At 42.3% G+C, this 72,089-nt stretch overlaps 1 protein-coding gene across 5 annotated transcripts; it reads right to left on the bottom strand.

Moving 5' to 3' along the window:
* Positions 1 to 3,146: 3,146 nt before the first annotated feature.
* Positions 3,147 to 32,973, bottom strand: SMAD5 (SMAD family member 5). 5 transcript variants are annotated; one of them, XM_074884231.1, is made up of 8 exons: positions 24,834 to 25,001; positions 17,213 to 17,289; positions 14,551 to 15,153; positions 13,109 to 13,360; positions 11,800 to 11,919; positions 10,931 to 11,152; positions 8,184 to 8,440; positions 3,147 to 7,242 (listed from the first exon to the last, which is right to left on the bottom strand). In XM_074884231.1, the coding sequence occupies exons 3-8, from the start codon at positions 14,951 to 14,953 to the stop codon at positions 7,099 to 7,101; spliced, it is 1,398 nt and encodes a 465-aa protein (XP_074740332.1). In that variant the 5' UTR covers positions 14,954 to 15,153; positions 17,213 to 17,289; positions 24,834 to 25,001; the 3' UTR covers positions 3,147 to 7,098. The 5 variants fall into 5 exon arrangements, with proteins under 5 accessions (XP_074740332.1, XP_074740329.1, XP_074740330.1 ...); XM_074884228.1 differs by having other exon boundaries at positions 17,213 to 24,397; XM_074884229.1 differs by lacking the exon at positions 24,834 to 25,001 and adding an exon at positions 19,144 to 24,608 and having other exon boundaries at positions 17,213 to 18,069.
* Positions 32,974 to 72,089: the final 39,116 nt, after the last annotated feature.

Here is a 72,089-nt window from a genome sequence, read left to right on the forward strand (position 1 = left end):
AGGATTAAGAGAATCCCAAGCCAGACCTTCCCCTGCATTTCCACTCAACTAGAACTAAAAAAATGTTGCTTAAAGAAGTATTTGTACAGCACACTTGGACACGTGGCCCTGAGAGGCAGTTAACAAGAACAATATATTTTAAAATAATTTGATGCAAACTGCCTGGAAGTTGTAAAACACTGAAGCACCTATCACACAGGTACTGTACGTGTTTGTGCTCAGGCTAAGCTGTTTAAGGCTGGCTCCCTCTTTTTAATGTAACTGTGCCCCAAGAACTCATTCAGCCAGCGGATTCTTGTTCTGAATCTTGAGGTCTAGTCCTTTGTGCTGGACTTTGGAGTCCTCTCACGATGGTTCGAGAGGAAAATAATGCTAAATGTAGAAACATAGGGCAAAGAAAGCCAGACTGTGTGTTTTAATCTACCTGCAACAAATGGCCAGCGCATACTCAAGGCATGACATGACATTTTCCTGTGTTTTGGAAAACCTGGGCGCACAGTCCCCTTCACCTGGGTAGGGGACAACACCCAAAATACAGAGTTCTTCCAACTCACAGGAGCTGGAAAGTCATGGAAAAGAACCAGGACATATGGGAGAAGCAGCAAGACATCACCACTCCAAAATTATTGTCCTTCCAGTGGCTTTGGTGATGGTTTTATGCTGTGGGGATTAATACATTTTTTGGGGGTTTTCTTCCCCCTCAAAATTTAGCTTTCACTTCGACTTTTGCTGTTCCCACAGCACACTATGAAGCCCAGGGACAGACGCTAGACAGCTTGCGCAAGTCTCCACTCTACAGCTTGCGTAGGCTTTATTTTTCAGTCTAGGTAAGCCACTTCCCAACACGCAGCTTTCTTCTGCTTGGCTACTGAATTTGCAAGTGGTTGGAGTGAGAATTCACACGACAGACCTACAGGCAACCATTTTCGCTGCGCCTGTATGATAAAAATACACAGGATGACGTTTCTTCAAAGTTTATACTCAGATATCCAAAAATAAGGGGAGTGATTATTTCTGTTCAGTTACCAACCCAGAGTGCTGACACTGGCTGGCTACAAAAGCCTAACCCTAAGCCAATTCTCTTGCCAGTAATAATTGAGCATTAAGATGAGGCAGTATCTGAAAACATTTACATTTAACTGAGTAGCTGACAATTCACAGGTACTTTGGGACTTTTTCACAAATGCCTCAGTGCACACAGAAGAAGAAAGTTTGTTCTGCATCCTAAATCAGATTAACAGTGCTCAAGATTTCAAGGGAAACCAGAACCAGTATCATCACTGAGTGTAGTCGAATTTTTTTTTTTTATGCTACCAGTGTCTGGAAAACAAAAGCTCTAAGTCATATAGGCCAAAATACTCAATTTGACAAGTTAAATGGAGTCAGCATTTCCATGATACCAAGTGGCTAGTTCAGAAAAGCTATATGGAAAAGCCTGATTTAGTGCACTGACTTGACACTCCAATCACCAATGTCCTCGAACCAGAATATCTATAATAAAAGTAATTTCCCAAGTTTTCCTAACTTCTATGAAACAGTTTTTCTAGATGAGTAGGATTTCTTGGGATGGTGTCAGAGAAGGCACAGCCCTTGGCTGCAACTGGGCAGGAAGCACACCAAGACAAGGCAGATTTCTCTTGGCACAGGAGACAGGACACCCAACATTTAATTAAATGCCAGTGAGATATTCGCTTTTTAGTAGCAGTGAAGAGAAGTAGCCTCTGACTCATTCAACACACAATGCAGGTTGGAGTGGGGGTAGAAGAGGTGTTTTGCCCAAAGCTTTTTTTTTCTGCTGAAAAACACATAAATGAACAATTCATTTCACAGGTTACTTTGGCTAGCTACTCAGAGATGTAATTATCAACTGTTACTATACCTCTAAATTCTCCTCCAGAGAGGAAGACTAGCAAGATCAAAAAAATTCTTCAGTTCTATAAAAATAATGATTTAGACCTTCTAATAACCAAGATTTTTTTTTTTGTTTGGTTGGTTTTTACTTATACAGAAAGCTATTAATACAAGCCCATATAAAGTTTCTGGAAAGCTAACAGCACTTAGTTTGAGATGTTACTCACAAATTAGACTGTATCATGTAGGTAATACCATCACAGTGAATCTTCTGGGAACTTTACATGGCAACCATTGTTTTGGAAGCAAAAGCATCAAAACACTATCAGGAGATATACTGAAAAAATTACTACCTGACTGGATCCTTCTTAGTATAGTGCAGCTGCACATTCAGAGGAAAAAAAGCTATTGAGAAGATGAGAGAACTTGATGGAATATTACTGCAAGGTGGCAGCCTGCTCACCAAATTAAATCCCAAAGCAGGAAGCATAGACAAGATCAAGCAGTATCAACACTTTTGTTTCAGTTTTATACTAAACAAATAATTTGTCCTTTCTGTAGTTCTTATATGGATATCCCTGTGGAATTGGGATTCAGTATTTTTGTACTCATCCTGCCAAAAAAAAATTTAATTTGTGCACACCACCAATTATTATTTTAACCTCTGTTTCTGTAGTATCTTGGTAAACAAAAGAAAAGTTTTCTTCCCCTCAATCTTAAAAGGCTAATAGACAGTAAAAGAACAGCTCACTAAACTTCTCCTAAATTTCCATTTCATTGGAACAGTACTTGAGTTTCAAGAGATATTCAAACAGCCTTCCTTTCAGTGAAGAGGCTATTGGTCATCAGGTTAAAGCTCTACACATTCAGACATGATGACGGGTTTTAAAAATGTTATGGTCAGCCACAATGGTAAAAAACCAAGTCCCAACCACCCCCACACAGAGTGTTGCTGAAGTCTTATAGATACACGTTTTTGTACTACTGATTTAACTATTTTTATAAATATAAAAAGATTGATATGGTTTTAGCTGGCTGCATTCTACAAGAAAAAAAGCACTCTTAAAGAAGTTAATGAAATGATTTAGTCTCTCCTTCCAAGAGCACTGCAGCTTTTGCATTACCAAAAAGCTATAGAAAAGTATTTTTAAAATTACAAGATCACATTTGTATGCAGAGGAATATGTACGTGGTAAGGCATCAGCATCGAGAGCTACAAGAACTCATAAATCAACCCTTGTAAACAAATATTTGAGACATACTGAATTGCAGATAAAGGAAATCAGAAAAATCTGTGGGGTTTTTTTGTTTTGTTTATTGAAATATGAGCAGCAGTATGCAAAAAATATCTTTAAAAACATAACATAGCAAAACCTAATAATTTTAAAATTAACAAAATAAAAAGATGTTTAGAGTTAAATGAAAAAACTCATTGCTAGAACTGTGTTTCCTACAATGTAAACAAAAGCATAAAGGTTATGCTTGCAACAAACACAGAAGCAGGTTTATGGAGCAGCACAATAAAGCAACATTATGTTGTAATCTGATGGTTTGGTCTATTGATTTGACTTCAGAATGGGTTACCTTCCTAAACAGAAACTTCACAACTACAAAAAAACAAAACGTTAGTCACATGTTTGTTTTTTGAAGCAAAACGTTTAGAAAATGGTCTGGTTTGGTTTGTGGTTTTTTTTTTTCTTCTAAAAACCATCACTAGCAACACTTTGGGCAACTAAAACAATATCATGAAAAAAAAATAAATTATTTCAAGCTAGGGAGAACGCCTGACACATTTTAGTGTTCTCCAGACTTATACTGCAAGAGTATCTGCCCAAGAATTGACAACTTTCACACTGTAATACTGGGGGGGAAATCATAGCTTCAAGCCAAACCCAAAATAATTCCAGTATTTTAGAGAATTCTATACCAAATCATAACACATAGGCTGTTTCATCGTTCTTTTGACTAATGGGCTGTTCTGTTAGATTTGTCTCTCATCGGTCACTCATACTAGAAAGTTTTATTTTGGTCCTATAAATACTATAACCCAATGTCATCCCTTCGTGTACAACTACTTCATGCCTAATGCAATTAAATGAACGTAATACTTACGCAAGGCACTGGATTGACTGCCAGCAAGACTGAAGCCCTCTGAGGAGGAATATCCAAGCTACTATCTTAAGTGACTATAAAAGCAAACCCAGAAAGAACTTCAGTATATGCCTGTTCTAGGCTCTTTCCTGGTATTGCCAAAGCTGTTAGTTAATGCTGTGGTTGGTGCAAAGTAGAAAGATGCCCCAAAAGAGGAAAATTCTTAAGCTACAAAAGCCAAAACAGTTTTCACTGATGAATAACATTCAGTCTAAGCTGGGCTACACTGGGAAGGCTCCATCTTCCACTACCACACTACTGGCTGATTCAATTTCTCCATCCCTCCATCTAGATCAAGAAGTGACTTAAACACAAGTATGCTGCGAGAGAAGCAGCACCCTCTGCTATCACTACACTTAAATCATCGTTAGGGCCACACAGTTCTCATCCAATCCCTCTGTGCATTGATAACTGAATTTTGCATCAGCAGCACAGATAAACTAAACATGATTAGAAACACCATGAACCAGTAGCACACAAAATTTGCTAACTAGAAAGCTCTCAAAAAGTCCTACTTAAAAGGAACAGAAGAGTCGAACATAGACAAATCTTACTGGGTCTGCTCCTGCAAGCCTACCCTGGCAAAATCAGCAGTCACAAGGATAACCCCAGCACTGCATATATTACAGTTCAAGAATATGTACACAAGCAGAAAAATGCCAGAGTACTTTAGTACTTAATGACAGCATCAGAAGTGGGTTAACTGGATATTATTGCAGAAATTATGGTTCAGTGCATGGGTAGCCCATCTAACCACAATACTAGCACTAAGAACCAGCTCTGGCTCACAAACACCCACTTCAGCACCCATTCTTGAGTCATTTAGTTGGCCACATCTAAGCATACAAGTGAACAGAGATGAAGCCAGGTGAAAACATTTTGGATAAAGTACAATCTTGTACCTACAGCTGCGATCTTTCCTTAATCCAATGTGCCATGACATTTATTATAAGAGCTAGTCAAGAAAAAAGTATCCTGTAGTGTCAAAATACATATTCAGCAACTCGACAAAAGTCAGGCCCGGGGAGAAGAAAACAGAAGCCTGATCCTGTGGCCAACTGACTTTGCATCTTATTCGATCAAAAGGACCATCTGTGGGTTGCAGTTCCAAAGAATGAAAGAGAAGACCCCAAAGGTGAGCGGCAAATAATGTCATTCCCCTTCTCCTGAAGACGTACTTGTTTTTAAACACACTGGAGAAACTGCTTTAAAAAAACCCAAAAAAACAAACCACCAAGTAATACAGAAATTCCTGTACAAGAGAACATTAGGGTTCTGCAGAAGTGTTACAGTTTATTCCTTTAAGGCATTTCATAAACATTTTAATGACACGTAAACAGTTTTATTCCTTTAAGATCATTTGCTACTTAGGTACCATATGATGCATGATTTCCACATTTGAGCAGAAACTGTCATTCAATAGAGAGCACAAGGACTTGTGTAAGCAATCAATGTCTCAGGATCGCAGTAATTAACTGCAACACATCTTTTCATAAGTATTTGCATTTTAGAGTTTTCAGCCTCTCCCCCAAATACTGAACCCTCTTCTGAAGAAGTGTTCAGGAAAGAGAAAAAGGAGGGTGAGAAGTTAAAACATACAACAGGTCTTTTTCTGCATGCAAAGAAATTCTGTATATAATTCACTTCTGATTCTCAGAACATTTCTTTCAGCCTCCTTTTTTATTAAAGGGGAAAAATATGCATATGTTATTTAACTGATTTCTTTTAGTGTTTAGTACAGTGTTTAAATTCTCTACTGAGTAATACAACAGCACAGGCAACAGGATTCCTTACACGTGAGAGAGAAATTTCATCATCATATTAATGCAGTCCTTCAATCCCACAAAGCTGCCAACTACAGTTACAAGTCTTCTGATTGAACACCTGCCATCAGGGACAGGATCAAGACCACTGTTTCATGTAGACTACAAAGTAGTGATTACTTTTGGTCATTACCAACAGGTCTGTATTAAATTACATGATCTGGAAGTAAAAGCTTCTGCATTCAGTTACTTATTTGCTAAGCCACTCACAGTCTTCAAAGAGACTCAAACTCATACTGAATTAAATACAGTGTAATCACTAATACTGCATAATGTCTACTGAGAGATTAAAAAGGCCTAACACAGATCAATTCCAGACAGGTAAAATAAACAGCTAGAACACCAAAAAGAAAACAAAGAACTTATTCCTTCCAAAAAGTAGTAAGCACTGCCATTTACAAATAGTAGTGTTTATGTTAAAATAGAGAAGGGTACCTAAAAAGAAATAGCCTTGGCAACCAAATCCAAACGGCATGAGTGTAAATCAAAGCAAAACAAGAATTACTACTCCAGAAACGTGCAAGATGTTTACCTTGTATCAATTACTATTTAAAACGGTGGTTATAAGAGATATTACAAAACTGAAGTGGGAAAAGGCTAAGAACTGCTATTCTGCATTAATATACAGTGTGTTTATGACAGCATTTTCCAATAGACAATACAAGTGTTTTTACACCACTCCAATATTCGTAAAAAGTATATTTCATGTGTACACTTAAACAAAAAAAAAAGAAATCACATTGTTCAATCTGAGGCAAATTAGCTGTAATAAAGTCTAATTTTGCTTATGACAGATGTCAACCTTAAGATGTTAAACAACTATGCTAAAAATACAGCTTGCAAGCTGGAGCTGCACATGTTCAAACAGTTTCATAAACGTTAAAAAAAATCCCAAACTATGATATGTATTTATTTTCTGAAGTCAGTCTTCATAATTCTTGTCCCTACAGGACAAAAAGAAAAAAATTTTCCAGTTAAGACATATGCCTGTTTAAGTTCTAGGGGAAGGAGGGGAAAAGTGTTCTGAATTTTTCAATAGACTTTTTTTCCCTTAGGGCTCAGCTGTCACTTAAGCATCACAAGAACAAATTGAAATGTAAAACTGATTAGCTATACACAATGGAATTGGTCACAAAGGGATTTAAAAAAAAAGTTAAACCGTAAGTTAAACCGTAAGATCCATTCTCCATATAGCTCACAGTATCCACACTGGAAGTTTCTCTAGAATTAGAATAAGTTCGCTAAAAATAAGGCTGAAGATAGAATTTCAGCACTATGAAACAGATGAAATGGGATTAAGAGGAGAACCCATTTGTGTAAGTACTTTATCCAGCCACTGGAGGGGCCCATGAAGATGAATTTCTATCCAGCATGGGGTGCTCGTGACATCTTGTCGGTGATATTCAGCTCCCCAACCCTATAAAAAAGAACAAAATATTATCAGTGAAGTTGAGGACATGCCTGTCTTTCTAAATACCTATACTAACAAGAAGCAGGAAATCACGTTCTAAGATACTTATCTGAAGGTAACTCACCATCTAGCAACACTTCTTATCTAAAGGAAAAAACCTGAGACTGGCAAGGAGTGGGAGGGGGGTTGCACCTGGAAGCCTGAACCAAGTCTTTTCTGCTACAGACTCGGAGCGACAGCAGCAGCTCCTCTGTGGAGTGCGCTGCTGACTCAGGAACGACTCCTGGCTATGGCCACATCCCTTTTCCAATTCTCTCTCCTGCTTCCTATCTGCCACACTCTCAGACTGAGCAGTACTGATCATAATTGACAAAACAAACAAGGTATCTTTTGGACAAGATGCAAAAAAACCCCTGGAAGGCCCAAGTCTGGACTCCATGTCAAATCTGAAATGGACAGCCTCTGGATTAAATAATGTTAAAACACTACTGTGAGAACAACAGCACAGTTTGACTGCACAAGTTCAAATCAATCAATTTTTAGAAAAATAATATTAATCACCTTGAAGAAGCTGCAATTTTTTCTGTAATCACTTATGCTCCTGTCTACTACATCCTTTTAGTGGTCTTGTTTACTTTGTTCCTTCAAATTTAGAGCATGAGCTCAAATCTCCTTTAATAAAATTACAGCAACCACAACGATTAAATCCCTGTCCTGAATACTGAAGTAATTAAATACATAGCCATCACTCAATACAGCAATCTATGCTTTTGCCTTTCTTGCATTGATCTCCCTCGTCCCAAATTAACCATTTTCAACATACTTGTCACTGAAAAGAACCACATCAGGTCAGAATAGCTTTGCTACATTGTTACAGTGCTAATATAATTACTGCTGAGTACCCAAATCCACAATAAATTTAAGTGCCCTCAAAATAATTTCTTTACCTTTACAAAACTCATTCGAATGGTGCACATTTTGGTGAGCTCATATACTGCTTCAAATCCATGGTTGACAGACTGAGCTAAAAGCTGAGCAAACTCCTGATTGTTAAAGATTTTCAGACTGCATCCACTAGGAATCTTGCATACAGTCGTCGGATGAAAGCCATGGTGGTAGTTGCAGTTCCTGCTCTGTACAAATATGCTGCTATCACTTAAACACTCAGCATAGACTTCCCCACCAACGTAGTAGAGATGAACTCCTTGAAAACAAAGATAAAAATGTTTCAAATTACTTTTTTCCAAAAATACAGTACTTAAAACAACTCCCTCAGAGTTGATAAAGTAAATCAGAGATGATAAAGTAAATTTTCTGTTTGAGGAGCTTTGCAGAAAAGCTCTTTCGCCCACACTGTAACATACTTTCTCATTTCAAAATACTGTAAGCTTCATTATACATGAGCCACTAGATGGCCTTCTCTCATCAATTACAGAACAGCATGGAAAAGCTACCTCCACACATCAACAGTTATTTCAAACTATTTATTTTCCTAGAGAACTTATGTGGATTTTAAAACTCCAGTTTTAGAAAACTGGTAGCTTCTGCCTATGGCAATTCCAACAGCAATAAAGCGTCCTGGGAGAAGGGGCAGTGACAGACATGAATGAGAAAGTATATCCATAGTCTGCTCTGATTTGCAGTGTATTTTATCAAGCAAAAGGAGAGGTAAGTCCAGTTAGGTGCACAACTTTAATACCCTCAGGCTTTAGAGACCTTAAAAATCAACAAAGCCCCTGGATTTATCACATCTGCCTGGATTCAGCTGTGTATGTAAATCCTTCCCTCCCTTTATGTTCTGAAGCCTATGTAACACTGACTAAAAATTAATATATAAAAGCTGCTGATCCTTTCAGCATCCAAACAAAGATTGTCACTGCTACTTCAGTTGAGATACTCTCCTTCCTTCTCCCAGATCTTCTCCCCTTCCCCCCACCCAGCACTGTTACATGGTTGGGATACAGTTCAGGTTAGATCTTCCTTGGAATACCCTGGGAATCCACTGCAGACCACTCCGTGGTTTGCCAGAGGAGGCTGCAGCAAGTCAGCAGATGCAAGTTAATCTTTCAGACAGCAGCAACTGTTGGGAACACTGACAGATCCGCTTGGGACTAAGGTAGGAAGAAGGTTACACAAAGGAACCATTGGCTTCATCGGCTATAAGCGGCTGTCAGAAAATTTGGTGTGGGCAAATATGCATTTTCACAGCACAACCCTATTTATTTAAAGGCAGCAACCACCACTTGCTAGCTAACTTCTTCTGGGTAAAGACCTTCCGAGAGATCTCTGAAGAAGGGAGCTGGATAATCTAACAGTCTGAGAAGAACACAGACACTTCAAAAATAATCCAATGCACAAATAGCAAATAGGACTGGGTAGTTTTAAGGAGGCAAAAAACCAAGACCTTCTAAACAAAAGCCATAAATAAATAGTTTTTTATCCCAAAACAATGAATTGTTCTCAGAACTGCTACCATAAAGCAAAGTTTTAGTTTAAGAATTAGTATTAAAGTTGTAGACATTTTAAAGCTCACTGTAGCCAATACTATTCTACAACACATCGTTGGATCCTAGTTACATTTCTGACCCCAGGCAGACATGCAACATTTCTCTGCCAGTACCATCAAAGGGGGTAAGCCAAAACAAAAGAACCTGTCAAACCACCCACGCCCCAGAAATCAATTGTTCCCCTTTATAACATTACATTTTCTCGGACAACAGCATTGCAGGGCCAAGTTTTCAACAGATATTAATATAACTTGTGGTCTCTGGATTATCTGCAATTTTTGCTGTATTTATAGTAGTTACTAATTAAAAGACTTAAGGGACAGGATGGGTCTTGAAGATACATTACAAGCAACAGTGACTTTGATCAAACAAAACTCAAGACCAGCTGTACCAAATGATCTTGGGTGTTAAAAATGCCTGTGCATATGTGCAATAGAAACAGGGTTCTGTCTTCAGGACTTAGTTACAAAAAAGGAGATATTCAGAAAAGGAGTACTACATTTTAAGATAATCCAAGCACATTCCATCAAAGATGAAAACCATGCATCTATATGTGCTATCAGCCAAACAGCACGGGAAAACTAGAAGATCTTGCAAAACCTGCTGTCTCCAGGAATCCCTCCCACACACATACACACCCCATGGATTCACTCAGACAAATGAGCCCTTGCAGTTTTGCATTAGCACTTCAAAGTCCTGCTGCCAACTCATGCAAGATATTTGAACATACCGTAGACAGCAGTGTAATACCTTGCATGAACAACAAAATAAAAAAAAAAAATCTTTGATATACTGTGAAGTGGTACGAAGAATTTGATTTAAGAAGTAGATATAACATAGAATATCAGAAGTCCTGCAATATGTTTCTTGGTGCTGAAACACAAAATTCTACATAGAGACTATCATTAACCATAACAAACAAGCCCCTATAACACTATAGTTTGGTAAGGAAGAGGTAATATTTAATCTTTTAAATTAGTGCCAAGGAAAAACGTACGGAATTCCTAGACTAATTAAAATTAAACCATGCCTAAGTAAGTTGTCTTCCAATACTGGATAGGTAGATAATATACCACAGATTAGTTCTACTATTCCTATCTGAGAATAATCATTGTTGCAGTACACAAACATTGAAATAAAACCAAGGACTTAGCTTCTCAATCATGCTTAACATAACTAAACCTTACCTTTTCCAATATGTCGTCTAGTGTTCTCAATTGTTGAGTTGCGATTAACATTTGAGAGCAAACCTAAGCAGAACCTGTTTTTATTATTGGAGGGATCTGTAAACCCATCTACTAAGACACTTGTAGAAGATGCATGAAAGGCCTCCCCAACGCGATTATTTAATTCGTAATACACAATCGAACACCAGTGTTTGGGTTCTTCATAGGCAACAGGCTGAACATCTGAAATTAAGCAAAATGGAAATAACAGCTCACATTAAGTGTTAAAATATTGAATACAAAATTGTAAAGCAGGCCTTCCAAACTATCAACAGATAACTAAAAGCTTAGTCAACAGCTATGACGGGCAAGAACTGTCCTGATTAAGGTCTTAATGATTTGTACTGTCATACATTTTATCTAGTTCACTGATTTTATAATTATTTTCATATTTTAAGCCTGATATTAAACAAAAGAAACTACACAAAAATTTATAAATGACTGCAATATCAGGTGAAACATGATTCCTCTGCCCACTTCTAAAAAAATTTGTTATAATTGGTATTTTGAGACTTCATTTTCAGAACCTTAGTGCATATACAATTCCAACAGCAGGCAAAGGTAGCAGAAAAGACTAATTCTGAGAAATGAAAAAAATTTCAACTTGTTGTAAGCCAGACTGTGCACTGGAGGCTTTAAAAGCAAGAAATGCAAAGAAGCAAGGCAAGTTTTATTTCTCAATTCGTTCTGTTACAGGCCCAGTTTGCCTTGGAGGCCTGCTTCCACTTATCATCAACAAGGTTTACTCTGCCATTTGGAGTTACACGTTCAATTTGGCCACGAGTTGTAAGTCAAACTATGTTAATTTTACATCACAGTATACAGCTTACCTCGGGTAGATATATTTGGCATGATTTGAGGGATCATTGTATTGCTTGTGTCCATAGACTGAGAATTATCCTGCCCCATTTGATCGTCAGGGGGCATATATGCAGGAGGTGGAGTATCAGCTACAAACATGAGAAAGTAAGAATAAACCAGAATAAACCTCAACAATTTAGAATATTTATTTATTCATTCTACAGTTGTAAACAGACAAAAATACTCTTGAACAAGAGATGTTAAAACATCTGGACCCATTTTCAAAGTAATGTGAAGACAACCCAGCCAGATGTCTTTACAGTTAACTCCTTCAATAACTGGATTCTTATCTCTGGGACTAATAACAAGACTGGACAGTTGAGAAAAAAATCAGATATGCTTTTTTCTTTTTGCCTTTTTTTCCTTAATAACTGCACTCCTGCAGCTGGGCAAGATGACTATAGTTCCCACTTTTTCTCACACAAACATTAGCTTTCTTGCCTACCCTCTTCTCCGTGTTTAAAAAGAAAGAAATAATAGAAGAAATAACTTTATTTGCCATAGCATAACAAAGGTGGGGTTTTTTGCTGCTTCTGTAGACTGAGTTCATTATAAAAATGTGGATCTCTGCATTCTTCCATTCAACACAGTAGTCAGTGCACCAACACAGTATTATCCCCTATTTCAGAAATTCCCTCCAGATACCACTAATGCATCCATCCCAGGGATCACAGTACTTATCCAAGAGGGATACCACACTGAATGGACACTCTCTTTGTGGCACTTGGCAGCCAGAAAGAACAAAGATGAGGCCACTGAGCTACTGGAAAAATAAACTCTTTAATCTATTAACTTCTTGGCTTTATAAACCACACCAATAACCGGACAGACTCAATACAGCTTCTTTCCTTTGCCCCATCAACTGTTGTTTTTTCCTTATTTTCACCCAAACTGGTTCAGCACCTGTCAAAAATTTGCTATTTTCCAGTTAAATACCATGTGTGTCTTTATTCAGAGAAAGATATCAGTAAACTTCTTGCTCAGCCTCTTACATTTGCTTTCTTTTCATTGCTAGATACTCTTCTAAAGTATGTATCAGTTATCGTACACTGAAGCTCTGCAAAATAACTCACACTATTGTATCCATGAGAAAAACATTTGGAAAAATAAAACTATAACAATTAACTCTGATCAGCAACAAGACTAGGAAGAAAACCCCCTAAAATGCAAATGGAAAAGCAATTTATTGCAAGTATCACAAATTCCAGAGGTAGTAAGTCACAACAGCATGTGACATTTCAATTATTTTTATTAAGTTGACATTTAGGCTGTGCTTACCCGGTAGCTGAAACGGACTCGATGGTCCAGAGCTGGCTGGGGAGCTTGGGTAAGTGCTGCTGGCTGGAGAAGGTGGATAGGGACTGTTCGGCGAAATGGAAAACGGAGTGCTGTTGGGCTGCTGGAAAGAATCTGGAAATGTCGCGTTGTGTGGCATGTGTGGTTCGTTGTGGCTTAGGTTCCTGAACTGAACTAGTAGACTGTGCTGTGGATTGAATTCACTATGTCTAGGCACTAACACTGGAGGTAGAACTGAAAAAAAAAAGATTAAAAAAATAAATTAAAAACTGAGATAGAAGGAAAGAGATACAAATAATAAACTAGCCTGCTCATTATGAAAGTGTCAGCACTAGCTGGGGTGAAAAAGGAGCAGGGAATTCATCTGTCATGCCTTTACCCCTTCCTCTCTCTTTTTTTTTTTTACATAATGCTTCACAAAGACTCAAACTTTACTCTTGCAAAAATCAGAGCAAAACCACGCTTATATTTCATGCAACTGGAAGCAGTCATTTTTAAAAACAAACAAACAACACCAGTCCACATGTGGCACATACCAAAGTACTGATTTAGTGTACGGTAATAAATCAGTAAAAATGGAAAGACAGTCTATATTACTACAGTCCAAATATATAGTTACATATGGTCCTTTTCACTGAAGACAAACAAAATCTGTGCTATAATATAAAACTATCACTAAGTTGGAGTTTTAAATTCAGGAGTGCTGGAGTCTGGAATTCAAGTGCTACAGTAGAACACTTAAGCACTACAGTCAATTGCAGCAGGGTTACAACGATACTGTGGAACAATGGAAGCAACTTTTCACTGTACTTTCCAAAGCAACGTACTTCATCTCTCGCACTCATAGCCACAATCCTCCTCACCTTCTCCCATGGCAACATGCCTTAACAGCAGACTTGCTGCCTGGCACAAATTTGGTATGTACCTTGCTCTGACTGATCATCATGCTCAGTTCTGTCCAGCTCTGCTGCCTGCCAATGGGAAATCAAGTGGGAAAGACTACATCCTAGAATTATTTTTTTAAATCTCAATTCAGATTACTCTGATGAAATATTAAGGCCCTGAAAGAAGGTTACCCACCTCCTTGCAAGGACTGAGGTTTTTAAACAAGTCTCTCAAAGAAACTGAAGTCTTTTGACCACCGTTTTCTATTTCATTACAAATGAGGACTTTGCCACTAACTTTAAGCAGGCTTAAGAGATCTGTGGGAAAAGCATGATTTAACAGAAACAGCTAGTACAGAACGGACAACACACCTCCCCAAAACCCCACCAGGAAAACACACTTTGAACATTCCTCTTCCAAACTCCCTCACACACCAAACGTAATTTGTTATACAGCACTGAAGGAGGAGGAGGAGGGAGTGAACAGTAAGCAGTTCCTGGAGATTGTGTTCAGTTTTTAACAGCCACGTTCCAACATACCTGGGCTCTCCACCCTCTTATAGTGGTACGGATTGATGCAGACTTCCTTCTGTTTAGATCCAAAAGGAAATTCACAAATATCCAACGGCTTCAGCTCGTGATGGCTTTGTAGATCAGGCCAACGCCAAACACGACAGTAAATTACATGGGGAAGGCCTTTCCTGTGAGAAACCTGAAGTCGTCCATCTAAAGAGCGGGGGATAGTAACACACTTGCTGGGCTGTCCTGGACTGCTCAAGGCTTTCTCCAGTTCTTCCATAGCACCCTTTTTCTTTTTCAGCTTTTTTACTAAAGCATCAACAGCTTTTTCTGCCCATTTTTCCTCTTCATCTCCTTGTTTCCAGCCCAACAGACGCTTTACAGCTGGGCTAGTAAAGGAGAACAAACTGGCCATTGACGTCATTTGACACAAGTCTTCAAAAAGGTTTGTTGGGTTCTGTCTGTTGGTTTTATTTGCTTTTTCAAATAAATGTCAGTGTATGCCAAAAGCAGTTATTGCCACTGATGAGTTGTATTTTTTCTTGGAGGCTGACAAACGAACATATAGATGTCAGTGATGAAGTCTTCACATCAGAAATAATGATCGATTCCTCCAATTCAGTTCTATTAAAAAGATAAGTTAATAAGTAATTAGTAAACAAGTAATGAATGTGGTAAAACAAAAAGGCAGATATTAAAAGAATCTCCCTTTCAATCCTAGCCACTGCACCTGATTTTGTTTCAAAACAAAATCCCAGAAGTATCAGGACCTCACCTCAAAGCTAAATAAAGTAAAACATGATCAGAGTTCCCAGTTCTTGCATTAATGATTAGTGGGGAAAAAGGACAGTTAAGGGACAGCACGATTTCTGTTAACAATATTCCTTAAATCCATGACTTTGCTTCAGAAGACAGGCTTGGGGAATATGCTTTGAAACTGATATATCCCCGTCACAGTGCTTCGCCAGAAGAGTTGAACTTATTGTGAAGAAACAGGAAAGTGGCACGGTGGAACCAGTAGTTCCACAGCCAGTACTGCACAGCAGTGCTCAGGTTCTCAAATGGATCTTTATTTCCCAAAAGGAGAAAATATTAAAGCATCTGCTTGTTCTTGAGCTCTAATTAGGTACCTCCTGTTTTTGAAGAGTACTAAAAAAAGTGAGGAATAAACTGTAGATAGCTAAGAGAACCAAAAACAATTAAAAGAAAACCCCAATAAAAAAACCCCCAAACCAGCCCTTCCCCAGCCACTCAGAAAGGTGGCCAACCTTTTCAGCTGTGGCTATTTTTATGCTGCACTTCCTTCTATCTTTTAAGAATATTTGAAGGACTGGATATTTTTAGCCTTTGACAAAAAAAAAAAATTGTTTTCTTCTCCCCAGAAAAAGAGGGGGGGAAAAGGCATGGCAGACTAAGTACTAGAAATGTGACCTTTACTACAAGCTGCCACAGAAAGGAGAGGAGCAGAACACCACTGCATCTCAGCGCTCATGAATGGTGGTGTTTTCTACCACTCACCAGCTCTAATGCAAATCCTCCCCCCACCAATTTAAGGAGTAATGATGACAAGAGGAAATGATGTGCTGTGGCAACGAACTGATAAGAACTTGTAAAATCCCTAGTGAATACTAAATAAGCAAGTATAGACAATGAGCAGCTGGCAAAAAGCAAGAGCAGAGCTAAGAGAAAGGATGTCAATAACAAAAGATGCTTCCTTTCTTGCTACAGAGACTGCCAAACAACATTGTCTCTCAACTTTTGATAAACCATGGCGAATTAGAACACCTAATATATCCCGAGACACCAAATCTGCACATAAGAGAAAAAGGTGTGTGTGTGAGGGGGAAAGCAAGATTTAAGTTCCTCTGTGCTGGTTCTCTTAGACTGCTACCTTTAATCAAAGGGATCTTTTTTCCTCCCATCTTTGATTAACTAAAAGTCATCTGATAAGGCTTTTCTAAGTGTCTCGGCACATTTACAAGCTCACTCAGACACAGGGACGGGTACTTCCCTATAACAGAACCTTGTATTAAGCATCATCAGCCAAAGATACGGCAAACATCCCCAGACAAAGCATTTATAATGTCCCACATGTAATCATCCTAGATTTTCTACTAGGGAGGTGGAAGGTGAGGAAAGCAGGGAACAAACCCAAGGACACTTGGCTACAATGAAAAGTATAAGTTAAAAAACTTATAAAAACCCTTTACAGGAAAAAATCCATTTATTCCACACAGTAGCTTAATCCCATTGGTACTGCTTTGATTATTCAGCTTTGTTTCAATAATATGGAAAAAACTGGGAAAAGCAAAACAAACAGAAAAACTGTTTGAAGGTCTTTCTTCCTAGGCTCTCATAAAAAACAAAATGGAAAAAAAGAAATTAAGAGAAGTCTCCCACTGCTTCAGTAAGTCCTCAAAAGAGGGTATTAAAAAAAGAAAAAACTCCTACCATCATGTATCACCTTATTTCTTCAGAAATAAGGACATGTCTGCACCCTAAGTATAATTTAGTTCCCTGGAACTATTACACATATGAGAACCTTTGCACCCTTCAAAGTAACAGGAAATACATAAAGGGAGATAAACTTGGCCAAGAACACAGACTATATTTATTCTTTTACTGAGGATAAAAGTTTACTGTTCTAAAAAGTAAAAGCTGTTTATAGTCACAATTAACTTACTTCCAAGCCTCGCGTACATTCAATAGCTGTAAGATACCAGCAATTGCTCACACCACTAAAAAAGGAAATGAACCCACCTAGAATGTCAGACCAGAAAGAAGACAATAAAAAAAAGCTCTATTTTTGTTTCTCAGCTATGCTTTCAAAGAACCTTAAGCATCATCAAGGCAGAAGACACACTAGAAATTTCTATAGTTAAATTGTGCTCAAACAAGATTAAGAAACACCTCTTGACTGTTGCCACCCTGATCTATTCCATTACAGCTGCCCCATCTATATTAAGCAATCAAATGTACAGATCTAGGATTCTATTCTATGATCATGTATAATTTTATGGTTTTTTTTTTTACTATTTTGAACACAACAGTAACATGCATCAACTAGGAATGAAATTTTACTGGTTGTATATCATTTCAACATCATTTACCCACAAGTATGCTCATGGAATAAACAAGCTAACTAAAAGCAAAGAAAATTGGAACAGTTCTACTAAAATCATGCTTTGCAGGAACTAGTACTTGTAGGGCAAGCGTCAAGAGAATTTTGATAAATTACTCTGTCCTATAAACTAGGATTTTAGAAATAATCTGCTTGGAGTAACATAATTAACTCTAAGAGCTTTACATTAGTCTGAAACCTATCAACAAAAGCAAAACCTACAAGTATTCCAGAAGCACTGTAACAGAATTGATCAACACTGTTTCAACTTCTTCAGAAAAAGTTTCCACATCCATGCTTGTACTATAACCACTGAAAAACGAGACTGTTGAAGTTGGAAACTTTAACAGCATTTACTGTAAATCCATTCTGGCCACCCATGAGGCTTTCAAGATTCTTCTGCTGAAGCATACTTTTACCTGTTCAAGAAAAGCAAGGGCAAAAAAGAAACCCTGCAACAAGCTACTAATAGATATGAGAAGTACAAATGACACTGAATTTATCTCATTGGAGGCCTTTCGGAAGTTCTTTTTGGAAGGCAAATATACTGAAGGTTTACAGCTTTTTCTTAAGAAAACAAGATAGAATTGCACAGCTTCATGAATTATTTGTAGATTGTTTCCTTCTTTGAAGCCATTTAAGGTCACAAAGCAGTAGGTTCAGGTATTTATGTAGAAACTACAACTCTTATAAGGTTTTAAAACTTCTGAATCAGCAGCATAAACCACATTTAGAACATCTACTTGCATTTGATGTAATTTCAGCATCTAATTTTTGAAAGGTTTTTAAGTAATCACGACATCTGCTTAGAACAGCTTCACCAGATCATCTATATTTGCAATCAATTTCTTCCGAGGCTTTAAAAGTGCATGTTATGAGCTGTGATTGCCGTACAACAGTGTGTCACTAAGATTTGAGCACAAAACCAAATGCTTTAAGGAGTCACATTTTCATTCAGTGTTGCACAAATTACTAGTATTGTTGCACCTCTAGACGAAGCTCGTAACAACTTTCATGGGGAAAAAAGCTTTCTTAAATTTCCTTAAGAGGCAGAGGGTCTACTAAGCATTACCTTCTTTTATTAAATAACTTTTCAGCTGAGCTACAAGAGAACATCAGCTGAAAAACATGTTATTACATTTAAAAAACCAGTTACAAACACTCTTTAGAGAGGGAGTGTAATACATTGCATGGGGTAGCATGAGGGGGCTTTTAACGGCTGAGTATAAAAGGAAGGAATCGCTCTATCAAAATTAGACTTTGGGGCATGCATTATTTATACATTTAAAGTTCTTGTTAATGACTACAGCAAATGGAAGGAAACTAGTTGTGCGAACAGGTCCATTGTTTGAACCCCTTCTTAATACCTCCAGCCAGCTAGATATAAACAAAGTTGGCTAACAGCAGAACTTCCAAATCACATTTCAGTTGTGAAGATGGGAGAAATGGAATGCCTCTCATCTACTGTCACAAATACTAAGCAACTCAACTACCTTTTAGTTCCTCTTCTGAGAGTTTCTTAGCCTCCTATATTAAACTGGCAAGTTTAGTAGATTAATTCCATTCACTATCATGGAATCTTCTTCATTAAATTCGATTCACTATCATGGAATCTTCTTCTGGCCAAAAGGGCCTGAGCAAAACTCACAGCAAAACAGATCAATATAAAATTGCATACAATGTGGTTATTTTAATGAGAGGTAACATGTTCTGCCATCGATTCCAAACTAATTTCCCACGTGCCAACTCTAAAGTACCATTAACCAAGCAACCCATCACCCCAAGCAGTGTGGCAATGAATGATGCTTTTCACAAGCATAAGCATAAAACAGGTAAGAGCTACACGGTCCTCATCCTCTCCTGCTGCCAATACTAAGCTTGTATCGCACATGTACAAGTGCTATTCTCTTCCTGCCTGATTTACTTGTTTGCAAATCAAGAAAGCTTCCTGTAGCATATCCAATCTGAAATAAGGAACTTCACTGCTCATGATTAGAAGCTGCTTTGAGACTCAATTTCATAACATAAACAAACCACCACTTATAACTAGCTACACAATCGGTAGTTCATTAGAGCTGCTGCAGATTTGCAGTTAAAACTGGGTTTTACACTCAGCTCTCGTGCTTAGCTTTACTGCCCGTTCAACCTTAGAAATGCTCAAGTATTTTGACTCCACACACACATTAACACATTCATACAGAAACCTCAGAAACTTAATTACGGTATATTACAGCATATTATGCTATATTCAGTTATCAATATTTTCTTTAAAACTATCTAAAAGTACAACCATGCACATCACTTTCACCCGGTTTTATTAAGGTCTTTCTTTTCTTATAAATCCTGACAGGAATTGCTCAGGATTGTGCTTGGGTTTTATTATCATTTTCCCAAGTCTACATCTGGCATTGCAGCCCAGCACACAGTCCCATGCAATGGGAGTATTAGAGCCTCTTCTTGAGGACAAACGGAGAAGAAACGTTAGCTCCACAGTTTTTCCACACACACCAAGAATAAAGGTTACACAGTGGCTAAAAAGCCTGGCTAAAACTTGAAGGGCCTACGTATTCCATACCATTGACAGAGCCTCTCAACAGAAAAGATTTTTCTTCAATTATCCTGTGCAACATCTTAGCCATGAAGAATAGCATCCTTGATGTAACTCATGTTCTTCCCCCCTCCTCCCCTTAAGGGTAAGTAAAATATGAAAGGAGACTTTATAAACTATATCAAAAAGCAACTTGTGGTATTTTCATCAGAACCAGGCTTGCATATCCAAATGCACATCCAGTTGACCAAAACCTATGATAAATACTTTTATACTAGCACTAGATTTCTTTGCTTCAAACATGCCTTGTAAGGCAATATGTTCTAACTAATAATACACGTAAACAACAGCAGAAAAGAATTGTCTGGTATCTTCAAAAATTTTACTAACCGTGACTGATCTCCAAACAAAAAAATGCATTGACAACTTCAGACATGGCTTTCTCACACAATACTTGTTCTTTTAATTTCCACATCTGTACATCATCTAACACAGCTTAAGAAAAAAACCTGAAGCATTTAACTCTGTCAGCTGAGAAGTGTTTAACTACCACTCTCTTAAAAGAAACCTAACAAAAACTCTGAGGCCCAGCACAAGCAGCAAGTAATACAGCGTACATGGAAGTGGAATCATAAAAGCCATACAGCTCAGATAGCAAAGTGATGCTTCTGTTTTTTCTTAAAACTCTTATCAAAAATTACTGTTAAAAAAATACAAGTGATACTGATTTATACCACAAACGAGGTCCAGTCTGAAAGAGTTCACTAACACCGAGCTCCACTGCATTTCAAAAGCACCCTCACTTCCAACTGGTGCCAAGAAAACCCCAGAAAAAGCGTAACTAAAGAACAGAAAGTTTTGAATTTGTTCTGCATCATGGCAAAACTTGAGTTTAACTGTGATATAGGGGAGGAGAGAGGGACGGAGAAAACCCAAAAACTTCCCAAGCCTAAAAAAGTTATTATCTGTTCCTTAAGGCATCCACTTAGAAAACAAAAATCCAACCCTCACATGGCCCTGGTCTCTGCAACCACTCTAATTACTGAGCAATTAGCTTCTGTAGAAGTTCTTAAAAACTACAAATTCCATCCTAGAATCAAAATCTCTCTGCCTTAAGTGTTTTGTCAGAACCATGCATTTTCTCACACTTCTACTCCAGCTAACTGGCACTTTCCAACAGAAGCATTATGTTGAAAGATGTCATCATCAACAGTAGTCAGCACATCTGAAAGTCAGCCCTGAAACCGCCTCATGTTTTTAAGGTTATTTAAGATTTACTCTAACCACAGCAGATAACTACAAGTTCACATCCATTTCTTAATTAAAATTACATGTAAGAGCATCACTAAACATGAAAACAAAAGCCTACACCTCCATCGGCACGTTGGCGAACATGGACAAGCAAGTGGGTGACTAGGACTGACCTCAGTACTACACCTGAAGTGAAAAAAAATGGGAAAATAAAGGGTATCTTATAGTTTTCACAAACCCTGAAGTATGTTAAAAAGTTAACAAGCTGGACAAAGCCTTCCAAAAACGCAGATGCCCATATGCAAGGCCTTCAGTAAAGAGCAAGATCCTAAATACTGCCACTAAAAGTGTGAATTGGCAACAAAAAGCATAACCTGAAAGAAGGGACTGTACGCTTTCATAAAGCTTTAAAAGAGGAGAAAAATAAAGATGTATATGTGTGTGTATACACTTCCACTCCAACTGAATTGCATTAAGACTGTGACAAGTTCACAAAAGCTACAGGATTTGGAGGGAACACTGACAATAGTAATTCAGCGAGCTTTTTTTTATTCCCCCTTGCACAGAATGAATGAATGGCAAAGTATTCTAAATTTGTCAGTTTGTGACATCCACTGACCCAGAATTCAGAGACACTACCTCATAGCTGGTGGATCAGTAGCAGCGATTCTGACAAAGATCCTCTGTCAAGGATGACAGTCCTGGCAGGCCCAACCTTGGTGGTAGGTCAGTAGGGATGCAGACTTGGCAGGCGGCGGTCTGCACCTTGCCAAGCCGCACTGGTCAAGCACGCTGGAGTGCCAGCCAAACTTCTCTACGTGGTCACAGGAACACGGCTAAAAAGGCTTCCAGAAAACAGTGCAGGAACTTCCACTGTGACTAATGATAACTGCAGAAGCCTTAAACTGCTGTTCAACTTGCTTTTAATGAGTTATCAATGTTAGCCATGAACTATCTAAGGTGTTCTCAGCTCACACAAGAACAAATCTTTTAATTCTGAGCATGAGCTCCTTACCTGTTGCTACTGAAAAAGTCATTTAAAGATCTTTAAAGAAGAAACATGAATCTGTTAAAATTAATTTCAGCAAATTATCATAGACATTAGAAGAAACTTGCATTTTAATCAAAAAGACCCCAACTTAACTGGCAGGGAAGGAAGATATAGGGACTTGCATAGAATTGCCACAGCAGTACTTCTGCAGGTATGTAATTCAGCCAAGAACAACAAAAGGGTTCTTAGAGTTTTCCTTAGAGAACTATAAAGAAAATACAGAGGACATTTTTCTGAAATTAAAAGTGTCCTCTGGAATATTAAAGATCCCAACATAATTTGCAAAGATCATTCCAATAAACCAAAAAAGTTGCTTAATAGAGCTCCCCATCTTGAGAGACAGAATTGCCCCCAGTCCAGGTAACATTCTATCATCATGAAAACTCTGCACGGAAGATCACCCACTCAAGTTGCAAGATTAAAAATTTGACTTCATAACAAGAACCAGGTAGTACAGTGTGCAGTTATTGTTACTGCAGGTTCCATCAGAGGTTAAAACTCCAAACCTCAAACAAAAAACACCCACCACAGCCGTATGCAGCATCACAGCACCACAACCTTTTGTTGTCATCTTTTATCATCAAGAAATGCAGAGGAAGCCTCTCTTCCTCCTTTTCCTTTCCTCATCCCCATCATGACTGTCCATCCTGGGCTTCCACTAGGAAAGTTTTCTTTAGAAAAAAAGAAAATTCCTCCCTCAAGTGTATTTTCTCCACATTTGAAAGGAAAAGAAAGGTTTAACAAAAGGCAGGTATCCCAATAAGCACATGGTTTGTTGGGTTTGGTTTTGTTTTGCAAAAATAAGTGTCATTAAGCACTTAGCAGCAATTTCAAGGCCAAGTGAACAAAATTTTAATATCAGAGGTAAGAGTAAACCACTATCAAACGGTAGGGATTAAGACATTAAATCCAACAGCACCCTACACAGACAGGGCACTCTCAAAAGTTACAACACACCAATTATGAAACATCTTCAATTAAGTTATTTGCTGCTTCTATTAACTTCCACTACCACCAGCTGCCAACTTCATAAAGTATTACAGCTTTTGATGAGCATAGGCACATGACTGCAATAGTGTGTTTGCACCTTTTTTTCCCCCCATCTCTTCAATCAAATTCTGTGATTCCTCAGAACACCAGAAGGATATTCTGAGTATCAGAAGGATATTCTGTGCAGAACTTGTGTAACTGAGATACGCAATGAACAATGCTCATTTCAGTTTTCAGTATTTTAAAGCCACCCATGGAAAATAAATTATCTAAAATTAAGAAAGGAATGAAAACCAGCAAGAGATTTCATCTAAAACCATCACATACTGACAATCTAATTTTCTGTGACAAGAAACTTACAGGCTGATGTAAATTTTTAGTTATTCTCTGGAGGTTTTGCTAAAGCAGAGAGCCCAAGCCATTCACCAAGTAAAATCTCTAAATCCCTACAGATTCCACCAAAAGATTCAACAACTATTACTGAACCTCTTCAATAACATATTCAACAACCACTGCTGAAACAGTTCCTCCCTACCTCATTTTACTGAGAAATATCTTCATGTAATTAGCTCAAAGTCACATCAAAAACTACACAACTGGAACCGCGCACAGATCACTTGATTTCCAGTCTTGTGCTTTTAACCACAAGCCCATATTTCCTCTATTAAGTTTACAACCCGCAGAAAACAAAAATTGCCATTCTAAATCACTTAAGCGGTCCATCTGTTGTCAGGCAGCTGTCAGGACTGGATGCACGCAAGAAAGGCCAAGGTGGACAAGTGTGTGTGCCCTAACATCGCCTCCGCGGGAAAGCGCCTCTTTACCGACGGGTTTGAAACATGTGGATTTGTGAGTCTCCCCTCCCGGTCGGTCGGGCCTGACTCCGGCTAAGAGCGGAGTTCCTCGTCTTAAGGAAAAAAAAAAAAAAAGAAAGAAACAAAAACCACCGAGCCTCTTATTAGCATTGCAACAGTTTGCTCCTACAGTTACGTGCACGGACTTATTTTTATCAGCACGAAGCGTGTTTTAACAGCCCAGCAGCGCGATCCCGCGCTCCCCTTTCCCTCCCGGGGCTGCTCCTTCCTCTTCCACACGCCGATCACCGCCCCCCCCACCCCATCCCGCGGCCCGCCCGCCCCCCCCACCCGGCCCGGGACGCCCCAAATCCTGTCACCGCCGGGCCCGCGCGGCCGGGGGAGGCCTCAGCCCCTCTAAGTTTCCAAAAAGGCCCGTTTCCCCCCACACACACCCCCCAGGAACCCGAACTGCAGCGCCCCGACGCCGCCGAGGAGCCGCCGCTCCCTCCCCAACCCCCAATCCCCCCCCGGGCCGCCCCGACCCACCGGGCACGGAGCGAGGCGGCCTCCCCACGGCGGCGGCGGCACGGGTCGGCTGTCCGTGAGGCTGGAGGCACCGGCTGGGCCGCGGCTGCCCGCCCGCTCGCAACAAAACTTTATTGGGAGCCCGCGGAGGGGACAGCGGCGCGGCGGCGCCGGCGGGGCCAGCGCCGGGACCCGGATGTGCGCGAGGGGCGGAGCGGGGCGGGGCAGCGCGCGGGCGGGATTCTGCGCGCCGCCGCGCATGCGCGCTGCAGCCGGGAGGAAGCGGCCGGAGCGGGAAGGGCCGGGCGGGTTGAGTGGCCGTGTCGGAAGGGCCTGCAGGGAGACAAACCGCCAAAAGCAGGGGAATAAATAAAAAAGCGAGGTGTTCGGGGGTGTTGGCAAAAAAAATAATTTACCCCACGACGGAGGGATGAAAAAAGTTGCCTCAAGCTGAGCGCCGCCCCACAGCGATCCCCTCACGAGGAGCGCCGCGGCCTGCACAGGGCCCTGACGGCTGCCCACGGGCCGAGGCCACGCTGCTGGGGCGCAGATCCGGCCCTCCCGGTGCTGTGTGCGACTGTCCCGGCGGCCCGTAGTGGCCTGGTGGCTGGTAGTGACCCACCGGCCTCAGCCCCAGTGCTTGGGGTTTGTTCTGCGGCTCCGGCTGGGGTTTAACCACGGCACTGAGGTACAGCTGATGTCCTTCGGGTGGCTGGTTACTAAAACCACATGGTAAAGCTTCAAGAAAACATGTTAGCAGTGTTAGGAGTGACTCTAGAAAGGACTGTGAGCATGAGGATTTTCATACTGTATATAAGGGCAGTATGGGATAAACTCCTACTTTCTGCATAATTGTCTCCATCGCGTGAAATGGAAATGACCACTGTTTCCTCAAAGCTATTTTTTGAACAGTACAGAAGAAAGTTTCAGAGAGGTACCAGGCCAAAACCACCTCCAACAGGCCACAACAACGCCTGACCTTGATTAAGCATGCTGCAGGCATAATTGTTCGTTTCTTATCATTTTTAACCTGGTAAATTGATTGATACGAGGGTAAATTAAAGAAGAATTGGGTTCCACGCCCTGACTTGATGTCAGAATGTTTTCATTTTTAAAACTGCCTTCAACACACAACTGACTTTTGGAACTCCACCTAGGTTTCCACTAGATCTGAAGAATGCTTGCTTCCGTTGATAATGAAAATCAATCGTCCATTTGAAGGTCTCATCGTAGGGAAGGACTGGCAAAATCTTGTTTCCCTTACAAAGGATGAGATACCTTAGAGCAACGCAAGGAAGGCTGAGCTGCGAGCAGGTGGAACTGCTGGCCACAAAGTACTGTTGAGGCCCAAACTCTGATAGCATTGAGAAATTTAGCTTTATATGGGCAGCAGGAACATCCACAATTAGGGGAAAGTATTTCACACTTCAGCCTACAAAGTGGTTTTAAGAGGAAACTTCTCCTACAGGAAGATTACTTCATAACCCAAAGGCTGCCTTCCTCTGAGGAGACTGATTGGAGCCTGTTTCAAACACACTGCTGAACTAAACTGAATCCTAGTCTGATCCACTACTGAAATTCCTACAGAGCAGTTTCTTCCTCTGGCAAAAAAAAATGTGTAGGAACAGATATACAAGGCAAAATCATCATTTGTATGCAAATTTGTATCTCTGTTGTAGAACATGTAACTACACCATCTTGCAGCAGCTAAAAATCTGGCATACCAATTGCATCTGGCATGCCAACTGAATCGTGCTATCAAACAAATTCCTTTTGAAAAAAAATATTAGAAACAAGCAAATGTAATGAAAAGTGATTTTATATATACATATATATGTATATATGCAAACATATAATTAAGCTAAAAAGAAACCACATGAAACCCCATGTTTTATTTGTGTAAATTAAGGGAAAAAAAGAAAAAGCAATGTAAAGTTTGTAGAAACAGGGAAAAATATCCCGTGAGCCAAACTGGAAGTTTCAATTTCAAATATATTTGAGCTTTGAAGAACTTTTCTTCTGATTCGATGCTACGTGGCTCTTGATTATATTTGATGTAAACAGAAGATTTTAGCACCAGTTCACTCTGATCAGATCCACACAGAGGTCAGTTAATAGCCCCACGGGATATCTCTACTAAAGTTCATGACAGCGGTGAAGGAGCAAGGCTTTGGTGTAATTTAGTCTCAGCACAGAGCTAACCTTTGGGGACTCCTATGTATCTCTGCACCAGCAATTGTTCTGCTTTGGCCAGGCAGTCCAAAATATGGGACAAAAAAAACCCCTGTTGGTCTTTTTCCAAATCTTTTGTGTAACTTAATTAATAAACCAAGTAACAAACAACAAATTGGCAGCAGGCATTTTAGGTGTTGTTCATGTGCCAGCCGTCGTGTCTCTGCGAAACAAAATGTTCTCTTATTGAGAAGTTACAAAACAGTTGTAGACTGTCAGATGAAGCTACAACACGGAGCTCCGGTGTTCTTCCTCCTGCAGAGGTTTTAGAGTTCCAGTGATGAGGAAAGCTGAAGGTGTGCCTGCAAGTGTATGGGAGAGGACAAGGAAAACTAAGTTTTTCAAAACCAAGACGTTCTCAATTTAAACCCACAGGCAAGTCAGATCTGCTTGCAGCACACCACTCCTCAGAAAGCAGTGATTCTGAAGCACAATATACAGACTGTTTTGGAGTATGGTAATAATGAATATGAACTACTGACTGAAAAATAGTTTTCATCTTTTTTTTTGCCGTTTTGTCACAGACTAATGTTTAATGGGCAAAACCCAAATGTCTAAAGCCAAGTTATCTCCTTCTAGTCAATGGGACAGAGCGAAGGACAAAGGAAATAGCATTGGCTATCTGATGATTCAAGTCTGTGTACCCTTAAGGTCACCATAAAATTAACACCACTTTCACCACTGTCTACTTCGTACCGGATTCCATCACTGAACTCTAGTGGCACGCTCCAGAGGCTCCACTCCAATAACATATCAAGTTCAATAAAAGGCTTGCAGCAAGGAGACTCCAGGCATCCTGGACACAGTTTCCTGAAATCATGTGATTTCACGAATTCATTAATTTCACAACTCATGGAACCATCAGTCCTCTTCTAGCATTGGCAAACCTAGATTTTCCAACACACAGACATGCAGCTGTGATAATCCAAGGAAAAATGACTAGCTAACCTTCTACTTCCCTGAATGTTTTAATTATTAATTGCGTGTTCAGATTCTGCAGACACAACTGCACACGCTCATATTTTTGGTCCTGCCTTGTAAAGTCAACTAAAGTACAAGTACCTGTCTTGCATTCCTTTGCGCACAGTCTAATGGCAACAAAGACAGAAAACTGCCTTCTCATAAACCAAAGCTACTGTGGGTGTTTGTGCTGGAGCTAGCTATAACCCTACAGTCCGATCAAAGTACAAAACAATCAACAGAAAAACTACCACCGGTTTGTATCAGGCCTTGCATGGTTGAGAAGCAACCATGAAGTTCAACAAGTATCTTAAATTACATTATTTTGATTTTTCTCTCCCTATGTTGAATATGAGCCCCTAATGAGATTTTTTGTTTGGTTAGAAATGAATAGTTTGAAAAAACAAATAGATCGTTTGAATTATAAGGAAATAGTCTTGAAAAAAGTTGTTTTATTATGAAACTTTAGCCTTCCTGTGACTTCTAAAATGATGGCATTGTTCAGTTTAATTCCCTACCAACTTTCTAAATTGCTGAGGGGAGAGGGGAGAATGTTGTTTAAAAAAAAAAATATATATATATAAACAGTTACCATGTCTCTACCCACATTAAACATTTGCAAAGCCACTTTATAACTGTGTTAAAAAATTCCTGTAGTGTGAAAGATGGCTTGGATATTTAAACCAAATCTAGCTTAAAAACAGAATTGGGGGAAATGGATAGGATAGCTCAAGAAAGTTCCACTCTCACAGCTGTCAGCTGAGAAGAAATGGGGGAAGGGGGGAAATGCTGAGAAAGGAATTTTTTTTTTTTTTTGGCAGTGAAGAAAGGAACATGCCATCCCTGTTTGAAAAGTTTCAGGGTGGGAAAGGCTAAGGAGGGGCTAACATACTATACATACCTTTACATATATTTTTGAGGCAGAAAAACAGTGTTATGTTTGAGCAGAGTTCAGCAAGTGGAAAGGGAGGTGGCATTCGCTCTGGCCATTTGGTCCTCTTAAATAACCCCGCAATTTACAGCACGCTGAGAACGAGCCCGAGAGATGGTCGAGTGGCTGCCTCACAATGCGAAGGCTACACAAATGTCGTGTACACTGCATCACGTATGTAAGAAAATGAAGAAAAAAATAGTTTAGTGTCTGGAGGAAACACATTAAAAATGTTTATCTACAAGGCCTTTGGTGGTGCAGGCTCCTGTGAAGCTGGCTCACAACCTTTGAATTCTAGGAGAATAAATTATGTACCCTGTTATTGTTACAGCCACACTTCTGGGTACCTTGCATGACTCAACTCACAGAGCAGTACAGAGAAAGGGAGGGAAGAATTAGTCTTGTTTCCTGAAGCTACAGATATAAGACGTTAACATGAAATTGTAGACCAGGGGAGGGAAAGGCAAGCCAAAGGTAAACTTCCCAGCAAGTTTAAAGCTGCAAGCTGTTCTTCCTAGACTGGAAGAATAAATGAGATGAGACATGTAACTGAATACTGGCACATCTGTGGAGATGTTAGAAACAAAGACATAATGTAAAGGTTTTGTAAGTTCAGCTCAACGGTGCCTTTTCACACTCTACAGAATAAAAATGTGAATATATTGGGGGTGAAATATCCAGTTTGACAGATCTGAGAGTCAGCTAAAGGTGAAAAATTGAACACACTATTCAAGAAATAAATGTCTGGAAAACATAAAAAAAAGCCAGATCCTAAGAAGGGAAGAAGGACCCTGCCGGAAGAGTAAGACATATAAGAAGTAATGAATAGGAGAAGCCTTTGCCTGAGAACTGTCGCAAAGTCCACATCTTCCATTGACACCTGTGGCTAGAGTCTGGTCAGGGCAGAGTACTGCTAAATTGGATCTGCTCTTGGAACAGGGGGTGGAAACCTTCCCGGAGGAATGGAAAAAATGTCCCAGCTGATTAACACAAAGTAATACACTGCTCTCACAGAGGAAATGATAAAGAAAAGAATTTTAAATGGCACGATTCCTTTGAATATTCCTCCAGTGTTGCTATTTTTCTAGACCATCCCCCAGCTTGCCCTCACCGTTGCATCAGCTGTACAGAAACGTGTAGTACTCTTATTCTTCTAAATCAGTGATTTTCAACTATTTCCAGAACATGACCTCACATTGTAAGAACACTTTGTGGAGTCTGACACCCGCTGCTAAGCTCAGAAGAAAGATGGCCCCTGCCTCCTAAAAGCTGTCTGCAACAACCAGACCAAATACCTGTGAACAACAGAGAGGTTGGGCCATAGAAGTGGGATAGAAAAGGTAGTACAAACGAATCTAACATCACCGTTAACCTCCTTCTACATACCATAACCACGCGGTTACTATGAGATTTTTCCTTTATGAAAACGGCTCAAAATTAGCCATGAACAAAACTGCGTCTTCTTTTCTTCCTAAAGATTTACTCGCTTCCCTACCACTTGTTTTATGTCCCACACCGCGAGCCAAACGTGGAGCCTCCTGGGTGTATTCTTCGACGTTATCGCCTGCACAGACCCAGTTTTTCCTAGAGCTCTTCACTCCCCAGCCCAAGCGCTGCCTTCTGAGCACGGTCCCTTTTGGAAGGGACTGGTGTTTGGGTGGGACGCATTCTCGCTCTGCGACAGCGAGGAGATCTAACATGCAGCCTCACACTCAACATGATCATCTGTTGACACAGTTATGAGCTGGAATTCCATTTCTTGTAGCAATAGTTGGGACCAACATCCACAATAACTGTGCACTGAAAACTTGTATTTGTGGCTCCATGGCCAAAACCACAGGAAAACTATTTTTAGTGCAACAGAGCTCTAAATAGTGGAAGCACTGAAAATTTAGCTCGCATCATGGGCCAAATTCTTCTCCTGGTTACACCCACTCTATGGAGAAGCTTGAATATAACAAACACTCTGAAACAGAAATTTAAAAAAAAAACATGAAACTTTTGCTTGTGAGTAATATCAGTATTTTAAACTTTAAATGAAGAAAGGCACATATCCTCCAGCATTTCCTCTGGAAATAAAAAAAAGGAAAGGAAAAGGGAACAGTCTGAATTAAAGTGATCTAATACAATAATTGTACCTATCACAATAAAGAGAATTCATCCCACTATATACATCCAAACAATACCTATTGCTAAAATCTCTCTCCATTCATTATGCAGATACTTTTGGCTTAGACCAGTGAAAAGGACACTGAGTTTATCTTGAGAGAAGATGCAGCAGATGAGTGTAGCCTATGAGTAACAAATCAGGTTTTAATAGCTAGACCTACGCTTAATTACTCACAAGCCAACTTTCTAACAGCAGTTTTATCACCTCAGGATTTCACAACACAAAACAATTAGCGATGGCAATGCAGAGTACTCAAGCTTTCTCAGGTAGGAACCGACAGGACCTGACTTTCTCCTTCTGGCTGTATTTCTGCCAAAGTCCCCAAGTTACAGGACGCTGGGCCTTTACAACTTGTATTTAAATTTCGTGGCACACTTAGGGACACAACTTTTTTCTACACCCTCATGACCAAATAGTTGGGTTTAACAATTTCCTCTGCAGTATCAAGATCTGCATAGACAAGCATAACAATGTCTATTATAAAATTAAAGTGCTTTTGGGCATAGTGTCATGCAGGTTTTGGACAGCATGTTACAAGCTATTTGCTTCTCTTCACAAAATTTCCACAGAAATTTTATTTTCCTTTCTTTGCTTTTTGTTAGGAGAACAGGGAAGTGGATCATTTTCTAAAACAAAAATTAAAACTTTTTTGAGAAGCCAGTAAGATGAGAAAATTACAAAATAGATTTTTCCTCATTAAAAAAAATACTATTTTTCATTCACTATTTTATTGTTGATAAGTTTTCTTCCACGGTTAAGCACTGCACTATGACATATGTTTTAAAGGGAAATACAGGAAGGAAAATCAAAAGGCAAACAACACATTTTCAATTTTGGTTACATTTTTGCAAATCTGAAATAAATTAGGGTTATTGTTACTGTCTAAACACCTTCATATGTCACACAGTAAAGAAAAAAATAAAAAGTTCCTAAATGCTCCAGCTGCTTAGATGGGCCCCATGTAAGGCACTGTCACTAAAATAGTTCACAACCCTAATTACAATTCACCACATCTTGGGAATGACATTTAGGATTCTCGAGGCGCTTTTAGATATTTTTTAGACTCTGCGTAGAAGTTCAGCTGTCACGAAGTCGGTTTTATTTTGTAACAGATTTTATCCTTTGGAATGTTATGTTTGGATTGAGCTGAAGATACGGAAAAATACATGCAATATCGTTTGCTTACCCGACTGAAATATAACTCCTAAAACAAAGCTGAAAATTTTTGTCATTTAGTGTTCATATTCTAGCCTGTGCTTGCCTATAGCTATTTAGATTGGGGGGGTGGGGAAGGGTAGGAGAAAAAACTCTCCTGTACTGCATTATTCTGACTCCATTAGTGTAGTCAGAGAGAATTCCTGCTCTCTATCCAGTAATTAAATAAATATTTCACATTGCAGGATTTAATTGGAATCCCCAAAGTTAACAATAGCCTCTGCTATCGGTGTCGCTATCTCAGGGGTTCTGTTTTCACAGACGTATATTTAGATCTCAGCCACATCGCCCACTTGCATTACGAATAGTACAACACGCCCCCCTCCCCCCTTAAAAAAAAAGAAAACAAACAAGAAGCTCAGTAAAATCTGGAAACTTTTATAAAGTGACGCCATCTCCACGAATCTCCTTCTCCCTGCTGCAAAACGTACTTCAAAGCTCAACAAATTAAGTGGCAGGCAGGCTCTCGTAAAAAAAAAGCAACCGACCAATAACAAATGAACACAGCTTTACCTTCCAGCAACTTACTGCAGCTCCATTTTCTGAGCCTTTATTTTTTCGCTAGCTCCCTTCCAAGTGATTTCTATTTCTCTCCCTGTGTCTCTCATGCTGGCGGCAGGGCGGCTGGGGAGGAGCCCAGCGCCGAGGGTCCCCAGCCTGCCGGGGAGCGGGGACCGGATCGGGTAACACACCCAGCAGCACACCCAGAGCTGGCTGCAGAGAATTCAAATTCCCACTTTAGAAACTTTCTGCAATACTTGTGTGTCAAGTCTATTTTTGCTTCCTTCCTTCATCCTGTAATAATGCTCTTCGGTCCGATGCAACGCAGCCATCTTTTGTGCTGTGTCTTTCGTACAATCCGTAGATCAAAAGCGCTTTGCCGGTGTAAATCCTGGCTTTGCCGGAGCTGGCTGATCCCTTTCAGTGAATAATTTATCTAGTTTGCAAAATGGGAACGACTACAGTCACGGTGTATTGACTCTTTGCATTAAGTCTCTCTGCAGAGAAAGAACACTCACACTCTGAATGCATTTAATGGATATAAAAGTGTATATACATGTATAATACATATACATAGAAATATATACACATATAAATATATATATACACATTTAAGGCATTCAGATGGTATGTCTATGTGCACATGCACACACACACCTCAAAATGGACCAGTTTAATTAGGATAATGATGCTTTTCCTGTGAAAAATACAGTTATACAGTATGAATGATCTTTGTACCAGGCCTTCTACATTTGCATTTTATCACTCTGTGGGTATATACAAAGATGGCAAAACCACAGAGTAATATCTATAAATGAGAGTATAATTCTGCAAAAGGCAGATCGTTCTCTGTGAATCTACTGAACTAAACACAATAAATGCTGATTAGTCTTGTTGACAACAGGGCTCATAGAGGTTTCAAAGTCCAGTTAATAGGAACAGTCTGACAGCTGTACACCTTGAAAGAACCACTTAAAACAGAAAATAAAATTCATGCGATTAGATGCTTGCAGAATGAAAGCATTTTTTACTAAAATAATGAGATTATTGTGATTATGTCTGATCATTAGCCATTGGCCTTCATGAAGATGACTAGGGTTGTGTCCAAATGATCAGCTCAGCTCTCTCAAACCCTAGTTCATGAGAAACCTTGTGTCCGCCTCACACTGCAAGCTTAAATTCCCTTGCCAGAGCTCCAATTATCTGGCAAGATTTGAGCCAACAGTAGAAAGGAAGGTTCAGACACCCCTGGTAAGGTGGGGAAGAATGAGTGTGGCTTGCCAAAGGAAAGTCAGACTTTGCAGAACACTACTGGATTTTTTTGAAGGATTTGGCCAGAGTGTGAGGATGATAATATTCTTCTTGACGTATTCTACCTGGATTTCTAAAAGACTCTTGGCAATGACCCCCACCTTTCTCAGGGAAAATAATCTGCCAGGGGAAAGGAGGTAATGGTCTCCTAAGAAGGTATAACTACTCAAAAGAAAGGCAGCAAAGAGCACCAATATCTGGTTACTTTTCACAGCAGAGGGAAGTGGAATTTCACAGGCAAGCGTGTGCACATTGGTGCGGCTCAGCATATTGCTGAGTGAGCTGGAGAAGGCAGTAAGACGATCTGTGGATAACAAAGTTGTCTAGGAAAGTGTAGATGAGGACTCGGTGTGAAGAACTGAAGGAGTTCACCATACTGAGTGGGAAACAAAAGATGAAATTTGATGTAAATATAAATGGAAAATTGCACACATGGGAGTGAAGTCACATCCAAGATGACGTGCTCTAATATACTATGACTCAGAAACAATATTTTATAATAGTTCGATGCAGGTGTTGAATGTATTTTTGATGACCAAGGAGTGCACTGAATGGCAGGAATTGCTACAAAAGGAATGGCAAACAAAGCAAAGAAGATCGCTCTGACGCTGTGAATTCCTGGTGCACCTGCATCTCAGGCTCCATGCAGAGGGCCGGTTCTCTGTCTCAAAAAGAAATGCTACATCTGGCAGAGGGACAGACAAGGCCAAAAAGAGTGATCTGAAGCATCAAATGGGTCCTGTGCAGGAAATGTCTAAATAGCCTCTTCCATCTGGAAAAGAAACAGCTGAGAAGGGATATTAGAGACATCTGCAGAAAGCCCAAGTGGAACAGGGAAGGTGAAAGAAGACTTTGTCTTCCAGTTCTGGAGGAGGTGAGAGGAAGCTTAGCTGCAGGCTGTTGAGAAGACACAAAGTGTAATAAGGGGTTCAAATCTCTGCCTCCAAACATTGTGGGTACTGAAAGTTTACATGAGTTCAAAAACCAAAACCGGTGACGGAGCAAATTCACAAAGGAAAAACCCGTTAAAGGGCTAAATATAAAGACACCGACCTCTGGCTCTGGAAGTCCCTTGGTTGCAAATTGCTGTGCGAGTGCCTGTACTTAGATTCTTCCTCTGGGCATCCTCTGTGGCCGGCTGTGGGGCAGGACACTCAGCCAGCCAGACCTTTGATCCCACCCGGCAGGGTCACACTTGTGTTCTTCACATGCTGTTAGAACTGCTTTTCATCCTGAAGCTGATATCTCACTGCAGCCGTATTTTATTGTCTAAAATACCACAAATTCTGGTCTGCGTTTTTTCCAAACTGTGTGATATCCCAGTTCTGCCTCTCCACCATTCTACAAATATTGTTACATATTTACAAATTACACATATAAATGCATCTGTCAATAGAAATAAAACTCTTCTGGTCAAAAACTGTGAAATTGTTAAGCGTGCTACTCTGACTTTCTCAGTATGTTCAGGAGCAAAGTCACTAATGAGTTTACACTATGTAACTCAAAAATGCATCAATTATTCTAATCTACATTAAGAAACTATTATTAAGAACTCCACATTAAAGGTAATTTAAATAGAAGCTTCAATTTAGTGAAGCTTCAGTATAGCAGAGCACAACTGTGCAGAGCTTCTAGCCCAACGCAGATACTAACTGAACTAACCATAAAACATCTTTTCATCCACATTTTTATATCATTATGTACAACAACGAGTGTTATGTTTTGAAATGTGCATCTGGTCTCTTCCCGCGATACCAGAGCTGTGCAAGAATGGGAAACTTCCCTTCATGCCAAACAGGAAAAAAGATGGCTTTTTTACATTTTCTGTGAAGGGAAAATGGTAGCAGGAAGGACAAGCATTGGCATTTGAAAAATTGTGTTTTGATAGAAAAAAAAAAAATCCTTTTAAAACAGTAATGCAAATGAGGAACATCTAATGGAAGAGTCATTTCCAAAACTTGTGTTTTGACAGTGATGAGATGGGATTGCAGCTGAACTTTTCCATCTGTCAGTTCTCCTTCTTCCCTAAACTAGCAGTAAAATGCAACGTATTTCACAAGGTATTTTAACAAATCTATATATGACAATGGGACAGATTTAGTGCAGAGTTTCTTTGGTCCAGCTCAAAAGGACAGCAAAATACTTCATGAATATTTAATTATTACACTTTCTGAGAAAAGCATTTTCATTCCTATTGGAAATACAAAGAAAATGAAGTTCAGATAGAAAATGCCACGTGTCCAAAATCAGTCAGATATATCAGTGGCAACTCAGAGCTGAAATTTTTAATTCAACCCCAAATTTTGAATTCCAAAGACTAACCTGATGCAGAGGATCTCGGGTGTAAAAGCACAGAGCAGCTGTAGTTGCACTGCAGTTCCCCCTGCCCCTTAAATACTGACATTTTGGGGTTTCATAGAACAGGGAGGTGTTTCCATTCTAGATTACCAAAGATGTGTTTCTGAGAAAGCCACACAATTCAACTTTGAAATAAGCTCTTTCCTGCCTTTCTTATACATAACTCATCACACCCAGATTTAAATATTTGTGTTCTTGTTTCAAACCTACTCTGCCAATTTATTATATAATCAGCACCTTGATCTTCATTCTGTCGAAAAAATTTCTTAGAAAAGTCTGACTTTGGTGCCAGTTTTTATTAGTGGGATAGTTGGAACTGCTGATAGGAGGCTATAAACCTCAGTTTTAGGAAAATACTGATTAGTTTACATTTAACATGAGAATAATCTCCTGTCTGTTCAGTAAAGTATTTATGACTGTGCTTTAATTTAAGCACACGCTTAAATTCAATTAACTTCATTTTAATCATGGGCTTAAGTGCTTTGCTCTCTCAGAATAATAAGACCATTGGCATTTCATTTAGCTGGCTGAGCTTGTTTTTAAGTAAATCTTGCACTCTCAAGCACAAACTGACAAACATGCAAATAAGAGTTACCTTTTTGCCTAAAGACAGAAAATGATAAACCAAGTAGTTTTCCAGTCCATGAGGGGAAACACCTAGGCACAGAATAGATTTTCATTTCCCTGATACTATCATATTAATTGTCTGGTAGTGAAACGCTGCCTTGCAAGAAGAGATTGTGCCATCTTTGATCTTCTTCTGTACATGAGCAAGGAGAGACATAAGCGTAATTTTCCATAGAAATGAAGAACGTTTGTTTGCTTGTTTGCTAGACAAAAGCAAATGTCTTTGAGACATTGTGGGCCATAGCTTCACTTGATATAAATTGGCACGTCTCTTTCATTCCAAGGGAATGACACTAATTTTACACCTCAGAGTACATCTCGGAGACTTTCCACGTCATGTATAAACTTGAATAGAGAGATTCTGTATCATGAGATGAGATCATAATATGCAAGTGTTTCACAGACATAAAACTATGAGGTCTGGGAATGCTTGACAGTAGCTAATAAATACAGTATGGTCTGGTCATTAAGTGGGACCAATTGTTTATAAGAATAAACCAGTTAGTAGGCAGAGCCAAAAAGCAGTTTTCTTTACCATGGTACTCCTAATTAACTGCTTTTCCCCACCAAAGCAATAAAATTCAAAATTATGGTTTTATTAAGTCTTACACGGCTCAAAAAGCCCCTTTCAAACGTCATTAACATTTGATCCATTCACCAGAGAAGTGACCATTTTAAAAAGAAGTAAAAGGATAATTGAAAAATTTGAACATAAGCCAGCTTATACCACTAGCTAGAATATTTCTGATGCAAATTGAGAACTGACATAAAATAATGCCAATTTTACCACCATTCAATTTTAAAGGAAAACAATCATATTATGTTGGCATAGTTACTTCAATTAATGTGAAATAAAAGATTTTCGGAATTTTCTAACACTGTTAGTGTTTATGGAACCAGACCAATAGCAAACCCGGCAAAATTGGAATTTCTGTTTTCCATACAATTACTTCTATGAATAGTGATATTAATGAAGGCTTGGTATAAAAAAAATATATTGAATACATGCAGCATGCTTCCATTTTTATCTTGTGAACATTACTGCAATTATTTTCATAGACAGGAAAAAATATTCCTAGCGGAAGAACAACAATGCTGAACGGATATCGGGAGAAGTTCAGACAGGAAACCTGGTACCTTCAAAACCAAGAGTTTTGAAAAGTTTTGAGTGATTCACGACCAGTTTAGAGAGCTGAGAAACTGCCACCAGCTGCTCACCTCTGCAAGAACTGGAAGGTGACTGTGGGTACAACCAGGGCACTGGGGGTCCCTCACGCACCTTCGAGGAGATCCCCAGCGGAAGGCAGAGACATTGCTCGCACCATCACACACCCCAGGGAGCTGCTCCAGCCTGGAGAGCTGGAAGGAGAGTGGACTTTCCCTTCTGCAGGCTAGGATTGCTGCAGGAAATGAGGATGAATGATAACGAAGTGAGACTACGAGAAGCTTTCAATGAGCACTCAAGGTTTTCTCTCAAATTACAACACATTGGTACTGTTGCCGGTGGCTCCAAAATTTATGGAGAACAGAAATGCTGAGTAGGATGGCTTTCTCAGGTCCTACCCTTCACCTGACTGACAAATACCTTTTTCTAACTTGAAGAAATAGCAGTTTTCATTTGCGGAGGTCTGTCTCTGTCTGATTGCTTCCCCTGCCTGCCTTTCGTTCTTTCCACAGGCTTTGTACTGAGAAGAGCGTAATGCCATGTATCAGCCCTGAATATATTATCTAGTCCTTTCTTCTAAAAGGGAAAAAAAAAAACGTCTGGGGGCAGAATACTTTCAGCCTGTTCAAATTCCTGATGTGGAAAAACCTGTGGTTAGTCAAAGATAATCCTGTTATTTCCACCAGTTTTACAACACTATAACCATCACTTCCCGTTGGGTGGTTATGAAGCTACATCAATGCAAAGGGAGAACAAAGTTAAACCAACCCAGCTTCTGAGTACAGAAGGGCTTTTGGACCTCCATAAAAGTTCACTTCCTTGTTATAAATGACAATAATTCAGGACAATTCTTCCTAGGTTCTTTGCATTTAAATATCAAATAAGATGCAAGGCCTCAGAAGTGCTTTCAGTCTGCACTGGAAATCAGAGAAAAAAACCATTAAGAGTTAATAGCTTCTTTGGAGCAAATTATGAATTACAGACGGTTCACCATTAACATGTACCTGAGCAACCACTCTGAGTTCATAAAGTTCAGTGAATTCAGTAAAATTTAAATGAGATTATTGTATATTAAAGGCCAAGTCATATGGGTGTTTTATGCAGGCAAAAGCCTCGCTGCTCGCTTTCTGAATAGGGCCTGATTAACGACAGCAGAATTCAGCTCTGTGTTAATGCACCATTTACTGCCCCACTTTGGCACACTGCAGTGCTACATCTGTGCCCATTTCATGTTCTTAGTAAATTATAAGCAAAAAAGAATAGATTGAAATGGTTCATTCCAAGTATCTCTCACATAGTCTTGCTTGTAAGCTGAATGGTCCTTTTTGTAACCAAAAGGGCCAGAAACGGCCTCCTTTCCCAACTGGAGGTCTTTTTTAAATCTGGCTTTTAAAATTCTTTATGGTAGCAGAGAGAGAGAAAAAAAAAAAAACCCATAGTCTATATTGATGCTCTGTTTGCAGATTGTCCTCCGTTGCAAGGGGCACAATGCGCTTCCCTGGCCGATGCATGGTTGCGCGAGAATCATCCATTTTTATCACTTTCAGTTATTGTTTCCTTCCTCCGCCACAAATATTTCCCACAGTGCCACTGTTTTCTCTTGGCCTTCTTACTCATCCAAGCTAATAGTTAGGGGCACACTGGGCATTTTGTTATGCTTTTTTTTATGTTCTGGTAGGCATGAAAACACCCAGTAGGGATTCCATTATGTTGTAGCACTTGTGTTGAAGGGTGAAATAACTTCACAGCCTGTCAGAGGAGTGATGCATCATGAATAGTTCCTTCTTTATTCTACATATTTTTATTTAAACATTCTTAACCATGTTTTGTAACAAGCTGCTTTCACTGTACTAGACTGTCTGGAGGAGGAGGATCTGTTTTAACTTTCAAATGACCATGAAAGATTGGAGAGAAGCAACAAACAAGAACATCTCTGTATTAAGTTATCAAACTTTCTCCAGGGATCTGAGGCTGGAGAGCCAAATGTTAGCAAAGAGTTTTTACCTTTGTTCAGTGCTTTGCTGCCTTTGTTTTCAGAAATTTGCATTGTTTTCACCTGGGTATTGATTTAATCTCAAACTTTGACAACTTTGTCTCTTCTGTGACTTCTTTGAAGACTGTGTCACAATTTACATGGGCAGAGCAAAGAGCAAACCAGTATCAAACCCCAAAACATCTGTGTTCCCCATTGACACCCTTTTACTGATAATCTTCAAATTCTTGTCAACAGCTCCTACGTTTCCAACACCAGAAAATGTCAGATTTGTCATTTTTACTGCGTTACTAGAACTCATCTCATTACCACATTCAGCTAAATAACTGCACCAAGCCTTTGGTTAATGGACATCACTCATGAGTTTATTTTCATGAAACACCCAAAACCCTTTTACAATATCAAATATGTGAAGGTCATTTAGCCTTAGCAAGTGGCCCTGCCTGGAAGGGACTGTGACACAGGTCAAGGATGGAGCATCAGCAAGGAAGAAGAGGAAAGAGCATTTTTCTCCTCCCAAAGCTCCTCACAGTGCAGTTCAAGCCAGAAGTTACTGACTATTTCTGCCTCTTACTCAGCTCTTTAAAACAAGTATGTCAGCGATGGAAGGATTTTGCATACTCACAAGATGAAGTCACGCCACAAAAACTCTTCTCAGTCTGATGGTGTCCTCCTGACTTACCCCAGCTCCCTTTGGGGTTTGTTTTTGGAATCTCTCAGGAGTTGGCCAAAGCTACCAAATGTGATGGTACATCAAACCGGGATGATGCATTAGCAGTAGTACAGCCTTCATTATCTTGCCTTATGCTCTAACCTGTGCTTATTGCTAATATTTCTTAAATGAGCCATGACATTATATGTTCCCCAGACAGCCACCTTTAAAAACAGTCTAGACACTAAAGTCTAGAATGTTGAGTTGAAAACCTAAGAGCAATTTCTTCACAATACTTGAATCAGGAGCATCTGTTGTCTCTTTGCCCTAAACCCCACTCATGGCAAGCATGACATGTGCTGCCTGAAGGCAGGCTGAGACTTAGGTCATGACTCAGAGTGCTGTTAATCTTCCTTCCTTAGGGTTTCCTTCCGCCCTGCCTCCAGGACGTGGGTCCTACACCAGCTTTCTGCCTGGAACAAAGGGTGGCCACACCGCGGCATCTTGGGCTAACCCCTTGCAAAGGAAAGGAGTTCACTGCATACACAGCCCCATCAGTTCCTGCTGACGTCCAGGGAAGGGACAGAGCTGCCCTGCTGAGACCACTCTCTTTGGTGCTACTCCTGGTAGTAGTATCAGGAGCATTAGGCCATGGAGCCCGTCTAGGGGTCTGCTTAGCAAATCCAGACCTGGCCAGGTTGGAACACTCTGTGCAAGGTCCTTCATTTCACTCAGCAGCCACAGCACCAGGACCCTGTGAAAAGCAGGGTCATGAAGTACAGAGACTGTAGCAGAGTGCTGGCTTGTGCCTTGCCAGAAGTCACAGGCTATGCCCAACACGAGGCACCTCCAGAAGTCGGTGGTCTCATGCTCACCCCAACCCTGAAACCAAAGCTCTGCTTCCCAGCCAATGCGCCGTATCAGCTGCAGCCTGGCCGATAAGATGGATACTTAAAGGCAATGACAAGCTTCACATACTGTCTCCTGCCCCTAAAGTAAAAAGCAGAGGAAAAAAAAAAATACATAAATCGGTCCATTACTCTTCTAAAAAGATGGCAGTGAACTGGACTTAAGCAGCCTGCACAGTAATGGGAAACATGAGAACACTCTTTCTAAATCTCTGTAGTTCTGTGCTGATTTACAAGTCCTAAACCCAGAGTTCATTAACAATATTCCCCTTATGACTTGACCTGTGAAATTTTTTTTCACCCTTGGCTAAGAATATATCCTAAGGTATTGACCCAGCAGAAGAAGATTCGGGACTGATTAGCATAGATAGCTATATGGATTCAGTGGCACAGATGTGCAAACTAAAGTACTAGCACCAAAATAATACCAAAAAGCTTTAAAAAAGCAGTAAAAAATTTCAGATCTGTCCTCAAGCTGTGTTGTCATTGATTTACTATAATGGGAAGAGTTGAAAGGAAGCTTTAGCCTCAAAACCCGTAGTGAACAATAACAAGGTTCCTACAACATGGTGTCAAATTTACACAAAATAAGGAGAAAATTTTGGGAAGCTCTGCACCATGAATCTAAGCTGCCCTTTTAAGAAATACCACGCAGTAGTTGGGGTTTGCAAAAGTGATTCAGTAAATTTAGCAGCACGAAGGTAACAGTAGCTTGTTTTTTCATTGGTTCCATGGTTTCGATAACAAATCCCTTTCCTTTGTTTCAGTTTTCTGAGAATTTTGATAAAACCTTTTTTTCACTTTTTGAAAATAAAATCAGCAACTGCTTTACTGATTTATTTATTATGGGAACAACTGTGAACTGCAGGGTAAAATTGCTGGCTGCACGCAGCTTGTGCTTAAAGGACACAGACCAGACTACGTGCTCCCTCCTGCCTCACAGACATTTTATCAGCTGGAAGAAAATTAATAACATCCCAGCGCTGATTTGCATTCACAATCTCAATGAAAGAGAGGCAACACAGAAAAAGTAATCACACGGGAATGTACAGAACATTAAAACCAGCAGCAAAAGATAGTGTATAGTCAAAACACAGGTGCTTCATCATCATATTTTCACTCGAGTATCTGTATCCTCAAATAACCTGCACAAAAAGCCCTGGAAGAGGTGGTGGTGGGAGGACTCTGGAGGATGAAGGAAACAGGCTGAGGAGGACACAGAGCTGGCGCCGGAAGATCAGAGGCAGCAGGAAGGTTCTGGGTTAAACTTCTTCGCATCAGTACAAAGCTGCCAGATCACAGGCTGGGCTCTCTGGTAGGCGACCTGCTATTATTTTCTCAGAAGAACAGATAGGACCTTTGAGTTTCATGTGTGATAGTTATGGTGGTTTGTGAATAGAGAATAAAGAAAATACACCCTCTGAGTTTTCTTGGCCGTGAATTTAACAGCTAATAATTCAGCATCAGGTTGAGAAGCAAACCCTTGCTGAAGAAGGGGAGAGGAGAGGGCAGGGCTGGACACCACAGTGCACAGCACTGCCAGCTGCCATGGAGAGTGGTGTTCTTTATGCTGAATATGCTGGAACTAAATTACAATAAAACAGATACCCTAAGTCTAATAGTGTCTACAGATGTGTTACTCTGGTTACACGCTCCCTTCGTCAGGGTGAGAAAGGTGCTTGAACAGCCAGAGCTGTTGAAGAGCAGATGTCTCGTACACTTTTTTTACCATCTCTGGTCAGAAGAAGGAAGGAGAGAAACCATATATGATTGTGATTATAAACCAGGGGCCTGATCCAGAGTCTATTGAAGTCAACAGAAAGGTTTCCATTGACGTCAGCAAGCTCTGGGATGGGCCCCCAGAGCTTCGCTGCATGCTAACAACATCTTGACTCTTGTCAGCTGGAGCTTCGCTGGGTGAATTTCAGGACTGGCTCGGATGCCCAGGTTTCCTCTCCTCGCACCATGGGTAAAAGGACAGCCTGCAAGCACAGGGCTGCAGGTTTTAAGGCTGGTTCTAAACAAGGACCGAGCTTCAGCATATTGTGCAGCAGCCTTGGGCTGTGCTAAATTAATGCCATCTGCTACTGGCCTTCCTCCCCTCGCCTCCTCCCACCTCCTCCCTCAGGGGGCTTCTGACAGTGGAGAATAGCTGGAGTACAGTCACAAGCATCACGCCTCTTCCTGTCCCTAACACACCCTTTACACCCTTTGTTTCTCTCTAAGTGTCATGGGTGGAGTAGGATCCCAGTACGCTGGCTCCACACCAGCTGGCAGCATCTGGCCAGGCTCAGCCCCATTCCTCCCGGACTTGGAGGACCTGAAGCAGGCAGAGCCTCCGCTCTGCAATCTCCAGGGGTTAATGATGGTTTTTTTCACCCAGGAGAGGAGTTATTTTCAGTGACGTCACCACCCTCCTGGCTGAAAGCTTATGAACTTTCCAAATTCAGAGCAGAACTGCAAATACCGTGTGAAACCTCCTCTCGCCCTAGGTTGAAACCTTTGCCAACAGCCCTTTCAGGGGAAGGCTCCCACCACTAGTCTGAAAGTTCAAAAGGTAGGAGCCGTTTCTCACCATCAGTGTTTGTGAAACGCAATTGAAAGTAAAGATCCTAATTGCATTTGGCATTTCTAATAGTCAGTCTCCCGCTAAACAAATGACATCATTTGTGGCATTGGCAGTAAAAGAGCCCACTGTAAGAGACTGTAAACAAGAGTCCATCCAGCCTCATTCTGCTCGAACAAAAGGAAGGGGAAAGGGGGGGAATCTTGCTAAATGACCACAATGTTCACATTTTTTTCAAGTATTAGGCATGTCCTGATACCTCTGCAGAACGGTTTTGAAACAGGATAAAACACACTCAGAAACTGGAACTTTTGGCAACCACTCAGCAACGTGCAACCGCGTGGGCTGGGGGCATGGTCGCCCCTTGCCTTTCTGGATCTGAATTTTGTGGGTGTTAAAGATCTGTGAGGCTGGATTGAACCTCCTCTTGATTATTGAATGCCATATTTGACATTTCTATGGGATGCATTTCCTAAAACAGGACTTACATTCACAATTCCTCTTGGAAAAATGGTTGCACATCATTGCTCTCTCTTCCTCTTACCACACTGTATGCTCCTTGCCCTTCACCTGCAGGTGTCACAGCTCCCACCGCTGTCGAAGGGGGAAGAGATGGTTGTGTTTAAGCCTAGGAGGAGCTCGTTCTAGAGAGGGGCAAAGTGGCTCTTCCCCAGTTGGGGGGAACTCTGCACAATTTTGGTGTAGCAGTGTATCAGCCTGGCCTTTCAGGGGAAATACCAAGATGCAGGAGCTGTGCACCAAATCATGATTAAGGGAACAGACAAAAATCCCTTCCCTCCTTCAAAAAAAAAAATTAAAAAATGTATAGATCTCAGACTGCTGTATTTCAGTCTCAGTTCTAGATTGCCCCTGTACAGCAGCCTGTCCTGTGGCTGTGCTGGGAATCAGTGCAATGCCAGCTTGGGGCGACCCATGCTGCCAACACAGGAGGATTCTTCAGAGTTCTCCTTTCCTTGTAATGATCCTGCTTGACTCTGCTTAGTTTGTGATATTTGAGGGCATCACAGCGTGAAGTGGTATGAACACAGACCATTAATTGTAACAGGATGCGGTTAGAGGCTTTTTGATATCTACATGCCCGTAACTGTAACCTGCATTCAGCTATTTTCAGCCCTTCATGCAAATAGAAGTAACATTTGCATTCAGATTGCCCTTAGTGCATAGATGTGCTGGATGATAAATTACAAGTACAGTGTAAGGGCAATACCCATCTGTTCCATGTCAAATATGTTTTCCTTTTTTTTTTTTAAACCTTGCCAGGTACTGTAGATGGACCTCCTTTGCCAGATTTCTTTTTAGGCAATTGCACTCACCGCTGTAAAGCAACTGCTCATTTCGACTGTGAGTTGAACTATGATCTTAATACTTTCCCTCTGCTCAATTTTTGAAATCTCCTTCCTAGCTGTGCTTCTGATTGCTTTCTTACCCTAAGGAAAGATCTCCTTGGTCTTTTTTTTTTTCCTTTGCAAAAGTAAAATACAGGATACATTCTTGACCCAAGCATATGGAAATATCCCCTTGCCTACAAAGTGAGATGGGTTCATAATGTTCCTTTCTCTTATTAATTTGGCTGCAAGACGCTCTCTGAATCACTCACAGTATCATCATGCAAACGCTTTCACGGTAGTTAGGCTTTATTCATAGGAGCACTTGCCTTGCGGAGTGTGAAAGAGGCCATTTATGCTTAATAATGATAATAACCAGCAGTTGGAGACTGGGAAAAGAAAGGAAAATAAAATCCTGCAGAACTTTACAGGAAAGGACATTTAGTGTTGCCAGGAGGGTGAGAAGGTCAGACATCTGGTGGTTAGTCTCGCCCTGGATTACAGGCAGGAATGCACGGCCGCGGAGGTGGGGCTCAGCTGGCCGCCGTGGCAAAGGCGCTTGTGGCCGATGGGACTTTGGGGTGCCCCAGGGTGCTCCCCATTTGCAGGAGACCGCTTCTGTTCAGGGGTGCAGAGCACAGAACAGGCTCATTCTGCACAGCCAAACCCCCAGGGAATGAACAAGGAGGAGAAAAACATGTCCTGAAAAAAATTGGGGTGTTAAGCTACCAATGGAATATTTATGAAATCCTTCTGAAAAAGTGTCATATTCATCTTTGTTAATCATGAAAAAACCCAACAAACAGGGATCACAGAGACCTGCGTGCCTTCACACGGTGGTCCCAAACTTTCTGGGCATAGACTGCCAGATATTCATAAAAAAGTGTGTGTTTCGGGAAGCCAGCTGCAAACCACCTTGTCACTTGTAGATCCTTCTATAAAGGACCACAGACATTGCTGCTTTATTCCACTCTAGTAAGGCAAAAATGTTGCTAATGTGCCAAACCTGTGTCAAAACCATGCCATGTCCTTCTGTGGAAGCAGTGGGATGGAGAGCTTGTACGGTCAGCTCTCACTTGGCCACAGGTCACTGACATATATACAGTAAGGGGACCTACATTTCCTAAACCCTGGAATAATGCTCAAGTTTAACCTTCAAGAGCTCAGCAGTGCACACGAAAAGGACCATCTTATTATCAAGCCCTGTAAAATCTTACAATATTTTTCCTTCAGTGCTGCAATTTCAACACCCCAGCATTCATTGTAAGTTATCTCAAACATTCACTGCATTCAGTTTACATTCATCTCCATCTATTTTTAACAAAAAATAAACTCAAATGCACATTGGAGCGGTACAATATTTCTCTTGAGTATCATAAGACTGCTTCATCACATCTTTTCCTGGCACTTAGTCCATTGGTTTATGAATTATTTTGTTACACTGAGTGCATAGTTGATAGTTTAATGGCTGGAAGTGATTGTTCTCGAAATATGGATGGAGTTGTCATGGTAATACATTGCTAGGAAGATTAAGCCATGCTTAAATTAAGGCATGCATTGAATTCTCAGTTGTTTTAGCTACTCTTTCCTTGCCATGTTTGGAGAACATCCTATCTAGTGCAATCCTCCAAGACGTCTTACTAGATTCCCTGTCAAGTAGTGACTAACCCAATGCTTTGAGTCACCAATTTGCCATCCCTGGGCTCTGGCCAGTCCCGTGCAGCATGCAGAGGGGCTGGCGGGGCAGCGATTGGCCTCCAGCACTGCCTGTTTTGCAATACCAGGAATTCCTTCCAGCCCCTTTGAACTAAATCCTGAACAGGCTCGCACTCCACTGGAGCATTTGGCTCCAAGATACACAGGAAGGTTTTTCAAAAGCACAGAAGAGTTCAGACAATGATGAGAGCTAGTTTTCTAGCATTTGATTTTTAAGAGTTTAAAAGGAATTGATAGCGATAGATGGGGCCAGAGGAGGTTTTCAGAAACAGGTATTGAAAGTGTCACCCGTGGGGTTGCCTCCCACCTGCCCCATGCAGCAGTTTGTTCAGGGAAAGTCACCATAGCGATTCCTACCAAACTCTGACAAAGAAGATTTTAATCAAGTATCTTGGTATTTCCAATAGACTGATAACGTTTCTGGCTTCTGTTGAAAAAGATCAGCTGACACCAGTTAAATCTCTGGTCATCTCTGACCTGTCACAGGGGATTTTTTCTTGCAGCCTCACTGACAGAGATGGAGATTGGGTGGGTGGGTGGGTGGGAAGGGAGAAACATGATTTCCCCAAAAGCAGCTCCCTGTAACCAGCCCACTTCAGTGTTCTCGGTAGATTTATCCTGTGCCTCCCCATCTATGCACAATGAAAAAGAATATATACTAAAACCTTATCTTTGAGAAAATTTGTATGGGAAAGAAGCAGTATTGGCAGCCCTATGCAAGGTCTCAAATCCATGCTGATGTTTGAAACATGAGTGAAGAGAAGCCTTCAGGCATTGAAGCTCAAGGAAAAATAATAAAAAATAAAAGGCCAGTCTATGAACATATGGAAATACAATTCTCAGAATTGCCTAAATGAAACAGAAGGCCTGTATTTATTTCTGAACATCCTATTGCTGTGGACAAAGCAAATCCACAGCAATAAGCGTTAGCAAAGAAAATTGTTTGTTGTCAAAGCCACTGACGCAGAGTAATAACTACTCATTGCAACTGCAGTCAACACCTTTCTTGTAAATCCAGCAAATAAATATTCACTGCCCTGTACGTGACCTGCAGCTTGCAGCAAAGATGACCCCAAGCACATCCCAAGCACATGGGAAAAGGATCAAAACAAAAAGCACGTGATGATTCTTAACAGAAACTACATTATATGTGGAAGGGACAAACACACATGGCCTTCAGATCCGTGTAAAACAATACCAGGGCTGCAGCAGGGCTGAAACTGGGAAAAGCAGATGCTGCCCAAAGCAGAATCTGCTCGAGAAGTTTAACATGCACAACACATATCAGGAAATCGGAGCGCTTTCATGCGAGCACGGAAGAGCTCGTTGCAAGCTCATTTCCAGCTAGCATTGATGAACCGAATGACAGAGAGACTCAGGAGGCAGAATTCAGACCAGGACCCATAAGTTCACTTGGTCTGGTTGAGTTAGCCCTTGTATTCAGCTTCATGGGGAGGCAGGACCCAGCTACAGAAACGAGGCCTGACTTAAGGTCAAGAGCTACTGAAAAACGTAGGAACAGTTCTGCAGCATTTCCTCTTAAGAGACAGTGTTATCCACAGCAAGGAGCAGAAAATTTCAGCTGGTGCTCATTCATGGGAAATTAAAAGCTCACACAAAACATGAGGTTCCCTGAGACATGGCAGGAGGGGGGAAATTCTCCCCGAGCCACATGTTTTTGACTTCTTCAAAGGTGCATTCAGTTTAACCCTCAAATCTAGAGCTCTGTCTGCAAATGTAAGAAAACCATTCCTAGCTTTCAATAGGTGCCAAATCCATTGTTTTGGCTGGAGAGTCAAATTAGCTTTGGGCCAGTGGAACAGACTAGATGATTTACTGAAGTCCCTTTCACAGAGCTTGCCATAATATTATAAACCAATTACGACATGCAGAGAGTTTTAAAAGCATCCAAGGACAATGCTGGGCTCTTTGTGCAGTACAAACCTGTGCATGGACATTACCAGTGTTGTTTCTAAGGACTAATACATCTTAGTTCTTTTAGTTATTTCCGATTTGCAGTAACAGACATGGAAAATTTACACTGCGTTTATGGCTGATTTAGAACTAAGACTCGACTTCTGGCTCAACTATGAAGAAGTGGCAGATAAAGCTCATTAAATAAAATGGACAAATATTGGTGGTGTTCATGTGGGCTGAGTATCTCCAGAGGAATGCTCTCCTTGAATGGTCCTGGAGGAAGCTGTGGAGCTTAATGTGTGTGCGTGTAGGTGGGCATTCACTGTTCTCCATGCACACAGCTTACAGATGAGAGAGAAAGAAACGTCCACCCTCAGCTACAACTGCCTATATGAATAGGAAAGGTCTGTTCACCCCATTTCAGGTCCTCCCTTCTCTTTCTACACCAGGGTATTTGCAATCAAATCTTGAAGCACTAAGAGGGCAGCAAAGACCAAAGCCTTTCCTCCTCTGTCATTACCAACCATGAGAAGGTGATGCTCAGAGACCCGGCGAGGAGGTGCAGGCATGCTGCATCCATGGTCCTCACCACTGCATCACCCCCGGCCTCTGTGGATCTCCTGCGGGATCTTGCGGAGGAACTGCAGTGCCATGCGGACAGGGTCAGGTGAATGACCAAGTTCAGGCCAAAAGTGACATCGGAAACAGCTGGGTCCCACAAAAGGGAGGGGGCTGCAGTGCTGGTATCGCTGCTGGCTGCCCACCCTACCCCAGCGCAGCCCTGGTGCTATGCAGGGAGCACAGAGGCTGCAGGATGCAGCTACCCCGCGGTTGGGATGTGAACTGAGCCTGTCAGGGTGAAGGAAAAGCAGCTTGTGCCCTTCCCCTTCCTTTCTAAAAAAAAAAAAAAAAGAAAAAAAAAAAAGAGAGCAGAACAACTTACCCCAAAAATCCAAAAGATTATTTAAGAACATGGGGCTGACACCTTCTCTAAAAGGACTTTTTTAAAAATCCCATGCCTTTTCAGAGCATTATTTTAGGGAGAATTATCCCATAAGCATCACATGAGGCTAAAACTCCCCTCCTCATCAGGAGCAACAAACATCACTCACACAATTAACGCAGCTCTGGCGCTGGGGTGCAAGCTGCCAGCCAGAGAAACATGCAAAGCAGCCACTTGAAAAACAAAATTCCCCACTTTCTCTTGCATGTGGAATGAGCATGATTTATCTGGGAAGGAATTTGCCCTCAGTGTTGATCTCCTTAAAAGAGACGATAACAAAAATAGCTACATGCCACTTGAAAATTAACCAGTTGTCGTGTGCAGTGACTTTCTGATCTTTTCCCCTCATCCCAAACCCAGACTCTTATCCCAGCATCTGTGTCAGCACTTCGTTAGCCCCTATCCCCCAGCAGGTCACGGCGATGTTTCTGCACAGGGCAGAGATTGGCATCATTATTGGATAATTACTAATTCAGAGGAGGAGCTGGGTTGGCATGGGCTGCTGGGGCAGGAGAGCCCTTCCCAGCTTGGCCAGGCAGAGAGCTTCCCAAGAGTGGGAAAGAAGAGTGATTTGGTAGGCAGGGAAGAAGCCAGCTGACACAAATTGCTCACCCAGCCAAACAACCAGGATTGCAAATTTTAGGAAGCAGGATTAGAATCACAATTTGTTGGCACAGGCATTATTGGCTTAAAATTGTTTGTGAAACCTAAAGTGAATTGGTTGGGGGGGGGATGGAGGGGGCAACCAATCAACCACCAAAAAACCTCCCAAACAAAACAGTCTGTCTTTTGTAGGTTCATGTACAAACTCTCCCACACAGCCTGGGACCAAGTTTTGGATCGAGGCCTCAGCCTGGCTTTCATTTACTGGCCAAGAACAACGGACCGGAATTTATGGGGGGGCAGGGCTGGGCGATGCGAGGGAGGTTGTCATCTCCGTGGGTTGTCTGGGCTGGTTTATGTTTCCCTGTCTGCATCCCAGCTGTAGCTGCCTTCGCATCCCCCTGCAAGATGAATCTTACTCACTTTGAAGAGCTCCTTGCCCCTGAGGAGTGCTCAGGGCTGGGCAGGATTTCACCCCTAACACCTATAGCTGTCTATCACCAAGAAGTGATATCAAATCTGAAACCCCTGAGGTGGACGGGGCACGTCTTGGGCAGGAGAGCTGCTGAAAGCACCATATTCGTGGCGAAGCTCCAATTAGATGCTGTCCCACATCGAGACGTCACAAGGGTGATTGTACCATCATCGTAAGGATACCACACGATGTAACAGAGGTTTTATCAAGTCTCTTTACTGAGGTTATTATTCACAGAAATCTTTGTTTTAGTCTTTTGCTTAGAAAAAACAAGAGCTCATTGAAGGGTTTAATGAACCTTTAAAGACATCACTACAAGGACTGCAAATTAACCTGCCAAAACAGCATTATTGAGCTCCTGGAAATTCACGACAAGGAAATGTGTGTTTAATGTACCTCATTTAACTCCTATTATTCAGAGGAATCAGCAGGTGTATTTCTCTGAAGCACACGAGATGCTAATGGAGACAGCGTGCAGTCATTCAGCCTGTGCCTTTCTAGAACTGAAGAAAAACAGTTGGAAAGAAAAATACTCTTTCTCCTGCTCCCCGAAGCCCTCCAGACGCAAAGAGTTCTTTTCAGTCCCTCTTTAAAGATGCAGCATTTTTATTCTTTTCCACTGCTTCAACCAGCATTTATCCCCCACTTGCTGTGCACTTCACTGCAGTTCAGATGCCCCATTCCAGCAAACTTCCCTTTATGCACCAATGCCTAAATATAGAGGAACTTATTTATGTACTACTCTTGCAGTGTCCAAGTAAATACTACTAAGTGAGTTCCTGGAGCACAGCTCAAATATCTGCTGTAACAGCTGATTATTGCTGTTGTGGCCTTTTGGAGCAAAGCAGCACAGACTGGCTCGATGGAACAAATGTCCACAGGAGCAAAACTGGGGCGATGTGGCAGGTGAGACAGGACAGGTCTGTGTTCAAAGCATGGGGCAGGAAACCTGGCTGAGTCTCCCAACATGCCAGAGGCATCCCTGAGTCCATCTGACCTCATTTTGTGCTCTTCAGACCCAGACTGTGACTCTGAAAACCCTTGCTGCCCTGCTCGCTGACCTGGGGAAGCACTTTGACCCCTCACCTGAAGTATCAGCAAGCACTTAATTTCTGTACATGCCCCAAACTGTTGCAGTTCCCATGGCCCCAGCACGGCATCCCCCCTTCTGCAGACCCAGCTTCTCGCAAGGTGCAGTCTTGGTCAGCCTCACACTCACACAGCAGTCAGTGGTCCGGGCTAATTTCCTATTTTTTTAACATGAAGAAACCGAAAGCCACATCTTGCACTTCCCAAGAGAGCACCAGGGCTACCAAACTATTAGCAGTTATTTGCAAACATGTTATTTTACCCTGCAGATAAAGGTGGATGGACAAATAATTGGAGATTCACTGCTGCTGAGAGCAGGATGCTATAGCACGCTGCCTGGACCCTAGGCTCAGGCAGGGTGGAAGGGCAACAGTGCCGGTCTTTGCTTCCAAAACTGCTCCATCTGATGGCGAATTGATGTAAAACATATCCATAACCCTAGAATGACAGAATCATTCAGGTTGGAAAAGACCCTTGGGATCATCGAGTCCAATCCTCAGCCCAACTCTACAAAGTTCTCCCCTACACCACATCCCCCAACAGCTCATCCAAACGACCCTTAAACACATCCAGGGATGGTGACTCCACTCCCTCCCTGGGCAGCCTATTCCACTGTCTGACCTCTCTTTCTCTGAAAAATTTTTCCTAATGTCCAGTCCAAACCTCCCCTGTTGCAGTTTAAAGCCATTCCCTCTTGTTCTGTCACTAATTCCCTGTGAGAAGAGACCAGCACCAACCTCTCTACAACGTCCTTTCAGGGAGCTGTAGAGAGTGATGAGGTCTCCCCTCAGCCTTCTCCTCCTCACACTGAACAGTCCCAGCTCCTTCAATCTCTCCTCACAGGATTTATTCTCCAGGCCCTTCACCAGCTTCGTTGCCCTCCTCTGCACTCGCTCCAGCACCTCGAGATCTCTCTTGTACTGAGGTGCCCAAAACTACACACAATACTCAAGCCGAGAAGCTGGCCCTTTGCTCTCAGCTTCCACCTCGAGCACCAGCTCCTCTGGTAGCATCAAGCAGGGTGCAAATGCTCACACCTAGCAGCAATAACACCACGATGCGCTTACCACAGCGGCTCGAATGCTCAGGAAGGGGATTGAATGAAACTGCCCATCACAGCCACTTCTGGAAGGGGCCCTCCAGACCACTGACTCCAGTCTAGCATCCCCAGGGCAGCTGCCTGGGACCTGTGTGAGACATTTAAAGCGGGGCGATCTCCATCCCCTCCTCCGCAAGCCTGGCAGAGCTCCCAGACATGGTCTGTCCTTCCATCAGAAACGCTCTTGGTGAGTCTGCAGATAACAGCACCATCCCCAGGCTTTGCCAAAGGGACATCCTCCACTTCTGGGCACATAACAGCAAGGGAAGGATGACAGGAAAGTAAGAAACAGATCTTTAATGCTTGGCTTTGTGGTCCCTATGGAAAGAAGCACTGGGGAGCTCTCCCAGCTGGCCAGTGCCTACCCTCCCACTTGCTGCTGGTGCCAGATGCATGGCAGCAAAGGTCAGGATTGCAACCAGAGCCTTGCTATTGGGCTAGGTGCATCCTAACATAAGACAACGGAGGCAGTTGGAAGAGATAAAAAGGGGGTTATTCTGCTATTTCCCATAACGTGACTCCAGATTGTGCTAACGAGAGACAACACATTCTGTAAGTAGAGCAGTTTGAAGCAATAATGCTATTTCCCTTGTTTCATTAGACCTTCCTGTTTGACACTGAAGAGGACAATCCTTCCTGATGTCCTGTATCTGCATTGCTCAGTATCCCTGTCCCTTTTCCCCCCCCCACTTATCCTCATTCCCATGCAGGTATTTGCAGAGGAGTGCAACCAGCAGCCGATGGGCACGAGCTCCCCCAAACCCTCTGCCCTACATTTCCCTCAGTGCTATGGGTTTCTGGAAACAATGTTGGATTGCTCCTGCTTACTAAATCAGTCCTGGTTTTTACAGCACCATTTAAACTACTTCCTCAGGAAATTTCACAGGCGCATTGGCAGGCATTGATTTCAAGCAGAAAATATCCCAGCAGGAAACTTAAAAAGGAAAGATGTGCTGTAATTATATCTCTTCTGGGCTTGCAAGACGAAGGAAGACAAGATGCAAACTAACACTGAAGCTATAATGTGCAGTAATGCTGTAATTAATACAATCAAAGCTCTCAGAGCACTTTTCTTGCAATCAGAGTTTTGAAGCCTAAGTGCACAGCTTTCCATTTGGTCGCACACATGATCACAGCAGCGTCCTCGCCAAATGACACAGACCATCTCATCTCTCCGCAATCCAGTTAAACAAGCACAAGAAATTAAATACCTGTGACAGCTTCTGGTTCACAAAAAGGGCCTGAGATGCAAGTCCAGGTTTTCAGTCAATTTCTAGAAATAATAAATGCTTCAGTAGAAGAAAGACAACTGCACAATGAATGTGGATAAAGGCTCTGAGAAAGTCTGAAACTACTTCGCACTGTCACAACAATAGATACTAATTGTATGCAGCTTCTCGGGAACTACCTTTTCTTAGCCAGTTTAGGATCTGCACATACATTCCACCCTTTACCTAAATGAAAATTAGTCTGTGGTGTCTTCGCTTCAAAGCATACATGATTTACAAAGCATGTATGGGTTTTAGGGTGATAATTATTTTCAAGTGAAATTCCCAGGTGGAGAAACAAGCGTTGGAGTAGGGGGACTAGATTCACGACTTTTTTTGTTTCCATGAAATTAATTTCAGGATGCGTGCACCAGAGAGACCAGGTTAAATCCCATGCTAAGCCTGCAATTGAACCCATACTCCAGACAGCATCCTACCTGTTGGAATTGTGCCTTCTCTCTGTAGTACTCCTAAAGGCTGAGGTCCTCTGGCTGCAGCGCAGTCATAACATGGATTGAAAGTCTCTTTTGGTATTAGCTCGCTATCTGTCCCTCCACTGAAAGGAGAACCCTACTAATAAAAGGGATATCCCACTCCTCTAGTGTCCCAAAGCCACCCCAGGATGTTGGGCAGCAACGTGGCAAGTCCAGAGTCAGACAGTATCATATAAAGATTTAGTGAGGGATTAACCCTTTTAGCCAAGGTCAGTCAGAATGATATTGCAACCACAGACCACGTCAAATAGGCTGCAAGTCCGCTCCAGGAGCCGCTGAGCAAGAACTGTTTTCACTTTTAATGTCCTTGAACTTGCACTGCAGAAGAGAGTCACCCTGCAGAGCACTCCCCACCCTGATGCAGCCAGACCCTCTCCAAAGTGACAGGACCAATATTTTCACCCAAGGGACGAACACAATGAGGAGTTGGGTTTTGCTAAGTTTTGACCATGCTATTGAAAAAAAATAAATCACTACACAATTCTTGCATGTGAAAATTTGTCAGGCAGAAAGTTGACTTATTTTTCTGAACCTGATTTTGCAGGAACATTATATAAGGAGTAGTTTTTCATCTCCCACTTCTGTAATTTAAAGCCAATTGTGACTTTGCCACATACACTCCAGTACAAATGTCACATTTGTTTATAACAGGGGTAAACACGCTTATTATTTTACATCTTTCCTCAGAGCAGATTTACCTGTTGTGGTTTGTAGGAAAAAAAATTAAATCCTCGTTATTGGCACAAGCAGGAAATTCAGGCATAACTTTATAACCATGTTTTATAGATCTGATCTGCGGGTGGGGCGTTCCTGGAGACGCTCTTTTCTCGCCCTGCCGCTGCCTTGTAACTTGTTCCACTTTCCTCACCTCAGAGCTAAAGAAGAAACGAAGCTTTTATTTCAAGGCTCAGTTTTGCGTTATTACCAGCACAGCTATTTATAATCCCTGGAACAATAGCTGACCTTGGCCCAGCGCGAGCACTTGGATACCCTGTGCCTGCATTGTCCCGCAGCATTCCCACCCCGCTGCCTGCGGCTGCCTTCCCTCCCCAAGGCTGCCAAACCCTTGGACGCAGGGTGGGGACATCACAGAAATCATAAACAAAGCCAGGCAAGCCACGACACTCAAGGCTCGACCGACAACGCGTCCGAAGCCGGGGAGAGGTGATTTCTCCTTCCCCCCAGCAAGCACAGAGAAAAACTTCCCCGCTGACCTCTGTAATGAGATAGTTTGCTGGGCTATCAGCAATCACTTCTTCAAAGTATAAAGCAAACTCTTCTCCCCAGCAGTTTTCTTCCTGGAAAATAAGCCAGGTGTCCTAGTTTTCCTCCTGGGTTATTTTTGCAGTCAGGAAACTGCAATTAGAGGAGCAGGGCATGCAGGGCTGCCTTGACCCTGCAACCTCGCGGAGCCCCGGTCCTTGGGCAGCGCTGCTGGGGGTCAGCGGGGCGAGTTCACTGTGCTGCATGGGAGGGACATGCTGCCAGCCCCCACCACCCTGGTACACGCGAACAAAGCCTTGATCCCCTCATTCGCTGCTTATCAGCCCCTGGCAGAGCTCCTCGCCTTCAAATCCCCCGGCGTGTTTGCACAAGCAGAGCGGCGTGGTGCGATGAAGCCACAGCGGCTGGCCGGCATGCGGCCAGCAGGCCCGGCGAGGAAGGGTTAGCGAGGAGGGGCAGAGAGCAAAGAAGGGTGTCAGAAATCAGCCCCAGAGCTGGGGCTTCCCCTGCTCGCTCTGGGGGAAAATGGACAAACCTGTAGGTTTTCAACACTGCCTGCAGGGTCCAGGGAGCTGCCGGTCAGAGCGGCCAGAGGTCTGAGCGCTGCCTCGGGCTTGCTTTGGAGCAGAGATCCCACCAGAGGGACCTCTTGCTCAGGGCTGGGGAAACCAAGCTCCTCCAGCCATCCTGAGCTGGCTCCTGCCCCAGGACTGGCTCCTGCCCCCGGGCCCAGGCTCAGCTCCAGCCCTGGGGCGAGCCCTAAGGCCGGGCAGGGGCAGCTCTGGGGCTGCTCTGCCCATCTCTTCCTCCCTGAATCAACACTTGGGTCTCCCTGGGTCAACACCTGGGTTCAGCTCTTTTGGAGAAGAGGCCTGGATTTGCTGGGGAGGGGGTGGGAAGCTAATGCAGGCATGGAGGGGAGGAAGGAGAGCAGTCCCACACTCAGCTGTGTCCCCTCAGCACGTGGCCATCACGGCTGCCAGGAAGTTACACTGTTTGCTGAAGTCAAAATTTCCCATTCGGTGACAGCAAGGAGCAGCAGCCCTCAGTGAGCCCAGGCTCGGGTGAATACCTTGGGATACAACTACCGAGCTCCCTGGAGAGCAAAGTCCCGTTCTCATTTTCAAGGAAACGGCACATCCTTCTTGTTCCGGAGCAGCTGCTGCCGGTGCACGTGAGGAAGGAGCTGCAGGAATGACGAGGCGCTGTTGGCCTCACTTCTCAGCAAAGCTGCTGAGGAGCCACCATGTACCCACCGCCAGGGCACAGGGACTTCAGCACATCGACAGCTTCTGCTTTTCACCATCCATCCCAAATCAAGCCCTGTTGAACAAGAGAAAGCGCACGTGCACGGTCCTTGTGCCAGACAGCCCGAGATCCAGTAACCAAACACTGGGAATCACGTTTCTTTTCCACCTGACTTAGACCAGACACTTGAATTTGCAGCTTAAATCCAAGGAGGGAGGGAACATTTCATCCCTCACACTAACATTTGTGTAGAAATTTAATTTAATTCCTTCTGATTTTGGGATTTCCCAACCAGAGTGAAATCAAATCAGTACATTTGCGTAAAAGCCTTTGAGAAACTGGGGTCCCCATCTCCCTTCAAAACTATTTCATTGCGGGAACTCCCCATGCACGCCTCGGAGGAGAGGCAGAGCACCCATCTGTGTCCACAGCCCAGGAGCCACGCACGATTAACCCTTCCATGGGTCGATCTGAGGCTGCACAGACCAAGTGGACATTATCAGAGCGGCTATTTAAGGCTGAACGATTTCCTCCTCCTTCTCCTAATAGGATCCTCAGCTGGCACAGGGCCCAGGGGCAGGAGGAACCTGCCAAGGAAGCAGTTCTGAGCCCCCGCCGCTCTGCTGGGAGATTTTTCTTTCTCTGTAGCATGTCTCCAAGTATAATTAAACTCTTACAATTAGATTAGAGGTTAGATTGCCTCCCAAATCCCCAGGAGAGCAGCAAAAACAACAAGGAGAGGATACAGAGCTGCCTGAGAGGCAGTTTGTGCCAGAACACACCTGCAGCGAACCCCAACCAGCCTCGCAAACAACACCCAGTGGGTCACGTAATGCCAGGAGGACGGGTGGCCCGGCAGCACCCGCAGCAGCCACCGCCTCCCATTAACACTGCATTGCTTTTTCACCTTCGCCTGGGTTAGTGAGAGCAGCCTCAGAGCAGAAACGCTGGGATAGAGTTTAATCGCTGATGCTATTTGGAGAAGAGGTTCAGGGGCAAGTAAACACACACAAACATTTATGAGCAGAAGCCTGCGATTAACCCCGGTTTCCAGATGGCTTCCTTGGAAAGGCAGTGGAACCACTGCTCTATCACAGCATGCACGCTGCTGTCAGACAACCCCAGAATTGAATAACACATTAAAACCCTTTCTCTGGAGCTGGTTAAAGCCCAGAGGTTTCCTTCCAGCCCTGCTTCCCCAGCACGGTGCCTCTCTCCAGGCTGGAGAACTGACCTGCATCACTGATATTTACAGAATTCAGTTTAAAAAGCTCCCCCCTCTGCCTCATGTCATTGCAGAAACAACGTCAGGGAGCTAACGGAGCATCGCGGGGTGCTGCGTGGGCCAGCGCTCTGCCGGAGGGCAGCGGTGCTGCCTGCACTTTGCCTGCAGTCTGGCAGGAAAACCTCTGCTCAGCTCGGGGACGGTGACCTCCTGGCCAGAGCAACGGGGGTGCTCAGTTATCCAGCATCGCCTGGCTCTGCATCGATTCAGAGTAACTACCCTTATAAAGTATAATGCGGTATAACTCGGTGTAACTACCCTTATAAAAGAGGCCTTAAGTTTGGGTTTTTTTCCCCATTTGCTATACTCTATGGCAGCATCAAGGAGCATCCTTCTCCCTGCTCCCACCACAGTTGGCTGCAGGCAGTGAGCCAAGGGCTGCTCTTTCCCCAAAAACTTCTTTTTCCTGGGAGGGAAGTAAAAAAAAAAAAAAAAAATCAAGATTTTTCCCAGGTTATCCTCCAAGAGCAGTGGAGGACACAGGAAGACCAGGGAGGTTTCCCACTTCTGGGAAAACCTCAGAGATTAGTGCTGTCACTGCACTGTGCTGTCACTGCAGTGTCACTGCAGTCCAGCCTCTCCTAAGGCACTTCAGGTGGAAGCACCCAGCCTAGATAGACAACAGCTTGCTGGGCACAGAGGGTTAAGCCCTGGGCGCAATATTCATTTGTAGTTTGATAATAAGAATGTAGGCATAACGATTTATTTTTTTAAAATATTTTGGGGCTTTATGGTTTAGGCTTTCATAGCAAATAAACTAAAAACTTGGGAATTAAACCACATGAAGAGCGAGAACTTTCCTGTTCCATAGGCACTGGAAGCAAATGGTCTGAGCTCAACTTGGGTTGAGTTTGGGGATTTTTTGAACCACAAAGCTATAGTTATAGCCATGAGAAAACCTCTTATATTTTGGACACTGAGATCCTGCTGATTTAAGGGATTTTGAGGATGTTCAGTGCAGTTTGGCTGTTTAAGAATTTCATTCTGTTGTTAAATCCCTTGTACCCTCTGGATTGCAGCTGTCTCCTGCTCCTGCAGCCGTGCCCTGCCACATCTCCAGCAGTGCCTGGGGAGGGGAAGACTCCTACTGTACATGGCTCCAGTTTACCTCCTCCCACCTCTTATCTCCATTGTGTTTTAACTTTTTGTTCTTCTCCCCTAAGCCTCTGTTTAGGTGGTTTTCTTGTACTTGGGAAAATTATTCCCATCTGTTTTGTACTAGATGCCATCAATTGGGTTTTTTTGCCCATACCTGATTGCACCACACTTCAAACATGCTCTGAATGCACCATGAATCAGCTATTGATTTATTTATTTTTTTTAAAATATATGAATAATTTTGCTGTGGAGCAATTTTCAATGATGATAAAAAGGGTAGTCCTAAATGGTACCTCAAAAAAGTGGTAGTCACCCATATGCATGACTCCACTTTCTGCTGACAACTGAAGTGCTGAATAATTGCATAGTAAAATTCCAACCTAAAATCGTCCCACAGCCTTTGCAAACAGCTTGTGCTTCCCAAAGCAAGCAGCATTTCCATGAGTGAGGAACAATGGCTGCAAGCTCAGAATCACAAGTGCTCTGAATTATGTGCAGATTAATTCTCATATTGATGTTAAGGGGGTTTCCTTTCCTGATATGATCATTTCCTTTAACTGCTGAAGTTGGAAGGGCGCCGTCCCCGTGCTGTTGTGCAGGGCTGCGCCGCGCTGGCCATGGGGTGGGTGTTTTTGGGTGCCACTCCTGGTTCTCCTGCTCCAAAGGAGCTGCCGTGCCCCCGGATTTCGTAGTGCATGGGGAGTCATTCTGCAAACAACATCCATGAGGTGCCCCGGCCACGCTCTGCTGCCTGGCAGAAGAGGGAAGCTCCCGAGACGGCCCTTGGTTTTGCTGCTCACACAGGAGGGTCACCGGGGCAGCCGCTGCTCCGCGAACATGACAGCCCCTGGCCAAACTCCCTGCCCTTCCATTCGGAAACTCAACTCTTGTGCTGTTTAGTCTTAGTTTTCTCTTTTCAGGCAAAGGACGGCTCTTCCCCAGCACTGCCTGGTGTCCTCTGAACACCCCATCCTTTCCTGACCCATCACTTGTTGCCTGTTCCAGCCTTTCACCTTTCCTCCCTGGTGCCATCCGGGTCCCTCTCCAGCCCCACAGCTCTCACTCAGCACACACATGTGCAGATGCTGTTTTGATGGGTGATTAAGCAACATCTCCCTGCAGCAATCTCCAGGCAGCACCACACCAACATCTGCTTCAAACCCTGTTTTCACAGTGCCCCAGACACGAGTTCAGCACAAAGTGGCATTTCATCATTAGCAGAAGCAATGATGCTTTAGGAATTACACGCCTGCCTCATCGCGCTGCTGCTGATGAACACTCTGCAGTCTTGGAAGAAACAATTCAACAAAAAACAAAGAGCTACACAGGGAAAAATATTCCCTATGGTGAAGTTAAATTCCCACTGAAATCCCTGTAAGTGTTTCCACTGGCTCCAGTGGGAGTTGGACCAGTTACTGTCCAGGAGAACCTATAAATGGAGGATAATTCTGTGTCAGTCATCTATATAGCCAAGTTTAGCTCCTTTCTCCAGTGGGTCTTTTGTCAGTGCTGTTTATGTGAGGAGCTCCATCCTTCTGTCACCTCAACACTTCAATAGCCAGGCACCTGGTATCGTGCACAGGGTGGTGACCGCAGGCTGCAGAGCTTGAAGCATCACCTCCCAACTTTCTGCTTGAACGTGAATTCATTTGTTCCTTCACGTCAGCGTTTGCTAATGAGCATCACCTACCACAATAAAAATCTGTTCCCTCCATTTTGAAATAGCAAATCACCATGAAAAAGAAGGAGGGCTTCAGAAGACCGTGTTAGTTTGTAAAGGCATTTTTTTAGATGGCATTAAAATAAATTCCTGCCCGGACTCACTTTCCAGGGAGTGCACGCAGGAGGAATGCTGCTCCCCTGGGATCTCCAGCAATGCTCTGTGCTGTAGCTCTCAGCTAGCTCTTGCCATTCTCCCTCACTGAGAACTTTGTCTAACCAACAACTAAAGAGCATGGAGTCTGGAAATCGTACTGGAAAATGGCTTTCAAAGCCATAACGCAGCACCCGGCCGTTACCTGACATCTGAATGATCAGCAACAGAGAAGGAGCTACACCACCACCTTTGTAGATCCAGACATCAGAAAGTCATTAACCAATAAATTCTGTAGCTGGAGATCTTCAAAATATTTGAAAGAAATAAGCAGCCTTATCTGTTAGAAGGATTTAAACAAATTGCAGCCAAGACAGCACTTCAAGAACACCCAGAAAAACAAGTGGACATGGGAACTAAGTCTTCCAGATCCAAACCCACCCTTGTCTGCTTCACCAAATTACCACTCAAGTCAATTTAAGGGGATTTAGGAGCACCTGAGGTGCTTTAAGAGGAGATTGCTGAAGACACTGGCCAAGACAAGAAATACAGTAATGAGAGAGAAGCCCTTAAGCAGCAATGAAGCCTCTCTCACAACACGTGTTTGAGACACAGGAACAAACAAAAGCTGTAATTACTAGAAGGAAACATTTTCAGAGCCAACAATTATCCAATTAAAATAAAGGCAGATATATACAGGACGGGCCTGCGGACAAGCTGCAAGTCTATGTCCCCAAACAGGCCCTCTATAAACAACACTTTCTGCCAGAAACTGGGATTTCTGGCAAGACACAGCCAGTCCCCACTTTGAGTGTTCTGGGCAGATCGTTTGTATTTGTTATTGTCATTCAGTGCCCTGAAAATACCATCATTTCATTCGCCTACTTGTGAACTGCCCACATCTACCTCAAGTGCATCACATCAAAGCCAAGGCTTTTTTTTTTTTTACCAGCCACATCCCTCCCCAGGGCTCCAGAAGGACCCAGGACCTCAAAGACATACAGATCCAATATAAAATGGGATTCTATCAGGTGATGACCAGTGATACCTCTAGACAGTGTAACAAGATCACATTTAGAAGATGAAAGAAAAAAAAATTGTCTGCTTAGTGGATGTTTTTCCTTTAGAAGACAGGAGAGATGGGCTTGGTTGGCTGCCTCCCATACTTGAAACACACACACTGTCCACTTGGACCTGTCCTAACTTCATTGACTTCATTACACTCCCACATTACTTGGCATGATTGAGCAAGTGTAATCTGAGAAGGTGTTTAACTCTCACATTTTCATAAGCTACAGCCAGAGGCTCAATGTGAATGTCAGAGATGGTCATAAAGTCATTGCTTCACACAATGGAAACTGGGTGTGTAATGGCTCGCTGTCACCTCCAGGATCATCTTCCCTACACATCTCATTTCTTGGTATTAGAAATTAAATTGTCCTCACTTTGAAAGATGAGAAAGCAGATTTTATGGTCTCTGCAGTTAGGAGGAAAACATATTAAAATATAAACATTAATGTAATATTACTTCTAAAAGTGTGGTTGAGCAACAGCTACTTTTTTTCCCCCTAAGTATAACTTTCAACTTTTCAAAATTCCATTTAATTAAATTCATTTATAGCAAGAAAATTAGAATCTAGATAACTAGGGAAATATCCTTTCCTTTACGCTTCTTCCGCTTTTTTAATTGCTTGGCTCAAAAGCAAGCAGAGCTTTTCTTATCAGTCTTCCATGCTTATTGTTAATTTTCTTCTATAAACTAAACTCCAGACGTCTTCCCTGTAAAAGCATGCCAGAATTTACAGTGGCACCAAACTAAAGCAATAATTCCTGCAGAAATTAAGCAGATTTCATTACTGTCAGCATGGTTTTCACATCAGAGGAAAAGGTTGGACAATTCAAATGTCACATAAAAGGTGGGATCATTTTACTAGGAGAGAGGGCTGGAGAATCTCAGTCCCCTTGGTATTTTAGCAGCTATAATTCCTCCTACAAGGCAGAGGACTAAAACTGCAGGAATCTAGAGTCAAAATACTGAAACAAAAGCTTTCTCTTAATTTCAGCAGATTTTGGACAAGCACAGATATGCAGAAATAAGCATTTTTTGCATCTCCTTCAGCTCTCATAGAAGGTTTTGGCATCACTTTTAGCTGGACCAGACTATTCCTGCATAAGACAGGTCTGCAAGAAGGCTTGCCAAGCTGAGGAAGAAGCTAGTAGACCTTCAAAAGAGAAATCCATCCTGGAGGCCAACGTCTAAATTCCTCACTAATTCTCTAGTTGCCTCATGCACCCCCCAGGAATTCATCCAAGAGCTCTGGGGCATCAGGCATTTCTCTTTGAATCCTCTCAGCACCCCATTCATTATTTTTATTTTTAAGTTAATTTTTAAGGAAGCCTCCTTCGTGTCTCTCTCCTCGCTTTCTCCTCCTATAAATTCATTTGATGTTTGGGGACAACAAGAATGGGCCCTGCCAACTGACAGTTTCTCACTTTGTGTGAAAGATTATAGCAAAGGAATAGCAGATGTCATGAGTCCTTCTTTCTTTAACCTTGAAATACATTGTGATTTGGAGGAACTGCAGGAAAACCCCAAGAGGATATAGGAGAAATCCAGTACACAGAGGGGGACACAGAAATAAGTCTTTTACCCTCACACAAGAATAGAGGCACTTTCAATCTGCAATCACTAGTGCGAACAGGCAAATTCAAGAAGACCCCTTAAAGCTACAAGCCCATTGTTAGAAAAGGTGAAAGGGTTTCTTGCCTCGAGTAAGGGCCAGAGGAAAGGCCCGCAGGCTCTAAAAAGGCCTTGAGGAGCTTCATACCTTTGGGCTGTTTTCCTGCGAGAACAGCCAGAGAGTGATGTCCAGAGACCTCATCTGTCCACAGTGGAGCTGGGTTTTTTCCCCACAGTTTATGTACATGGTGCTGCTGAACTGGTGGCAGAGGAAGCACTTAAGAGAATTTTTTTCCATTTATCAGCCCACACCCATGTTCTTCTACTTTTCAATGGAGTAACAGGATGTCTACCAAGTCCTGGCACTGTTATATAAATTAAAATCATCTTAATTACATGGCAACAGACACATATTTATGTTGATGTTTAACATCTGATGAAGAAATAATTGAAACTTGAGATTGATAGTTGATTTTTGAAGGAATTCATGACTAGACAATCAGTGCTGACTCCGGAGGAGGTTCAGTCCCAGAGAGACTAAGGCTCCAGTGTGCCTTAACATCACTACCAGTGATTGCTAGAAATGTTAAATTAGGAGCCAACTGGTGCGTGCATGGCCCATGCCTGGCTCTTGGTCTGCATTAGCATTCCAGATTGCACAACTGATGGTGGAATAACAAAACCACATGGAGGGCCACAGCCATTGAAAACCACAGGACCCAGCCAAAGGCCTGGGCTTTTTGGTTGCAATAGAAACAGGATATTTTCCTGAGTAAAATCAGAGACTAAATGCTTTCTTCAAGACCTTAGGGTCATGCTTAGAATTTAACATGTTGACTACAGCTAAGGAAAAAAAAATGCCACGTGGTAGAGCAATAGTCAAAAATCCTAATGATGGTACTACACTGGGTTTGTTTTTGACCATGAATTACTGTTCCTTATCACAGCAAAATGTAGTTCTCCATCAATTTTTTTTTTTTCAGTTCAGAATTAGCTGGAAAAATGTCAAGTTAATATGCAAACCATCAACCACATCTTTTTTTAACTAACACCACATTCAAAAGCTTTTATCTGACATCACTCCAATGACTTCACTGTTTCACCATCCATTTCTGTTCAGCATCCAGATGCATTAGACTCCAACCCCTCCAGCTTCCAACAGCCAGCAAGAAATAGAGGGGTGTCTAGGACTCTTTCCAGGAGGTTGGGGAGAGCTGCCCCAGTGTGGAGATCCATGGGGAGCAAAGGGAACAGGAGTGGGAAGAAAGGCAGTGCTGACAGACCCGTGCTTGCAAGGCGCAGTGCTCCATTCAGGACCTTCCCAAAAGTGCATGGGAAAAGGAACCTCCAGCTATCGCCTGCCCTTCGAGCCAGCCCTGCAGCCACCATCTCTGCAAAGCCAGGGAAGATGCTCTGGATGTCACATCACAGCCCAAACCTGGCCCAGGCTGGTCTCTTCCCTTCTGAAAGGTGATCCTGTTCAGATCACCAACACCTCTGCAAAAGGGATGAGGTGGCCCAGCAGTGACAGGACTCGGGTTGAGGCTCACTGAAAATCAGTCCTGATTCTGCAGAGCAAAGTGAAGGCACTTCTACTTAGTATGAAATGTTGGATTTTGAGGAAGTGGATCAAGATGCAGTAGCACATTAAAACAACTTTGCAGATGGTGAGTAGGCTGCAAAGGAAAACCCAAGACACACAATATTATAGACAAAACGAAAGCTTGAAAAAGCAATAAATTTAAGGAAATGATTTCTGAAATCCCTAGACTGTCTGCGTACAGTCTGACCATATTAAAATGACTGTGCTCTTTCCACAACTAAAATACTTGACATGCCTGAAGAAACCTTATGTAAACAGGCAAATAAACTTGCTTACATTTTATTTAGCAAAACTGTCATTTGTTGTGGCACTGTGCTGTGAACATTGGCACAGAAAGCTGTTTTCATTTTCAAAATGGAACAGAAAAGAGGAACAGGTAGTGAGAGAGACCATCCTAGGAAAACCACACAAAACCATACAAAATACCCTGATAAGCAACACTCTGCAACACCTACTTTCTCTGTTCTGCTTCTATAGGAGAAACTTTGATGCCTGGAAGGAACAGCTAGTGCAAAGCAATAGACATTTCCAAAAGAGAATGCTAGTTTCTTTATCTGGGGTTAAAATTTGCAGTTTTGTATGAAGCACCTTCATGATCTCTCTTTCCAAGTGCTTCAAATGGATATTCTTTTTTCCTTAGCTGCTTACCATTTGCAGGAGATAGTTGCTTTGGAGAAACCAGCAGCATGCCAGAACCTTATCCAAAAGGCTAACGTTTGGACATGAATGCAAGAAGGGAATAGCTTTCAGTATTAAAAAGACATTTTTCCATTATTATTTGGATGTCAAGTGACTAATTTCAGCATGTGGAAGCTACTACTGGGAAGGGATGTTCATGTGTTAGTGAGCAGAGGTTGTCTAGCCCATGCAACCTCTCTGGAACAGACTGGCTGCTGGAGACAGGACAAGGGGAGCTTGACTAAAAATAATATGGCCTCAGCCCAGCCTCTGCTAATGAGTCATTTTGATCTGGGAATATTTCTTCAGTACAGCTGCCTTCGGATCTGATCATTGACATGCACGGTTGAAGTCTTCAGAGATGTAGGAGACACTCTTTCCAACACCCCCTTTCAAGATCAGGGAGTTCAAGTGCTCCAAGCATCAGGCTCTACATAGGCAGTTGTCTTACTTAAGTGGCATGAATGCTGGAAATGGCCAAATCTTCTCTACAAGATTTTTCTCCTCAAAAATACTTGCATCCACAGATGTTTCCCACACAGAAGTTGGAAGAAAAAAATATTCAGCGTGCCAGATGCTTACCTCTGTGAAGCTCAGGATTTAGCCATCTATCTTCAGTCAGAGGAGAGATGTTCAAACAGTGGTAGCTCCAAACTCTTCCCTGACAGCACCTGGCTGTGTTGGACAAGTGACATTCAGAGAGCTGACCATGTTGGAGCTGCACCTCAACTGGAGATGGTCAACACCATCCTCTGAGGAAGGTGACCTCCTACAAACTGGGAAGCCACCTCCAGTGTGAAATCTCTGCTTGCTGGGTCTGCTCATAATCCAAATGACTGAACAGTTCTGGATGTCTCCAGAGACCTTCAGGGTTTCTGCTGGTACCAAGCTGCTCTCTGGAGAAGGAGTTCTACTCAGAGAGACCAATGGAAGAGCACAGATGTGGTACGCTGCATGTTTGCCAGAACTGATATGCAACAAGAAGAATATTGTTATGATCACAAGTGAACCAGGGAAGCATTGAAACAGAGAAGGGAAAATATGAAAAAATATGAAAGGAGGGACAACAAGGTGTGCCAAGAGGAAAAAAAAATTAAAAGTAGGCATTTCTGTAGTGAACACAAGAGGAAAGGAAGGGATCTTCTAAAATGTGGAATGAGGGAAGAGATGCGTTGGTGAATGTTTCTCTGAAGGCAAAACTACTCTGACAAACCAGCAGGGAGGATGCTCTTCTGAAGATTGTTTGCCAAGTTAGCTCAATGCGATGTTTTACACTCTTATAGCCTAGTCAGGCAAGATCAAGGATGAGGAAACAGGACAGATGGAGGGAACACAAAAGGGATGACAATTGTAAGTCACAGGTGAGGAAACCAAAGCTGAACAACACAGACTCAGCAGCTACAGGAAGAAGAAAGCTGTTAAGATGCTCCATGGGCTCCCAAGGTTTGAATATTTGGGCTGAAAGCTACTGGTGCCTATATTGTGTGTATGGGGAGTGGCAGAATGACTTGAGGCAAGCCACAGGATCCCAGAGTAACCACCTGGGGACAGCAAGTCTGTCTGTAGGATCTCTGGGAAGAGAGGAATCCTACAGACACCTTTACTAGAGCCAGTTCTTTGCACCAGCAACAGAAGGGAGGCTGAGGACCTGCTTCCAAGCAGCAAGAGACACCTGGAGACCAGGATGACCAATTTTAAGAAAGTTTTGTGGCCATAGAATAGTTCACAGCTGCCCTGTGGGAGACCAAGCACTACTCTACCAAGTGTGACTTAATCAAATAGTTTTACTTTTGTTCCCATGATTTAATGAATGGAGGAGGAAAAACCCTACATACCTCCTGCATTCATCCAAACCTTCCATTTGATTCTGACATTCCTTCTTTCCCTTCTCCCCTTGGCCTCCCAGGACCAATAACATTTCCATGCCACAAGCTGGAAACAATTAATGCAGAGACAACAGAAAAACATCCTTTACAGGTTAGTTCACATAAGTAATTGCATTAGCATTCTCAGCAAAAATGTGTTGAAGCCAAAAGGCTCCTGGCTTCAGCGACCGCAGGTGGTTCCAATTATAGTCACCCTCTTACAAGTAGAAACACAGGCTTGCTGCAAGTGAGAGCAATTCTGCCTCTACAGTAATTGTGTGACACAGTTGTGACATATTTGACTGCCAGACATGGCTATCTATTGTCCAGAAACAGATTACTAGAACCAGAAGAATGTGGATGGAGTTTATAATACACATAATTCTACTACTACCTTACAGTGGTGGTACGTTTTCTACATAAGGCTCATAAAATGCAAGGCATCTGTATGTGCAAAATGTAGAGTGATGGAGAAAAAATTCTCATTAAAATCCAGCAGATGAAGCACAGAACAAATTCCAGAGTCTTGCCAGTATTAAGCTAGCAGCAATTACAGCCACTGGAGACCAATCTTTACAGACGTCTGCATCCCGTCGGCACAGAGCTGCGAAAGGACAGGTAATCGTTCACAAATAGACCTCGTGCCGTGGTTTGAAAGGCCACACTAGTGTGAACATGCACTTACTACCTGGATGGAGCTGCTGCTAGAGGTGTAACAGTGGTATTACAGTACTGTATTATATATTTAAGTATGTATATTAGGTACCTTAAAAATGTGTATCTATCTATTTAAACAATTTAATTAAATGGAGAAGCAGATTTGCATGGCTGGCAGCACTAGCCAGAGCACTTGCAGCTGAACTTCAGCATCATCCCAAGCATGACATTGAGGTCTTCAAAGTCAAGACGGAGTAGGGAGGGACCAAACCAGCAGCTGTCTCACACCCACTCTAGGCAGCCAGGGCCAGGGCCATCGCTGTGAGCAGGTGCTGTTCACCATCTCACATTTGCATATCCATGCTTGAATTCTGGCCCTGGTTAAAATTAACGAGAGGAACAGAAGGTAAAGACATCTTTCCACAAAGGAGTGGGCTGGAAGTTGTAACTCAAGGGTACATCTATGAATAGATCTCTGGTGGGTGGAGCCCTGTTGGAACAGCAGCACTAATACATGTCTTTGCTTTTGGACCAACGTGTGGCACAAACAAGTCACCAAAGGCGTTACTGTCAGGGCTAAGTCAGCCCAGCAATGTATATATGCCACAATCCATACAATTAACAAGCCCAGAACTTGTTAACTTACAAGAAAATGAGCTGATGGCCACTATACTCTTGTCTCTGCAAGCCTGCTGTCCTGTGCCACAGCCTGAGCTGCACATTGTCACATGATGTGAGTAGGTTCAACCGCATCCAGCTGCAGCAGAGCCTCACTCCTTCTGACAGGTCCCGTTTTAAGAGTCTAGTGGGAACTTTGATTAATCAACAGGGTAAAGTCTTTCTAGGGTCTGTCCCACTCTCAGCAGGACAGCTCCACTCAGCTAAGCCCTCAGCATAAAGCAGAAAAGCCACCCTTTGCAGAGCAGCCAAAAAACAGGAGTTAGTGTTTCTTCCTCCTTTCCATCCCTCTCTAATCAGCTGCCATCCCTGGTGAGCATCTGGTACAGTTCCAGAAGTCAGGGAAGAAAATAATTTTGAGGTAATAATCATTGCTTTGGGGATAAAGTATGAGAAGCAGGGTGTAAACAGGCATGGTACGTTGTAATGCATGGGGGGATTTAATCAAGCTTAATTTCCTTGTCCACTGTTGCAGCTAGGAAGACTCTGTGGAATTGTAAGAGATGTCAAATGCTTAAACCTGAACAGTTAATTCCCTGCATTGTGGAGCCAAGAACAGATGTGATCCCATTAACCTCCAGCTGTTGTAAATCTCCAGCAAGTTCTGTGTGCTCAAGGGATGCCCCATGACCAGCCCATCGAGCATTGCATGGCTGGTCAGGGGAGATCCTCTCCTCCAGTCTTCAGAAACCAGCTTGGGCTTTGTAAGGAGCCAGCCAGCTCAGATACTTCCCAACATTTAGCTCACAGCACTGCCCAAGTCCTTACAAGGAGCTGAGAGACTTCCTGAACCTCTCGGGGTTGGGGGGAAAGCACCAAGCTGCACCTGAGGTATGGGTGAACTCCTCTCTAGCCTAAATCCAGCCTGAAATAACAACCTCAGTTTCTTAAGCCCAGGTGTGAGCTATGCTGCGATGGTCTCCATCTCTCTTATCAAAAATCCCACCCAGGATATAAGAAAGCTTTCTGATCATCATTATACTGGCAAAGTTTTTGGTTCAGTGAATCAATATTTCCCAGCCAAGAAGGGTTTCACTGGAAAATTCCTAAACCAGATCTAATTTACTCCTAAATGTAATAAAAATTCCAGGCCACATCCTCAAGTGCTGCAGCTCCAGCGCCTGAGGCAAGGTGGAGTGATGCCACCTCAGTGGGGACCTGGCACACAGCACTTTGGCCAACTACTTTCCTCTTGCTCTTTATGGACATTCCAGTTTGCCTTTACCTTAAACAACCTAATCTGCAGTGGGCAGCTGTAATTAGATCTGTAGCCTGCTCTTTTTTTCATGTCTTGCTGTTCAAGCTGTTGAGGTGATCTCTCGCTCTGAACTGTCTTGTGTTTGGCAGTGGATGGTACAGGCCAACACATTCATGATTCAGTGTTTGTCTTGGTCTGGAGTGACTCAACTTCGACTTTCAGGACGTGGTTATCTACTCCCATGTGGGTTCTCCCCTAAACCTTGCAAAGGAGGCTCTCAGCATCGCTGTCCTCCTGTCATTCCCTATGAATCATGTGGGAGTTGGGAGAAAAACATCAGAATAGCACCTTAGTACTTATTTATGTTAAGATAAGATTAAAAAAAATTGTGTACAAGTCAGGCAATGCCCATCCAAGTTGATGGACAGAGACTTAAAAGTAATCTGCAGCCTACAGCACCACGTTCTGGGAAGAGTAAAGTTCCTTCTAAACCATTTTCTTATTTGGAGCTTAGTGGTAGGGAGCCAGAATTTTCTCATCAATTATGCAGAAAATGGATTTAGTTGCTGGCCTTTCAAAAATAGACCTCCTTGTCACAGCAGCGGTGTCTGACCGCAGCTCAACTGCTGTGTCCTGCAACTGCGTGTTTAA

Source organism: Strix uralensis, chromosome 14, assembly GCF_047716275.1.
Source record: "Strix uralensis isolate ZFMK-TIS-50842 chromosome 14, bStrUra1, whole genome shotgun sequence".
Taxonomy (NCBI): domain Eukaryota; kingdom Metazoa; phylum Chordata; class Aves; order Strigiformes; family Strigidae; genus Strix; species Strix uralensis.

Excerpts from the sequence above, each read along its gene's own strand:
- SMAD5 (XM_074884232.1), bottom strand. The coding sequence starts at position 14,953 with ATGACGTCAATGGCCAGTTTGTTCTCCTTTACTAGCCCAGCTGTAAAG. Across the intron at positions 11,920-13,108 it reads GAGTCCGTTTCAGCTACCGG|CTGATACTCCACCTCCTGCA; the intron begins GTAAGCACAGCC and ends TCATGTTTGTAG. Across the intron at positions 8,441-10,930 it reads TAGACGACATATTGGAAAAG|GAGTTCATCTCTACTACGTT; the intron begins GTAAGGTTTAGT and ends TTTGTTTTCAAG.